General features: G+C 41.1%; 4 protein-coding genes across 5 annotated transcripts in view; 2 read left to right on the forward strand and 2 right to left on the reverse strand.

Annotated features, from left to right (window-relative positions):
• arhgap29a (Rho GTPase activating protein 29a) overlaps window positions 1-3,305 on the reverse strand; it is a 48,424-nt gene extending 45,119 nt beyond the window's left edge. The window contains exons 1-2 of the mRNA XM_076290193.1: window positions 3,185-3,305; window positions 1,393-1,920 (exon numbers count right to left, since the gene is read on the reverse strand). Coding sequence (XP_076146308.1) covers window positions 1,393-1,711 — 319 coding nt within the window. The 5' untranslated portion in view covers window positions 1,712-1,920; window positions 3,185-3,305. The remainder of the gene's footprint in view (window positions 1-1,392; window positions 1,921-3,184) is intronic.
• Window positions 3,306-9,462: 6,157 nt separating this feature from the next.
• On the forward strand, window positions 9,463-29,931 carry abcd3a (ATP-binding cassette, sub-family D (ALD), member 3a). Of its 2 annotated transcripts, none has more exons than XM_076290196.1 (23): window positions 9,463-9,597; window positions 10,232-10,268; window positions 10,452-10,553; window positions 11,446-11,534; window positions 11,668-11,737; window positions 16,852-16,949; window positions 17,289-17,412; window positions 17,521-17,577; window positions 17,671-17,813; window positions 18,029-18,098; window positions 18,262-18,331; window positions 18,501-18,598; window positions 19,208-19,299; window positions 24,707-24,798; window positions 24,893-24,965; window positions 25,064-25,127; window positions 25,979-26,056; window positions 26,428-26,493; window positions 26,638-26,727; window positions 27,047-27,166; window positions 27,480-27,584; window positions 28,280-28,336; window positions 28,804-29,931. In XM_076290196.1, the coding sequence occupies exons 1-23, from the start codon at window positions 9,488-9,490 to the stop codon at window positions 28,879-28,881; spliced, it is 1,983 nt and encodes a 660-aa protein (XP_076146311.1). In that variant the 5' UTR covers window positions 9,463-9,487; the 3' UTR covers window positions 28,882-29,931. The 2 variants fall into 2 exon arrangements, with proteins under 2 accessions (XP_076146311.1, XP_076146309.1); XM_076290194.1 differs by lacking the exon at window positions 11,668-11,737 and adding an exon at window positions 14,036-14,105.
• A 1,802-nt stretch (window positions 29,932-31,733) lies between these two features.
• Window positions 31,734-36,058, forward strand: LOC143130914 (tartrate-resistant acid phosphatase type 5-like). The gene is made up of 6 exons (XM_076290197.1): window positions 31,734-31,897; window positions 32,246-32,436; window positions 33,231-33,358; window positions 33,628-33,819; window positions 34,865-35,012; window positions 35,480-36,058. Exons 1-6 carry the CDS (start codon window positions 31,825-31,827, stop codon window positions 35,744-35,746), a joined length of 999 nt encoding a protein of 332 aa, XP_076146312.1. The 5' UTR covers window positions 31,734-31,824; the 3' UTR covers window positions 35,747-36,058.
• On the reverse strand, window positions 35,988-39,484 carry f3a (coagulation factor III, tissue factor a). The gene is made up of 6 exons (XM_076290198.1): window positions 39,181-39,484; window positions 38,905-39,013; window positions 38,365-38,558; window positions 38,083-38,267; window positions 37,679-37,847; window positions 35,988-36,917 (listed from the first exon to the last, which is right to left on the reverse strand). The coding sequence occupies exons 1-6, from the start codon at window positions 39,251-39,253 to the stop codon at window positions 36,787-36,789; spliced, it is 861 nt and encodes a 286-aa protein (XP_076146313.1). The 5' UTR covers window positions 39,254-39,484; the 3' UTR covers window positions 35,988-36,786.
• Window positions 39,485-66,321: the final 26,837 nt, after the last annotated feature.

Genomic DNA, 66,321 nt, shown 5'->3' on the forward strand with positions numbered 1-66,321 from the left:
GAGGAGGAGAGGCTGGAGAGGCTCCGGCCCCCTCTCAGGACACTCTCATGCTGGCCGGTCGAGGATTAGCCTACAGTGGGCCCGAGCCAAGACGACCCAAACGGGACCAGAGCAGGAATGCAATAATCACACACGCAAGAGCAGCTGCCCCGTTGATCTGCACTTTCCCTCCATTCTTAAAAAAAAAACGTTTCTCAATGCTTTAGAAATGCTTGGGTTGAGATTACCAGGGGGTGGGGGACCGTGTTGGGGGCGCAAAGAGTGGAAAAGGCCATTTAATTACCAGCAAGTGTAGTATTATTTTGTGGGACCGCGGTGAAGTAGGGCCCCACAAAACTGCGCCTCTCCTGAGCTGAGAATTTGAGGGGTTGCATTAGTCAGAGGCGATTCTCTCCCAGACAATATTCTTTAAAAAAATCTTTTGATTTTGCCTCAAAGACAAATGGCCTCTTTAGCAACACACACACACAAAAATCTGAAAAAATTAATAAAGGCTCAAAAGGGCTCTGACACAGAGGCAATGATGGAAGTGAAGACGTGGAGAGTGGGAAAGAAGGAGAGAAAGAAAGAGAGAGAGAGAGAGAGAGAGAGAGAGAGGGAGCGAGAGGGAGGGGGAGAGAGAGGTTGTTGTTTTTCCTTCTCTCATACCCCTGTGCCCCAAATCTCTCTCGCAGCACCTCCCCTTCCCCCACTCCTCCAAAATAAGACTCCGGAGGAGGGAACGCAAGGCACTCGGCCTCCCTCATCCACAACCACAGGCAGAATACCTCCGCAGGGTGGGTCTCCAGGGCACCCAACTTAGGCGGACGTTTTACAACACGCAAAGAGCTGTAATAGCTGTACAATAAAATGTTTATTAAGTTTCTTCTGTGACTTTCTGGCTCTTTAATCAAGTTAGACTGAGTTTGGGAGGGTGCAGTTCAGGCACGGTGGCTGCATCAGAGTACTTAACTTAGTGAGTCACACACTCTTCATTCAAACCCTGCTACCCTCAAAGAGAGCATTCGGACTTCCATTTGGAGCTAATAAATTGAGACGATAACGGAATACTGGATGCAGAACATGAAACTCAAAAACAAATATTGTTGAGGGAAAAAAAGAGAGAGAAACAGGAGCACTGGCCATCCCACTCACCGGGCAGATAGATAGAGAGAGGTGAGTGACCGCACAGCCAAGGACAATCCAGCATGGCTGGCTGATAAAACAAATGTTTTTGAAAGACAGCTAGCCCGCTTTTAGGAAGCTTTTGTTTTAAAAGTGTCAGCCCTGGCCAAAAACACTTAGGAAGCTTCCATCTTTTTCAGGACACTTACTATTGTCCGGGATATGTGGGTGCACCTCCAATACGGTTTAAAATCACTTTCCTGTCATCTCCAGGGGCAAGCTACTTACCTTTGGAGTTGAACGCCTCCTTGAGTTGGAGAAGCACGTCTGCAAAGTGCCTCACGTCGTTGACCAGCTGCATAATGTAGTCGGAGTCGGCCAGTGCCGCGTCTGTGCTGTCCGAGCCCGAGCTGACGGAGCTCTGCGAGCTGCTTTTGGCCGGCCGGCCCCAGGTGCCCCCGCCGGTGCCCGAGGAGGAGGAGGTGGTGGTGGTGGTGGTGGTGGCGGTGTTGATGGTGCCCGAGGACAGGGGGAAGAAGTGCGAGTTGGAGAGGCGAGCGATGCCAAGGGAGCGCTTGTTCCCGCCAGCGCTGCTCTGCCGCAACATCCCAGCCGCAGCCAGTGTGTCCAGTGAGGGGGAGGTGGGGGAGTGGGGAGAAGAGGAGGACAGCTCCTCTCCTCTCACTCACTCGCTCACCGCCTCTTATATCTCCTCTGCGCCGTCTCTGACACTTTCTGTCTTGCTCTCCTCCTCCGATCCCGATTTGCTCTTCGCTCGCAAATCGCCCAGGGTGTCTCACAAAACAGAAGAAGGTCCTGTACACACATACATACAAACACATACACACACACACACATCCTGTTAAAAGTCCCTTTGACAACAACGCCTCAGATGTTACCTCACACCAAGCCGAGCTGATGTCTCAAACCTCCAGCAGCCTCCATGGGAACACATGTACCCCATATGCCACTATGATCTCCCTGCCACACACGCAAGCATTGAATGGTAGCCATGGCGCCAGATGTAACCGCGCACACAGATGTTCCTATAAACCAGACTGAATTTTGACTTTCCTTTGGCTTTGTTAGGCCTTGCACTCTACACAAATGACAGAGTAGGCTGATGTAACACAAAGCCTCAGTGTAGCCTGGTAGACATGAAACCTCTCTATTCTGGGAAAGTGAGCGCTCGGTAACAATCCAGGCAGCCAGGCCATTCAGAGGCCCCTGTCTGGTGATGGTGGGTCATATTGTGAATGCTTTACAAAGCTGCTCTTGGTGGAGGTCATGGTGGAGGGGAGAGAGGACAGCAAGAGAGAAATAGCAGAAGAATACAAACCCCATCATCTCACCATCACAACCTAAAATCTGCTGCACCACCTCCCACTCTCTCTCACACATACACACACTTTCCCTCCCTACTCCTACAACACTCCCAGCATCTATGCATTGCACCACACACACACACACACAGTACACTGCGACATGAACTCTCAATTAAAAGGTATAACGACTACGTTAACTCGATTGATATTTACTATAGTAGCCTAACACAATGCATAATAGTTTAATGCTCCCAGGGAAGAATTTTGTATAAGAAATTAGAGATGTGTATACGAACCAGCAAATTACAAGACATCAGATCAGTTCCATGAAGATGTTCAGTAGATAAAACATTTAAACTCTTTTCCATTTGTTTCCAATCAGGTTGCCAGGTTCCAGACAGGTTGAATTTGCATTCAAGAGTCTGAAATATTATGCGTGACCACCACCACACCACATTGACAAGCTCCCTGCTGTTTTGCTTAGCAGTGCGAGGAGCGATAGCGAGAAGTTATTCTAGTTATGTAGTATACTCTCTCCACCACAACAAACTAGTGGATGTGTTCGAAAACGCTGTAGTTTATGCACATCGCTCAAAATAGAAGCAAATAAAGTTCTGGACCGATGTAAATGTTCACGTCAGCGAGCACGAGCCAAAAAAAACGTTAACTTATTACATTCGTCTATTAACATTTGGAATCACACCGATTCGTTCCATAGGAAATGTATCATTTTAAAGTGTCAGCCAAATACTCACCCAATATGTTATCCAGAGTCATCGTAAACTGTAAAGTTCTGCTTTCAATTCTTCTCAATGACGTTTATCCGATTTTGCAAACTATTCCAGTGCCGCTCTTTCGCATTTGTGCGTCCGTTTGTCACCGCTATTTGCTCCGTGTCGAAATTTAGGAAGCGCGGTGCAATCTCTATCTACAAATACCCCTTTAGGTCACGTGACAAAATGTAGAATTTTTGGTTGGCTCGGCGTGGATTAAGAGGGTGGGCTCGCGGTCTCCTCCCCCTAACAACAGGTGTTCTGTCTGTTGACATGTCGTGTTTATGATAGAATATCTAGAAATACCTGTCATTCTGTAATCTTTCGATAAAGAAAATAAAAATCACGCAACGATACAACTAGCGAGACAGTGTTAAACATCAAGTGGTCCTAGCGTTTGATTTAATAGACACTCAAAGAGCACAACAACTGCAACATCATCATTAAATTGCATGCTGATAGACACCTGAGAAAGGTAGCCTACAGAAAATACATAAAATTATAGTTTCAGGTCTCGTGACAAGTCTCTTGACAAATCTCTTGACTTCTTCAAGATGAAATCACTACATTGAAGAACACTGATTCAGCGACATAAGACTACCTAGGCCTACCCCATTTCTAAGACATCTGTTCCATCTAGTGGGCAAAGTATGCAAGCATGTATAGGCTAAATACCGTCATGAAACAGCACCCCCTATATTTCAGTGAATGCCCTAAATGGAAGTTTGTTGAAAGTCCAAATACGTCCAATATTTATTTTACAGTAGGCCTAGTTAGTTGTTAAAGTAAAGTTATGTCCCACATTCTAAAAAACTAAAAAGGTGAAGCCTTCTACTATTTCCCTTTGTAGACCTACTTCCAATACATAAAAGACTAAGCAAAGACTAGAAGTATACAGGTGCTGGTCATATAATTAGAATATCATGAAAAAGTTGATTTATCTTAGTAATTCCATTCAAAAAGTGAAACTTGTATAATGTATACATTCATTCCACACAGACTGATATATTCCAAGTGTTTATTTCTTTTAATTTTGATGATTATAACTGACAAATAATGAAAATCCCAAATTAAGAAAATTAGAATATTCAACGTGATTTGTAAAAAAGGTTAAATTTTGAAGACACCTGGTGCCACACTCTAATCAGCTAATCAAAACACCTGCAAAGGCCTTTAAATGGTCTCGCAGTCTACTTCTGTAGGCTACACAATCATGGGGAAGACTGCTGACTTGACAGTTGTCCAAAAGATGACCAGTGACACCTTGCACAAGGAGGGCAAGACACAAAAGGTCATTGCTAAAGAGGCTGGCTGTTCACAGAGCTGTGTCCAAGCCCATTAATAGAGAGGCGAAGGGAAGGAAAAAATTAGGTAGAAAAAAAGTGTACAAGCAATAGGGATAACCGCACCCTGGAGAGGATTGTGAAACAAACCCCATTCAAAAAAATTCAACCGATTCACAAAGAGTGGACTGCAGCTGAAGTCAGTGCTTCAAGAACCACCATGCACAGACGTATGCAAGACATGGGTTTCAGCTGTTGCATTCCTTGTATCAAGCCACTCTTGAACAAGAAACAGTGTCAGAAGCATCTCACCTGCATGGGCTAAAGACAAAAAGGACTGGACTGCTGCTGAGTGCACGGTTCAAAGTTACGTTCTCTGATTAAAGTAAATTTTGCATTTTCTTTGGAAATCAACGTCCCAGAGTCTTGAGGAAGAGAGGAGATGCACAGAATCCACGTCCATAAAGTTTCCACAGTAATTCAGGCAAAAGGAGCCCCAACTAATGGAGTGCTGTACATGCTCTAGTACAGCGGTTAAGCCCTCAAATCAAGGGGAATTGTGCACTTTTTGAAAGAAACATGAAACTTCTACCATAGTTAGGTAGGTTATACCATAAGGTTTATTTTCATATTGGGAGGGAAGTCAAATTTGACCTCTGAGGCCCGGGAGAGGTCAAATCCAAGATGGCCGCCAACAATATTCAAAAGTGTCTCACGTTGGAACCAAATACAGTAGAAAAACACTTAAGGTGTCATTTCCCACTAACCTTTGGGTGCCCATTCTGTATCTGGTAACTTTAAAACCACCAGAGTTCAAGAAAATGCATTTATGTAAAGGTCAAGGTAAACAAAACATCAAAATATTCATTTTTGAATATACACCACCAGACTGAAAGAACGACTGCTTTCTGAGCTTCCACATCTGAGGGCACATTTACGCGGAAGAGACACACTCCTGAGTTTTGAGAAGGACATTGGACCAGCTCTCATGATAGCCTGTCAAACTAGCAGTGATGCCATGCACTTAATGCGAGCAGCACAAGTAGTGCGCAAAGAGATCCTTAATTCATCTTTCTCTTTTGACGGGTCATTCAAAGAAAACTGCCAGCAGAGGGCTGTGCCACCATCTCTCTTGGCCTTCATCAACATGGTACTTGATGGTACAAACATTGAGCATCAGTCCACCACAAAACCTGCCCTAACAATCTCCCAATTGATAGTCTTAACAGTAAGAAGTAATTAATTAAGTAGTAATTAAAGACACAGCCTTATATTAACATGCTAGCTACAAATGTGTTCAAGCCCGGTTGACCGGCTATTTAAAGGGACACCAGGCAAGCCTGCTGCCTTTTCTCTACGAAACTCCCCCTCGCTCGGTCTGAAGCTCTTTTCCTTTTCTTTGCGTCTTCTGTCATGGGTTTTCGCTGCTTCTTTGCCGGCTCTGCCATACACACGTTTTCAACAATCTCTAGTGTTTCGTTAGCCTGCCTGCTTCGGACGGCGGGTAGGATACACTGAACTTGCAAGCGGGATATTCTTCCTAAAGGCAATAGGGGCGGGCGAGAGAGTCTTCACTCGCCCTGTAATGAGTCATTTAACCATATACCGACTTACGAAGATGAGTAATTAACACGAAAACGTTGCCTGGTGTCCCTTTAACTAGGCTACTCTGTTAACATGACCTATTTCAGCCATAACAAATTTCACATTACCAAGCTGACATATCTACAATATACTCTGTTCAATCATTAAACTAGCTTCAGCTCACATAAATGTTCCAGACTATCTTCTAGTTTAGCTAGGATAATTATTTTGATCAATGTCCATGATTTTTAACTTAAAAGCTAACTACCAAGGAAAACTCCTTCCTGGCTATGGTTACATTAATTTGCAACATGAATAATATTATGTAATTATGTAATAATATTGTTTGTTCATAGTCAATCTGTTTACCTGTTAGAATATGTCGGTTGAAGTGCTCTCTACATTGTGCGTACTGTGGCCTGTAGCAACAACTCTCTAAAGCAGGGTTTTTTTAACCAGTGGTGGTATGGCAGGTGGTCTGTGAAAATGGTCTAGGGGGGTCACCTGTGGATAATTCTGTGCTGTGAAGAAATGAAATTAGCCACACATCTAATGAAATAACAACTAATAACTGAATAATACAGCGACAACAAAGAAATTAATTGGGATACATAAAAAATGAATATTTTGATGTTTTGTTTTACTTGACCTTTACATAAATGCATTTTCTTGAACTCTGGTGGTTTCAAAGTTATCAGATACAGAATGGGCACCCAAAAGTTAGTGGGAAATACATGGGCGGATTATGAACTTTCGGGCCCCTGGGCCCAGATGTATTAAGGGGCCCCCACTAATTGTCGTATATGTGGGAGAGGGGGTTTGGGGGTCCTCCCCCAGAATTGTTTTAATCTGTTTGATGTGATTTCCTAGCCTAGAAATCTAGACGCACCCTAGCGGCGGCTAATTAATTTGCTCAGCCTGTACGTCTAGTATCGAACCATAGGAATTTCTATTGGCTTAACACCGTGGATGTTCTCCAATCACAGCGCTTTATTTCGTTAGAGAGTCTTAAGGCGGGCTTAACAGGATAACGACATCCTGCGACGGTGAACAACAAGGAAGGTGGCTATGGCGAACGAAGAGCGGTTGTTTGAATCGGCGTTGGCGTCAACTTTGGAGGAGTTGGACTTGTGCTTTTCTTTGAAAGTAGAGCAACACAATGCACTTAAGTCATTCCTTTCGAAGAAGGATGTATTTGCCGTTTTGCCGACCGGATACGGATATGGTCGTAGCGCTGGCCTATTGCATGCCTATTACAATTCTCTGCCCGCCCCTTGGATTAAGCAGGTGAATGATTCGATTCCAGACTATACATGTCAATGATATCGGATGGCCCGCCAGGCTAGTGATTTCCTGTATTCTGGTGCATTTTGGGGATGGCCAATACTAAATTCAATCAGATTCATAGCCTACATCCTGATTTGTTGATATTGAGGCAATGATTCCATGCAAAGGCTTGGGCTTCAGGGCCCCCTGACCCCTTGGGCCCCTGGGCCTGGGCCTGGTAGGCCCGTGCAGTAATCCATCCCTGGGGAAATGACACCTTAAGTGTTTTTCTACTGTGTTTGGTTCCAACGTGAGGCACTTTTGAATATTATTGGCGGCCATCTTTGATTTGACCTCTCCCGGGCCTCAGAGGTCAAATTTGACTTCCCTCCCAACCTGAAAATAAACCTCATGGTATAACCTAACCAGGGTGCGATTTGTGTAAAAACCAGAGGGGGGGATGATTTTGAAAACGTTTTTTTTTTTAATGAACGAACGATTCATAGCCTAGTAATGTCATGGCTAATAATAGCCTATATTCATTTTGCCACCTTTGTAACATTTACCTTTATCTTAGTTTTAGTTTACCGTGATGTATGACTTTAAACAGCGAGTGCTTGGTATGATGATCAGCTCCTCTAATGCAGGGTAGGACTACGTTTTGACAAGCATACAAATTCACCTTGTTATTGCCCCATCTGAAATGACTCCTCTACTTTTGCTGCCTCCATCCTTTCTGTATTTGTTATGTTAAATTTTTTTGTATATGATGGCACTGAAGTCTTGAGTTAGTTGGTAACCAAATAGCACACATTGCACTACACGCTGCGTACTGTACATGCATTCTCTCTCTTCTATTTCTTGCAGCTGTTTAAACACCCGCTAGATAGTTTAAATACACCAACATTCGTTTTTGCAGCACAGATTATTTCTGAAAGTTATTTGTCTACTAGGCCTAGCCTACTGGCTGATTTATCAAACGAGTGCTTTCTCGTTCGTCCTCCGCAAACTACTGGTGTTTCGGTAGAGAGCCATTGAATAAGCGATGCCAAGCAATTTCTGTAACACTTTTTGTGACATTCATCAATATCTCCTCATTTAATGTAAGTTCCTTCGGACAATAGGCCTACGTTCTATACGTGGAGTTGTCCTCCATCTCAGTTGCATCAGTTTTCTAATTTTGAAGGTTCTAAAATATGACGATATGCTTCACTGAATCCTTCTCGTTTTCTTTCATTTGTCCAGCTAACTTCTCCATTGAAACTAGCCATTTATGATGGATTACACAGTCGACATTCTGAAATGTCCTGCACGATCAAGGCCAAATGAAGTTATCATATGCAGCCACTGTGTCAGCAGCATGAGTGCTGACGGTGACGGTGCGTTTCTGATGTCAGATTATTATGTAGGCTAGCCTACTAGACTGTTCTCACGTTGTAGCGCTTTACTTAAATGAAGTAGCATTAATCAATATGAGGGGCAGAGGGGGATAAATGTTGTCCCCCCCGGCGATGAAAATAATTAAGCAGAGGGGAGGATATCAAGACCAGAGGGTGGGAAATCCCACCCATCCCCCCCTACAAATCGCACCCTGAACCTAACTATGGTAGAAGTTTCATGTTTCTTTCAAAAACAATTTTCATGGTTACCCGCTGTACTACTCATACTTTTCATGTTCATACTTTTCACATGGCCAACATTTCTAAAACTTTTTTGTATTGGTCTTAAGTAATATTCAAATTTTCTGAGATACTGAATTTGGGATTTTCATTAGTTGTCAGTTATAATCATCAAAATTAAAAGAAATAAACATTTGAAATATAACAGTATGTGTGTAATGAATGAATAGGCTACAAGTTTCACTTTTTGAATGGAATTACTGACATTAATCAACTTTTTGATGATATTCTAATTATATGACCAGCACCTGTATGTAGTACTGTGATTGAGAGTATAGAGTGCAGTATTGACTTTTTTCTCTATTATATTGGTTAGTTATTTAGTTAGTTAAGGGCGGAACGCGCATCCCGGTCGTTGTTCCCTTGTGCGTGGGGCGTCTTTCACGCACGATAAGCCTGTGGTCTCTCCCCACCCAAACTACCCGGCATGCCCATTGCTGTTCTCTGACCGGCTCCGGCTCGCACTAGGAAACATGGCGGCCGTCAGTAAATATCTGACTGCGAGGAACTCCTCTATAGCCGGCGGTGTGCTTCTAGTTTTGTACCTCATCAAACAAAGGAAAAGCGCAAAGAAACTGAACGGGTATGTCCCTGCGCAGTAGGAGTGGAAAAGTTGAAGTAGCATAGTAGAAACTGGTACTGATCAAGCGCAAGGATAAGGGTGTCATACCACTGGGCTAGCTAGCCGGCTAACATTAGCAGTGTGTCTCTTGCTCAGTTGCTAGAAAGCGGTTCCCCAACCAGAATTGACAGTTTCAGAACTGTCAAAGTGTAGGAATGCTGGTATTGTATGGATGTAGACGGGAAAGTACATCGTATACCCAGTGTATCGTTAATGTTTATTTTTTGGCACAGTGTTATAGAATTGTAACTAGAAAATTCATGTCCTTGATTATTTTTCTCAATGGTCAATTACATTGATGTTAGCTAACTTAACAATGAGGTATTTTATGCCCTCGGTAAACACGCTAATCGCACTTATGTTTTCCATAACTTTGTTGAAAATAGCTAACAAACTTTATGATGTTTTTGGTGTACACTAGCAACCTCACAATACTCTAAAAAGTTAGAGGTTATTGCCTTTTGATTTGCAGGTTACTCAAGTAACTTCTCCAGACAGCAACGTGTTCATACATGAAATGCGTAACCTAAAAGAAGTAATTTGCACATTTAAGGATATAATAATAATGTCAATATAATCTGTCTTGAATTTACAGAAAGAAAGGGGGTGCAGAACTAGTACTGAGCAATGAGGTAAGTGACTACTAGCATATTATAACATGAATCTTTCTTGTGTACAATAATTTTTACGGTCTGTATTGTTTTTATTTAAAGTTTGATAAATAGTAGACCTAAATAGGCCATAACATTCTGAATTGATTTGAGTTTGGCAACATCGCTTTAATGGCTATCTTTAATATCCCATCTCTCCTGCAGCAGAAAGAGGCCAAAAAAGACCGGGCTGCCGTGGACAAGGTGTTCTTCTTACGCATCTGCCGCCTCCTCGGGATCATGGTGCCTCAATTTTTCTGCAAAGAGGTGGGCATCACCCTTCCAGTCTCAGTTGCATCATAAGTGATTAGTGCAGCAATTTAAAGTCTCAGTCACTGTCTTGATTTAACAGTGTTGTAGAAGAGAAGATAGTCTACATACAAGTTACTCTACCTACATTTGCTGAATTACATTCTTTAGTTGACACAATAGGGTAACAAAGAATTTAAATCTGGCAGATGTATATTCTCTGAAATCCTAGAGTACATTTACATAACAGTGACAAACATAAATTAATTTAAATTAAGATCATTTCATATTCAAGTTGTTCAAGTGTTGGGTCAAAACCTCCTCAAACCATGCTTGCCTCCCTATTTGACACAACTATCCATGTTGACCTTGAAGTAATTAATGTGTCATTTGGCCTTGACCTATTGTTGTGAGTTCATAGTATGCTCATTGCATCACCTTGCAGACTTTTTCTTATCTGACTAATGCAAAGCCAGTGTCTGTGTAAGCTTTACATAATGTTTACACTGAGGGATTAATCTCATCAAATGCATTCTGTAACACAGTTAAAATACATATAATTTAGCACACCAGTGTATTGTATGGTAAAGATATAATGTTTTGTATGGGAAGCTATAATGTTTTGTATAGGAAGCTATGTTTCCTGGAGTTCTCAGCCTGCCTTTATATTGATAACCCTAAATTGCAATGATTTGGTGAGATTAGTCAATGATAAAGCTTTATCTTGCCTCTCACTGGAGCTTATCAGTATAGTATGTCACAATGTCTCTTTTCTCAGCAATAGTATATTGAGTTGCCCTTGTCACATATACTTTCTATTTTTTTTTTGTAATGCACTGTCCTGCAATGTAGCCCATTAGTGGTCATGCAATAGTGGCTTGGTTTCTAATCTCAGTTTCTGTTTTCACAGACGGGATATTTGATACTAATTGCAGCAATGCTGGTGGCACGAACCTATTGTGACGTGTGGATGATCGAGAACGGCACCATGATTGAAAGGTTGGACTCAGGAGCACCTCTCCCCTCTGCAAAATTGATATTCTGTCGCAGCGTGTTTGGTGTTTGCGGTGTTGGTGGTCGGAGCATTTAGTATTCTCTCCATGTTGATTTGTTGCATTCTAATCTTCCACAGTGGAATCATAAGCAGAGATATCAATCTATTCAAGAAGCACTTTTATTCCTACGTGGCTGTCATACCAGGGGTAATTGTTTTGCAAGTGTGTGATGTTAACCGCAGTGAGAGATCAATGTAACTAATATGCCTGTGCTGTTGGTTCTCTCAACTCCATTGCCTAGACCCACCGCAGGCATGTCTGAAGTGAACCTATGTTTCACTAACATCTATGATCAGTTGAGCTCTATCAAGCACAACAGACTGTCTTTAACACTACATATCCATATTCCTTGAGAGCCAAAATGTGTCAGACTGTCCCTCTCTTGTGCTTGTAACATCTAAAGACTACAGTCCATGAGCCCAAAAACAAAAAAAACAAAAAACACTTATCAGTACCACCAGAGGTAGCAGAGTCTAGTAGTGATTTTTTGTAACCCTCCATCATGTGTGAGAGACATTATTATGTGATGGCAGCTAAATTATTATGCTATACAGCATAGGACTATTTACAGGTACAGGTGCGCCAAAGTATGTAGGAAGATGGAACATGTGTTAATTCATTTTCAATCACATGTTGAGGATCCAGGCTTTTAGAAACTATAGTTTAGGTGGTTGATTTATTTATGACAGGTTGATCTAATATTCCTCTTTGTGGAGTTAAGATTACCTCAAGATCAATTCATCGATCCAAAGAAAAACAAAAAAACAGCTGCTCAAATAGAAAGTTTTTTTTGCTTCTGTTGGTGTATCAACAATAATGTTGCCACCTTGGTTGGTACTGATATCTGGTCTGGCCTGTGGACTACTAGTACCAGTAGTAGGGCCAATTCTCTCTCCTCTGCTTCACCAGTTCTAGACCAGGGATCCTCAACACGTTATGACTCTCTATGAACATGGTTACTCACCCCCTGACTTTTACAGCCAATAATCTTGATAACTCATATGTTGTATCTAGGGCTGAAACGATTCATCGCGTTACTCGAATAACTCGATTACAAAAATTACTCGAGGCAAAAACCCTGCCTCGAAGCCTCGTTAAATTCCTATGACGCGCACTATACGCGCAGGGATCTGATTGTTCCACACGGACCGTTGTTCAGGAAGCACACCACTAGCGCGTGAATCGTGAATTTAGCTGGCGCGATGGCGGAGTCAAGATGTCCATAAATGGCAGAGAATGTCTGAAGTTTTCAAGTATTTTTGGGATCATTACATACTCAAAAAGGAAAAGAACAAGCATCTGAACCGAAAACATCCACTCCATGCTGTTTCACCAAGTGTCAATAAAGTAGGCCATCTATCTATCTAGCTATCTACGTAGCCTATAGCCTAGCTACATTGATGTTGGCTGATTTTAATCACATACTGTATTTGTAGCGATGTCATGATATAATGTTTAGCTTTGATGTTTTTAAGTAGTAAACTTATTCACGTTCAATTGCAAGACAGTATGCCTAAAAAAAGAACCCCTTATACACACATGCATGCACCCTCATCTTCCCTCACGCACCGCACGCGTGCACACACACACACACACACACACACACAGGTTGCTAGGTTACCATAGCAAATAGGCTCACCCCAGAAATTATTTTTTAGTAGCCTAATAGTAAAATTATTTGTTAGTAGCCTAATGGTAGGCTATTTTTGAGTAGCCTAATGGTAAAATTATTTGTTAGTAGCCTAATGGTAAGTGCTGCAGGTGTAGAAATCTACATAAAACAGATAGGACTATTTACTTTGATGTCAGGTCTAGATTACAGCATGAAACTTGTGCATATTAATACATTAAATTGCTTTCCCTCTTCTCCCTCCCAGCACTTCATAGTATGGACAGCTTTGTTCGCCCAGCTAAGTCATGCACAAGAGGCTGCAATTTTACAGAGAGCATTTTGAACATTATTTAATTGTTGGCACTGGCACTTATAAACACTAAATGGGTAAATTGCAATAAATGGGCTTAGTTTCGTAGCCTGATGTGGGAGTTAGAATAAATACCTCTGTGCCAATTGCTTGATCATTTTACAGCCATGTCATTTTCGTTATGCATTATTTGTTTTGGTTGTTTAAAAATGCAAAAAAAAAGATTAATTGATCGATGAAGTGCTAGATTAATCGATTACAAAAAGAATCGATAGCTGCAGCCCTAGTTGTATCATCATTAACTAGTTCAGACCTCCTCTGCCAAGTCCAAGTGCAAGCGTATTGCATGTCCGGTGCATATAATGTATTTGTGCACGTCTTGAACACCCCTGGAGAAGTCCACTAGTGTGGAGCTTAGTTCTGCTTTCGTTTCACATGTTGACTGACCAGTGTCCTGCACTTATGTTTTTTCTGTGGTGTGTGTATGTACTGTGTGTGTGTGTGTGCATGTTGTGGTTTGCAGTGCAATTATTGGTCGCTCCACAAACGGTTTCAAGAAGTACTTGCTGAGCTTTGTCAAATTCATGCCGGCTGTAAGTGTGCCTATTTTTTTCTCAGAAGTTCTCAACATGACCCGTCACAGTGGACACCCATTGATATAGAGACTCTATGGAAACTGTATTCAGATCAGTTTTTATCACAAATTGTAGTGATTTGGATTTTAGCACCAGAGGAGCTCTGATGAGTTATGTGTCTATAGTCTTGTATAACAATTAATTTCATACAATAATCACGTTAATGTCTTCATTAGGGCTGGGACAACGCATCGACGTAATCGATGACGTCGACGCAAAAAATACGTTGACGCAAAATATGAGCGTCGATTCGTCAAGCATAAAGTGTGCTGCTAAATATTTTTAATTCTACACCTTCAATGTTTTCCATACGTTGACTAATCTGTTAGCCTAGAAATCTAGACGCACCCTAGGGCCGGCAAATTAATTTGATCAGCCTGTATACATTTCAATGATATAGGATGGCCCACCAGGCTACTAATCTGTGGCTGGGCACCACAAATTCAAAACCGGCCACCACAGATTGATGTTCTATATTGTAGGCCTTCTATTTAAATTAAAGATAAGATAAAATAATTTCATTGAGCTGCACTTTTTACTCACACAGCCTTTCCTCGCCCCGCCCGCTCTCTCTCGTAACGAGCCCGCTGCTCCTCCTCTATGGGGGGTTTTTCCTGCCATTAATAAAATTAAAATGAAAACCGTGAAATTAAAATGAAAAACTCGTTTTGCCATTTAATTTTCAAATTGTCAGTGCAATTATCCTGCCAAATTTAAAAATATACATTTGGCTTTTAATTTTCCTGATAAACACGATACGCGATAAAAATCGCGAGCCTGCTCAATTCGTCGGAGAGGACAGTACCTAAATCCAAGCTCCTGCATTCTACGCCATACTGTCCTCTCCGATGAATTGAGCAGGCTCGCGATTTTTGTTGCTGTCATTCCTAACTGCACATAGGCTGTAATCGTCTCGGCAGGGATATCCTGCCTGGGCCAGCCTTGTGTGATACAAGGGGACTCTAGGGCCGCTACGGCCTCGTCTTGGACCGATCTGGCTGCCATCTTGCCGTCAACCAACCGCGTTTATTGATCTAAAGCTAAATCATGATCATGGTAGGCGCATTTAATTTGTCGTCACCAGTGCACCACCCACATACATCTCATTAACAATGCAGCTCATTTGCATGTTGTGAACTTGAAAATGAAAATGAAAATCGAGAAATGGAAAATAAATCGCAAGCAGGTGTCAGTTTTCATTTTATTTATCATTTTGGCATACATTGTGCGCATTGTCAGGAAAAGGCAAAGTCAAAGTGAAGTTTGCATTTTCATTTTCCAACTAACATTTTCATTTTCATTTTTGGCAGTAATATACCAGGATGGTAATGAAAATGAAATGACAAATAGACGTTTTCAATTTATTTTTATTTTTGTCACAAATGTATCGTGTTTATCAGGAAAATGAAAAGCCAAATGTATATATTTCATTTTATTTTTAAATTTGGCAGGATAATTGCACTGACACTTTGAAAATTAAATGGCAAAACGAGTTTTTCATTTTAATTTCACTGTTTTCATTTTAATTTTATTAATGGCAGGAAAAACCCCCCATACTCCTCTGCATGTGCATTTAACAAAATATTCACGATTGTTGAAGGATTGTTGTTGCCACATAGAAGCACTGCATAGAACACAGTGAGCTAAATTGCTATTAAATCCGCTTAGCATCGTGACCATGCTGCACAAATTTGCAGCATTAAAACTGCTGAATTAAAGTTAAAGTAAACTCTGCTGAGGTCTTATCACAACATAGTACATTGAGGAGACTAAACTAAGTTAAGTTACAGTATGCAATCAAGCAGTATCTCAAAGCTAACGTTAGAATACTGTTTGGGTGTCAAGTTTAGCATGCTTACTTGCAGCTGCTTATTCGTTACTCATGCAGGGCTCATTTTATTGACTCTGAATGTTTGCAAAATCCCGATGTAAATGGAAAAGTGTTTTCCAAGACTCAAAAGTGCTTGTCCAAAGGAGAAGTACGAACCGTTATTTGAACTAACTACGTTATGAATTGCATCCACACATCAGCAGCCTTTTAACTGTGTTAATGTTAATTGCAAGGATTTACACACGGACATCTTAAAATGACTCAATTAGACATACAGTACTGAACTTTATTGAATGCTACCTCTGACTAAGAATGCATTACTTTGCACTTGTATAGTCTTTTATTTTGGAATCTTAAGAGCAATAAACATATATTGCGATGTTAAAGAATTCATGTTTTTTTCATTCAGATGTGTAAATAAACATGTATAAGATGCTATTAGTGAATTAATGGGGAGATAATCGAATCGAAATCGAATCGGACTGAAAAAATGAATCGTTAGATTAATCGATGCATCGAAAAAATAATCGCTAGATTAATCGTTTAAAAAATAATCGTTTATCCCAGCCCTAGTCTTCATAATGTCCTATGTCTTGTTAATGTCTTCATTATATTAACTTAACATATTCTTATTGTTGACTAATATGCTGTAACATACTGTCAACATCAGTACTGTCAGTAGCCCTACTTATTGAATTGTGTATGAATTGCTGAAATCTTGCCCTCCTTACACAGTATGTCATTCAGTAAATAATAGAGGATGTGTGGGCCGAAATGTTTGTGTAAATCGGACTGACAGGTAGAGCAAGGTCTGCTGTCTGGGGTTTTTGAAATAATGGAAGGCATGTGACTGGTTGTTCCTGCTCTCCACAGATTGCGTTAGTGAATAACTTCTTGAAGCTGGGCCTGAATGAGCTGAAGCTGTGCTTCCGTGTGCGCCTGACCAAGCATCTCTACGATGAGTACCTGAAGTAAGACTGCCAGGGCTGGAGTGGTAGTCCCACACCCTCCACACCAGCATATCACTGCGTAACACTTGCAAAACACTTAGCTAATCTTCCCTCTTTGGCAATACATTCCCTGTACTTTCAAAAGATTAGAGGAATTCCTTGGCTATACAGGACTTTCACCAGTCCCATAACATAGAATATAGAATAGGCTGACATTGAATTGCTGCATTTCTGGATGTTGTGATTGAAAGTTACAGGCCATAGTGAGAATGCATCTGTAGTGTAATACAGTTTGATACAATGTGGACATGCATTTGTAATATAGTTTTAGTAATATTGAATTACCTGTATACATTTCAGAGGGTACACTTACTATAAAATGGGCAATCTGGACAACCGCATCGCAAATGCTGACCAGCTTTTGACTCAGGATGTTGAGAAATTCTGCAACAGTGTGGTGGAACTCTACTCCAATCTGAGCAAGGTAAACACATGGACAAAGTCAAAACAGAGTCACCAAAACAACTGACATCTTTAACTTACAAAATAAAGTATTTAAGAACTGAAATGTTGTTTACTTTTTTCCCTACAGCCCCTCCTGGACATCGGCTTGTACATTTTCAAGCTCACAAGTGCCATTGGAGCATGGGTAATCTGAACTGAATTTCTGTGTTCCATGCTAAAATGTAACTAGCCATTTCTGTAACACATTGACAGGAAGTGATGTAATCTCTGAGTGCAGGGCCCAGCAAGCATGATGGCGTACCTGTTGGTGTCAGGTCTATTCCTGACGAGGCTGAGACGGCCCATTGGCAGGATGACCATGACGGAGCAGCGTTTTGAGGGCGAGTACCGCTACGTCAACTCACGCCTAATCACCAACAGGTAAGGAATAAAGCAGTGTTCTATATCTAGTGCTACGTGTTCTTCAGGACCTCAAGGTGGATGGAAATGACTAGCTGTAACATTTGTGCATGCTCTCCAGAGCTGTTAGTTGTATCAGTCACCTTTTCCTTGCTAGCACTACATAGTACCTGTTGGGTAATACTTAGTGAGGAGTTCTTTGCTGTTTTAATATGTTTGGTATTTGTTGTCCACAGTGAGGAGATTGCGTTTTACAATGGAAATATTAGGGAGAAAGCGACTATCTACTCAACCTTCCAGAAACTGGTAAGCAAAAGAGTCCTTGGTTGTGAATGGGTAGTGCTAACTATTTATTGTATTATGGAATCAGAGGTTGGACATCACTTCAACACAATTTGCAGATGTATTTTCCACACATTCAAGACATGCCATTCTTTAGAGATGACACATCCATTTTCTTGCTCCACAGGTCAATCATTTGCACAATTTCATTTTCTTCCGTTTCTCGATGGGCTTTGTGGATAGCATCATTGCCAAATGTGAGTAAAGGCTGCTGTTGCCATGGAGGCTTGTGTGAAAGGATGTGGCATTTACATGAGCACCCGTCCTAAACAGATATACAGATACTGCCCACGGCTGATAGGCACATTCATGTCATCTCCACGTGAGGTTGGCGTTGACGTGTCTCCCACTTGTCTCTTCTCGCAGACTTTGCCACGGTGGTGGGCTACCTGGTGGTAAGCCGGCCCTTCCTGACCCTGTCCCACCCACGCCACCTAAACAGCACCCACTCCGAGCTGCTGGAGGTGAGAACAGCACCCTGAGACATCAGGGGCTTCAGAAATGCCAATGCCCTCCAAGAGGGGCTCAGGCCCAGGCTACACCGGGGCCGCAACCGAAGTGCTCCATTCAACACAGCGTAAAAATAGTTCTAGAACACTGGTCTAATTTTTTTTAAACGTACGTGGCGCCATCACGTCTGATGTAGCCAGTTTCATTGATGATAGTGGAAGCTATTTGTTGCAGAAGACACAGAGCGAACGGAACCCTTCAGTTACGTACTCGGTGTAGCCTTCCTGTCAGGAAGTAGTTTTCCATGGAATGTGAGCCTAATGACTCTACACTCATTGTAGGAGCCACACAACTGGTTATCTGGCTGCATATTCCCATTCATAGATGTATCTTATAAATCCCTCATGAAACACACATCTATGCATGAACAGTAGAACAGAACAGAAGGAGAATTGTATTGAATACACATATACAGTATATTGAGGCTGTTTTAAGACATGTTAAATTTCCACTGTTTCTGTCTACAATATGTGCTCAAAACTCTTGACACAGGACTGCTGTCCCTGTGAAAGCCCTCTCAGCCCTGTGAAAGCCCTCTCAGCCCTGTGTGATTTCTCCTACAGGACTACTACCAGAGCGGGCGTATGCTGCTGCGCATGTCCCAGGCTCTGGGCAGGATTGTGTTGGCAGGTCGTGAGATGTCCAGACTCTCGGGGTGAGTCACTCAAACCCCTCTCCACGCTGGCTCTGCTCCGAATGATTCCCATTCTTTTTTTTTTTCATTTAATCTTTTTTTTTTTAGTTTAGTTTATTTGTCCTTACATAGGAAATTTGTTTTCACATACCATACAAGCCTCACAGACATGAAATACATAGATACACACAGTCACGGTTCTTCACCCACCACCCACCATCCTGCCACCACATACCCCACCCACATATATGTTAACAGCACATATACAGCACATGTATCACAACAGCACACATACAGCACATATACATCACATTACACAGATAACAACAGGAAAACCATCACCAGTTGACATTACAGAGGAATGAGGCCGGCACAGTGATCCATCTTGCAAGCAGACCTGTCCATCAATCCACCCATTCATCTAGCTGCCCGCTGGTGGTGCCACATACCCATTTATTTTCTCACTGTCCACACACCCACCTATCTATCCATCTATCCAATTCTTGACATATCTGCTGATTAGGGGTGGGCAATATGGACAAAAAATAATATCTCGATTTTTTTTGTGATTTTGACGATAACAATAATTAGTCAATATCCTTTAAAAATGTGTTTTTGTTAAAGTCTGAGTTACTTTACAGCTCATTATTTATGAATAGCATCATTACAATAATAACCAATAACCTAACCTGTGACTTTTTAACCAAATCAACTCTATGACACATTTCCAATTCTGCCCCCACTTGTGTGTGTGTGTGGCAATGACATGGTCTAGCCAGCTACATAGAAGATGAATAGGCCTAACAGTTTCCCAAGAGAAAGTCTGAAGCTGAAGTTCCTTTCAAACCTTTACATAGGATTCACTGTAAAACTAAGCAGACCACCAGAGTACATCTCAGTTATTTCCTTCGATGTTTTGTTTAAGAGCAATCATGTAGGCTAGCATTCCAAGTTACAGAATAGAAACCAATGCTTATGGCAGTGGTCACCAAACTACGGATACGGCCCGCCACCTCATTTTGGGTGGCCCCCCAAACATGTCTGTGGTATATAGCATCTGGCCCGCACCGGAGTACGACATCGTCAAACTATAACCTCCATAATTCCCCCCATTCATTCTCTATGGCGAGTCATAACAATACACATGTAATACTCTTTTTGTCCACTGGTGGTTGTTTTGGCGCTGTTTCGCGTTTGCCCTCGAAAACGGAATGAACCTACCTGCAAACAATGTAAGAGGCCTATGCTGACTGCATCAGTGCTCAAAGTATTCTAAAAGTTTATCAATTAATTGTTACTAACTAACTAACTTCTATTCAAGTCATATTTCTTGGACTTTCTGGGATAATTATTTCTATTTTTATTCACTCTTCAAATGCTCATACAAATTCACAAAGTTCTCATCAGGTGAGTGAAAGTTAGAATGGTGGTCATTTCAGATGTTTTTGCCAGCACTTCATAAAACTTTTATAGTTTGAGAACTTTAAATTATTTGTAGGATATTGCTTGTTCACAACTTGAGCGGTGTATGCAAAGACACACATTTTAAATAAAATATACTTTTGGGAAATGTAATTAAATTAAATGTAATGGAATATTCAACTAAGGTAGACTGTTATTGTTCACAGCACTAAGCTATTTATGGTTACTAATATACTCCGAGTCTCTGGCCCTCTCTTAGAGCCAGGCATAGTGAGCTGGCCCTCGGAAGAAAAAGTTTGGGGACCACTGGCTTATGGCTAATGTATATGAGAAATCCCATAGAGATGCTAACGGTTAGCATAATCGGTAAACGTAGATATTTAGAACGAATTTCAGTCCATTTACAAAAGAGTTACATGAGAATAGTTCTTTGTTCACCACTGACTATTAAAATACTCAAAGGCTAATGTTTTCTCTCCATATAATACCGTGTAGGAAAAAACGTGACTGTCTGATCAATGCTACTTAAACAGAAGTAGCAGCATAAAATCTCAAGTTGGCTACTCTAGGCGTGCATGTGACAATGTTGTGACCCACTAGTGATTATGTGACACTTACCGTATTTTCCGGACTATAAGTCGCACTTTTTTTCATAGTTTGGCTTGTCCTGCGACTTATAATCAGGTGCGACTTATATATGAAGAAAATTATATAATTGAACATGTTTTTAAATGTTAATTTATATTAACTGACATGAACCCTACATGAAACATTATCGTCTACAGCCTTGAGAGAGCGCTCTCAAATGCACAAGTCGTGAAACACACGTGCATACTTAAATCCTCAAATTACTGCCGGGATTCTATTTATAGCTGGGCCTCAGATTCGGACAAATAAAAGCCAGTATAATTGTGTTTCAATTTAACTCATAAAATAGCTCTTCTTAATAATTTATATTGTTGGTTGGTTTAATATTGTTGGCAACGAAGTCATTGTCCTACACCATGAGTCTCCAACACATTGCTCTCAAGCTACCAGTAGCACGCAGCCCCAGGTTAACCTACATTTAAACACAATTGTTTAGTGTTGCACGGTGTATCGATACTAAAAAGGTATCGCGATGCCTTCACGCAAAAAACGATACGATTTCAGACGTTTTTAGAATCGATACTTTATTAAAATAATAACGTTCTGTGTCTGTGTGAACTGCTGCTCTCACTGCTCCTTGCACGCATCTAGGCAAGTGGGCGTGTCTAGGCAGGCAGCTCTGAGTGAGTGAGTGGGCAGCCAACGTCAACATAGTTATTTGCCGACAGTTCTAGGCCTTGTGGATAAAACAAAAGGTGCAGTGAAATCTGCAACTATTTCGGATACATCGCGAATAGTGAAGGCAAGCCATCAGGTACACAAAGTCATTTAAAAGCAGTAGGCTACGCATGGAACTTGGCTAAACACCTCGCAGACATATCCCAACATTTTTAAAGAGTTCAAAGAACGACAGGTTAACGATTATGCTATAGAAAACACGACTACATGGTTAGTGCCAAGTTCTTCTCTTATGTTTTAGTCTAGCCTAAGTGAAACGAGTATGGTTATCTGGGATAAAGCGAACCTTCCTTCATCCATGAATTTTGACGAGACATAACGAGCTGTAATCATTTTGACGAGACATAACGAGCTGTAATCATAGGGTGCTAAAGTGATGAAAGCGCAATGTTCACGCCAGAATAACATTACCATAATTGTAAACGATCTATTTCATGTTCGGTCAGTAGCCTAATACTGGTAATATTTGTCATGGCATGTAGACTGCAATTTGTTCAATAATTATTGCCCAGATGTAGGATAGGCTACCCGAAATGCGCTAATTAAAGCCCACAGCATAATACCACCAAAGCTTGTTGGGTCCTAATAATAGCGGCTTGTTACAGTACGTGGTAGCAAATCATGTTATCAAAGAAATAGACGTAATGTAGGAATGCACACAGATATATTGCAACAGGTAATGGTGTAGGCCTATCTGACGAAGACCTGAGTTGTTGGAACGTCGTACTTGTACACTGGGCGCAAATAAGACTATCCTCACATTTTCCCCTTTGCAACTGTCAAAGAAATCCCATGAACACGGGAAGGCCTAGGGTAGCCTATACTGTACATCAGATGGCCTAAAGATTAGGCCCCTCTGCATAGCATTCAGTGATTTGCATGCAGTAATTTTAACACTGACCTTGATCTAGCCTAGTTTGGCTATTTAAAGCTACTTTATTGCCAAAACACAACACAATGTAAATGAACTATAACAAACAATAAAGGACTTAATCACACAAAGTAGGCCTACTATTTTACTCACTGCTCCAGGTTAATGTGTGCTTCAATGTGTGACCTGTGTGTTCACTAATTCACGGATGGGATACATGCAGAGACCAAATTCCTTGTATACCAAAGTATACTTGGCCATAAAACCTGATTTACATTACATTTTACACAATTGAAGCGAATTAGGTTGGTAATGTATGTAGTCTCAGAGTAAGTTACACTTTACGGTAAGTGTACATGAATTAATTCATGATTTATGTATTACTTCATTCATTAATATCTAATTAATCATCAGGAATTTACTGAGTTCATAGTTTGTCATTTGTCAAATGAACTATAACAAACAATAAAGGACTTAATCACACAAAGTAGGCCTACTATTTTACTGACTATAAAAAAATAATAATTATGTAGGAAGTTTAGAAGTTTAGAACCCAGAATTGACCTACACACTACAAAAGTGCACCATATTTAACACAAATGACTCAATACACTTGGAGGAGGTATGAGTCCTTTCTTCTCCAGATATCTTAGGATTTCGCCGTAGTATCGTTTTAGTATCGAGCATCGTGATATTTATGGCAGGTATCGTATCGAAGTCATAATTTTGGTATCGTGACAACACTACAATTGTTGCTGCCAGGCATCAGCCTATGAATTTTATAAAAAAGTAAATCATGCATAATTTAAAAAATAACTAAATTTAGGCTATCTTAGACCTCTTTGGCTATACGGAATAAGGTTTCCCTTGCAGCACAGCACACGTTCCATGAATGAATGAAAGCGGATGCCTTATCTCGCAATAAGCGGATGGACATCCCGACACTCTTTCATACATGAAACTTAATAGTGACCCAATGCCATTGATAGCCTACCGGTATGCTGCTCCAAACGAAAAGTATAGGCCTATGTCTCACAGTAAAACGCAAGAAATGAAGGCCTGACTGACTTATATGTTTTTTTCCTGTTCATGAGGCATTTTTTGACTAATGCGACTTATACTCAGGAGCGACTTATAGTCCGGAAAATACGGTACTCTGCTGCAGCCAGGGGCTTCTCCCGCATACACCTCCTGGGAATGTAGGAGTCTTCAATGCGTGATTTCGAGTGTTTTTTCCCCATAATTTAAATACTCGATAATGTCAATTTGCACATCGTTAAAACAACAATCACGATATTATCGCAGACGATATATATCGCCCACCCCTACTGCTGATCCACATAGAAGTTTGCTAACCCATTTGCATTATTCATTTAGCAGGCGCTCTTATCCAAAGCGACGTATAAAATGAGGAATAACATTCAAAGCTACTTTGCAAAGGAGACATTTGGTAGCAATAAATGCTACAACTAGAGGATCAGATTGCAGAAGTTTAACAAAGTGTCGAAGGAGGTGGTGGTAGAATGAGAAGGCGGTAGAAGGAAGTAGAAGGAGGTGAGTGGGGTTGTTAGATGTATTAGGAGAGGAGGTTCTCTCGGAAGAGTTGGGTCCATCCAACAATCTCTCATCAGTCTTATGATTCGTCCATTTATCCTCCCATTCCTTCATTTTTCCATTTATCTAGCAATCGTCCAGAACGGGTCCGAATGGTCTGAACAGTTCTTAACGGTCATTAGGTCCGTCACAGTGTCCTTCATTGCCTGACTCTGGGATGTTAACCATGATGCACTTCTGTTTCTGCCACACCAGGTTCACCGCCCGCATCACAGAACTCATTAAGGTTTTGAAAGACCTGAACTCTGGGCGGTACGAACGCACAATGGTGAGCCATGTGGAGAAAGGTAAATAGTGAAAGCAGCTTCACAAGTGGTTGTTGTTGTTGTTGTCGTCATTGTCAGTGGTTTATTAAGAATTATTGTCTTTATTTATGTTTAGACACAGAAGCCATGGAAAAGCCTAAACTCATTCCTGGAAGTGGCCGAATCATCAACATCGACAACATCATCAAGTATGAACATATGGAAACTTGGCTGTTAGTTCTTCACACTATAATACTTAACCATCAACGCCTATCAAACAGCACTGAGCAGGATTGTGTCTTTGCAGGTTTGATCATACTCCTTTAGTGACACCTAATGGAGATATGCTCATCAAGGACCTGAACTTTGAGGTATGGCCTAGCACCTGCTTGTCTTCACTCACTGTTGCACTCCTGTGCAGAGCCTTAGCGAGCAACAAGGATACAGAAGTGCAACGCAAAGGGGGCTCATCGCTTCCAGGAGACTTCAAACTGTTTTTGACAAAGGATACAAAAGTGTTTCAATAGACAAGTTGCCTCTGAATCAGGGGGAATCTAGGCATAGCCAATTCACCTTCACCGGCACTAGAATGGTCAGAAATACCACTGCTCTGAATAACCTCCCATTAAAGCTGCAGTTGGCAAGTCTGACAGATTAAGGGGACAGCCAAAATGTTGAATGTTTATACTCACATGCCCCTCCCCCACTACCACTGAGCACCCTCTCATCGAGGTTTGTGCTCGTCAGTGCGCACCAGACTGTGATTGACAGTCAGATCTCACACAGCCCAGCTCTGATTGGACCAGAAGAACCGGGAGCTGTGGATTTTTGCAAAACAAATAACAGGCTCTAGGTGGAGGTAGAAGTGCGTTTGTTTTCCTAAAACTGGCTGATTTATGTTGTTCTGTCGGAGCATAGTGTCTGTTTCAGTGAATATGATAAAAAAAATATTGCCAACTGCAGCTTTAAGTACATCTAGGGTTCAGAATCAGATACATGGTCTCATTTTGAATGGGAGTTCATTCAACTTGAATTTGTCCTGAAGTGGTTGTACCACACCGTGTAAGGGCATTCTGTTTGAGTTCAAAGTGCAGACAACTGATTTGGATGTTACAGTTTTGTGTGTGTGTGTCTGTGTTTTATCCCTAAAAGGTTCAGTTCAAAGTGCAGACAACTGATTTGGATGTTACAGTTTTGTGTGTCTGTGTTTTATCCCTAAAAGGTTCAGTCAGGCACCAATGTTTTGGTGTGCGGGCCCAACGGCTGTGGAAAAAGCTCCCTGTTCCGTGTCTTGGGAGAGGTGAGTGGCCAGGGAGGGGTCACTGTGTTGGAAAACCTCTGTTCCCTCTGCACATGCAGCTGTCCTAAACACAGGGTTGAAGCCCCTGTTGTCTCCACATCCCAATTCGGATAGAAAACAAACAAATAAACAAATGCAGCAGGCTCTCAGTCAGCCTCAGTATCATGTGGTTAAAATCATCTAATGCTCAGGAATAGGTGTTTATTTCTAGACTCTTGTACCCACCCAACTTTATTCATTATGTTGTTTTGGTGTAGTTTATTTTTTGTTTTGGTAGGCTTCACACAATCATGCTATTACATAATGGCAGTCATTTATTAGTATTTATTGACCTCTAAAATGGCTTTGGATTTTGCTCTGCTGTCCATTAGCTGTGGCCTCTGTTTGGTGGCAGCTTGACCAAACCGGAGAGGGGGAAGCTGTTCTATGTCCCACAGGTGAGCTGCCTTCACAATGCCACTGTTATCAATGAATAGCATTCAGTGTGTTGTGAGTTCCGAGTGTCCTGCTGGACTGGCATAGTCCTAGTGGGTTCTATGGACTGGTGTGATGATCTGTGGTGCCTAATTTGTGGTTGTCAGAGGCCATACATGACGCTGGGCACCCTCAGGGACCAGGTGATCTACCCCGACACCCACGAGGACCAGAGGAGGAAAGGGATCTCTGATCAGGTACTGGAACCCACCAGACGCACCACTTAGCTTGGACATTCTACAGTATATTGACACATGATATTGTCTAACTGGTGTCTTTGTTTGTTTTGTTTTCCACAAACTTGTACATTCTGTCTATTTTGCATGTCGGCATCAAGTTTTGAGTGTTGTCACACCAGTCTTTGTGTGTGTGTGTGTGTGTGTGTGTGTGTGTGTGTGTGTGTGTGTGTGTGTGTGTTTGTGTTTGTTTGTGTTTTTACATATTTCTGTGTGTGTGTTTTTTTTTTTTTTTTTTTTACATATTTCTGTGTGTGTGTGTGTGTTTGTGTTTGTGCAGGTGCTGAAGGAGTACCTGGACAATGTCCAGCTGGGCCACATCCTGGACAGGGAGGGCTCCTGGGACATGGTGCAGGACTGGATGGACGTGCTGAGCGGGGGAGAGAAGCAGAGGATGGCGGTGAGTCTCAGTCCGATCGCAGCTGCTCCCTAGACCAGACGCGGCTATCTGCACAGAATCTGGACCTCATTGTAGCACAGCCTGGTTTATGGGCTGTCTTATTAGGAAGGAAGGTGCCTGTTGACACATGTTGCGTAACACACAGACTGCTTTTTATTATACTTTTTCTGGCATGAAACCTCTTTAATTTGGCGATAATGTCCTAGTCTGATATCCTGACCTGAAAAGTGTTTTTGAAAAGTGTCACATAATTCTAAATTCACTGTGTGTGTGTGTGTGTGTGTGTGTATACATGCATGCATCTCGATTACAGATGGCCAGGTTGTTTTACCATAAGCCTCAGTTTGCCATTCTTGATGAGTGTACCAGTGCAGTGAGCGTTGATGTGGAGGACTTTATCTACAGCCACTGTAGAACAGTAAGATCTCTCTCTTCGTCTCTCTCTCTTTCTCTCTCTCTCTCTCTCTCTCTCTCTCTCTCTCCCTCTCTCCCTCTCCCCCTTTCCCTCTGAGCCACACTCTCACTGATAGGGGTTGTTCTCTTTAGTGATGTCGAAGGGATGAGCTCACTGCTGGCCTAGAGGAATAAGTGACCTGATACAGTGTTTTACTGCTTCCATAGCAGAGTGTCAGACTCGCTTCTTCCATTAGGAGCCCTGTTGTCTCCACACAATTTAAGACTGCTGCTTTAGCAGGCGTGCATCAACACGCAGTGTGGTTTCCAATCGGGGTGTTTCTGATCCATGCTTACAGAATGAAATAAATGCATTATTATGATAACAATAACCCACTGATGTAAAGTGATGAGGTAAAGAAAGAGCTCTATGTGGAAATGGCAGATAGCATACTTCGTTCAATTATTATTAATTATTGATTACTTAGTAATGATTCTGTCATGACATACATAGGTGCAAAATGGCAAATTGTAGTCTGAGGCAATACCCATAACTGCTACACCTTTTCCCTTTTCTTAGTTAGACTTGTTTACTCAGATACTGGCACATTGATTTCTAAAGCCGTATAATGACTATGTAATAGCGCTCAGCGATCTCTTTGTTTCTTTGTTTCTCATTGTTTTTCTGCGTCCACGTCTCCTTCTCACTTTCCCCGACAGGTGGGCATCAGCTTGTTCACCGTGTCTCACAGGAAGTCCCTCTGGAAGCACCATGAGGTAAGAATTCTAAGGCCTCCTCACCAATGGGAGAAATCCAACACCAGCGGTCAGCGCTGTACAGCTCGTTCCTCTTGTTGTGTTAAAGCTGCAGTTGGCAAGTCTGACAGATTGAGGGGACTTAGCCAAAATGTTGAATGTTTACAACTCTCATGCCCCTCCCCCACTTCCACCGAGCACCCTCTCATCGAGTTTGTGCTCGTCAATGCGCACCAGACTGTGATTCAGTCAGATCTCACACAGCCCTGCTCTGATTGGACCAGAAGAACCGGGAGCAAAACAAATACCGGGGCGCAAAACCAAAAACAGGCTCTAGGTGGAGGTAGAAGTGCAGGGTTTTTTTCTAAAACCAGCTGATTTTATGTTGTTCTGTCGGAGCATTGTGTCGGTTTCAGTGAATATGATCAAAAATATCTTGCCAACTGCAGCTTTAACAGCCACACTTTTGTTGATCCCCCCCCTTACAGTACTACCTTCACATGGACGGCAGGGGCAGCTACGAGTTCAAACCCATCACTGCGGACACCATCGAGTTTGGTTCCTAAGGAGATGCTCCTCACTCTTATTCAACCCTTATTCAAGCTCACATAGAGGAGAGACCCAGTAACTCCCCCAACACAAAAACAGTGTCATACACTACATCTAAACAATTCTGTTTGTAATTTTGTTTGTCCCTTTTGATGAAGCTGTATTTATAGATCCGTTATAGTCTAATTATTAAAGCCTATTATTTTTGTCTCTGATTGTAAGTAATTTGTAATATATCGTAGTCAGGTCCACTGATCTGGACTGCCACTCTGTTGTAAAAGACAGTCTAATTCCTAATGAAATATATCTGTGTGTGTGTGTGTGTGTGTGTCTGTGTGTCTGTCTGTGTGTGTGTGTGTGTTAGTATCCCTATAGTTGTGAACTAAATGATGTCTAATCATTGAGGAGTCAGCCTGTGTAGCCTCTTGCATGGGAGCAGGGAGCTTTGCACAAATGAAATGTACCAGTGATGGGCTGGCGTACTAACAGTGCTTCCTATTATCATTAACTAGAATGAACCATTCTTAGTGTAGTCAAGCTGCAAAGACTAAGTGGCCTTAGTACTTATTGTATTACCTGATGGTTGGTTTAGAGTATAAAGCTGTGGGAGATAAACAAAAACTGTGCTTCCTGCCATTGGAAAATGTATGTAACCTGAGTTTGATACCTTGTTTCACTGCTTGTAGGTGTTTTACAGTGTTTTATTGAGCCTGTCTTGAGATGCAGGTGGGGTTTGCACCTTTGGGATGCTTTGACTAGCTCACTTGGGTCAGACATGCTCAATCACACACTGAAAATTGGATCTACAACCAGAAAGGTACTCAGCAAGCCTTTCATATCCACACACAATGTAAGAATACACCTGATGCCTATTTGTTTCTGATTTGTGACTTTTTTCTGAGATTACTGTAAGTGACTTTTGAACTGTAAAAGCTGCATTGTGTTGAAGCGGTGAGTTTTTATATGAGAAGGACTACAGTAGCCTAACAACACTGCACTCACACGGTGCATAGACCTGCGGTAAGCTGACCTGTGCATTTTCATTAAAAAACAAATGTGGAAGATCATTTTTATACGTTTGTCCTTTTTTAGTGTGTATGTGTGTGTGTGTGTGTGTGTGTGCGCACACAAATGTGTTGTGTTGTGCACAAATGTGCTAAAGGGTCACCGCAACCATACAAATAGTTACCCCCCCCCACCCCCTTCCACACACACACACGCACACACACACAAAAGCACATCAGTCAGGGGACAAATGTCATCATTGCATTTCCAGCTTCTCAGGTCTAAGCATGCCCAAGTGCACATTAACCTCTAATGAATCTCATAAAGGCGGGCGGGCATGCAGACGGCGGGTTGATCATTTGATCGTCAGCCACAATGAGTCATATGTACCTGTGCCGCTAACAACCTGTGTCCTGAAGTAGGTTTTAGTAGGTGAAGGGTCACTCTTAACTCATTCCACTCATGTCTTACCTCTGGAATGCTATCAGTCCATATTGCTCAGTTAATGAGTAATGCCAGTATGCCACCTCAGTGGTTGTCAGGCAAGCAGAACTTTAGACAGACTTTGGAGAAACAACAGTCAGTGACCACTTCTGTAGTCAGTTCTTCCCTCTTTCACTTTTCTGTCTGTTTACCGGTATTGTTCTCACTTGTCCCCTATGGAATGTGAAACGGTTGTGGTATTTCAGTAGGGGGACAGATTGATTCTTACATTTCTCTATGTAGAGCTCACATCACATGTTTACCTTTCAGTTAAGATTATAAGACCATCAGAGCCGGACAGTAACGGAGTACATTTACTTGAGTACAGTACTTGAGTACAATTTTGAGGGATCTGTACTTTACTCAAGTATCATTTTTGGGGAGTACTCATGACTTTACTCAAGTACATTTGAGAGGCAAATATTGTACTCTTTACTCCATTACATTTCTATCCATAGCCGTGAGTACCCGTTACTTCTTCTAAAAAAAAAAGGAAAAAGCAAAAATCTCGGAAACCCTCAATTTGTTGTTTCCCTCTCAAACGTGATTGGATTGTGCAGGCGCCACTGATTGGGACAGCCTATCAGCAATCACATCAGCTTTCCGCCAAAGTGAACTCCATGGTTAGATTTAGATAAGAGACGAAACCGAACAATGCATGAAGACGCAAAAGGTCCATCCCGGGAATGTGCCAATCTGTGGCCCCACCTTGCCAGACTATTTTAATTTTCTGAACAAGTTAATGATAGTTTTCACTTCAAATGTTTCAATTACAAAATAGTATTTTGTATTTGAAATACGTATTTTAAATACATGTATTAGAAATACTGCCCATCCCTGGCAACATGGTAAAAATATATAAATTACTTGATTTTACTTTCAATTCATTTTACATTCTCCAAGGTATTAACATTAAACATTTTCATAACTCCATGTAGGATGTTTCTGTACATAAATGTAAGCACTGTGGCAGTAGTAATGCAATATTTAGAAAATGTACTCTTGTACTCTTGATACTCAAGTACTTTTAAAAACAAGTACTTCAGTACTTTTACTTAAGTAGACATCTGACTGTTGTACTTTTACTTGTACTTGAGTAAAATTTAGCAAAGGGTATCTGTACTTTTACTCAAGTAATGAAGCTGTGTACTCTGTCCGCCTCTGAGATTATAAGACCATTCATATCAAAGGCTGAGAGTCAAAGTTCAATTTGTGTTTACTGCTGTGCATAATAATCACATTTAGCTGGCCTATCTTGTTTGTTTACTGCTGTGCATAATGATCACATTTAGCTGGCCTATCTTGTTTTGTTCACCTCCCTCAGTACAGGAAGTTGAGGTTTTTCTGTCTACATCACTACGGTGCTTCCGTATGTGAAGCAGCTGCTTTGTTTAGTCCTGTGACAGACTGGTTCTGTCTACTCAGGCTATACTGTTTGTTGCTGCTGCATTCATTCCCTGAAGGCATTCTCCATGGATAGGCTGGTCCTACTCTGCTGTTTGTGCTTACATGTGCAATGGCTTCATGGTCATCCACAAGAACAAGGTAAAGTCTCTTCTTGAGGGAAAGGGCTGTTAAGTGTATATTTCAATACTTTTGTATTGTAAACTTTTGTATTTTAGTGATCACATCATGTCTGTGATCCAGTTTAAGTGTTGCAATGTGTGTGGATCTACAGTTGTATAGTGCTCATATTGATTAGATAGCTGTTACTGCATCAGTTTACATGACCCCATTTTGTGCATCTGTTCAGCTCAACGCACAGTGTCACATGCTGAGAATTGAAACACATAACCCCTTAGAACCCGATTCATCATCTCTCTATCTATCTCTCTCTCTCTATCTTTCATTCTGTAATTCATTCTCTCCTTCTTTCTCTCGTTGCTCCATCAGGTTCTCTCCGATTTGTTGGCCTCGGAGACTGGGGAGGACTTCCCCTCCCCCCATACCATACTTATACCCAGTTACAGGTGGCGAGTGAAATGGCCAGGGTGACCAGTAGTATGGGTCTGGACTTTGTCCTCAGCCTGGGCGACAACTTTTATTTCAGTGGAGTAAAGGACGTGGACGATCCCCGCTTCAAGGCCAGTAGTTTGACACAATTCCTCAGACAAGCCCTAAAGCTTGCACAAAGTAATGCTCGCTTACACAACATCAAGTAATGTCACAACTGTGTCAACCACAATCTCACACCGATTAGTGTGACAGAGTGTGTTCTTGTGAAAAGAAGCAGTGAAACAGAGAAGGGGGGTTTTCTTTAGTGTCATGGGCCAGTACACAGTTTCAGAATTCAAAGCAGACAGCATGTGGAGATGGTTGGTTAAGGAAAGTTTTTCACAGATAGGAACAGCATACTAACAGCAGCTGAAGACAGAGGGGCACTTTAGCTCAACAAACTTTCGTTACCTTAGTTGTCATGTGACTTCCATGACAGGTTGAAATGAAAGAGTGACAAGTACTCTCTCTTGTGGTGAAATGCAGTACTACATTTACTTCTGAACAATTCATGTTGAGTTATATAGCTGTATTATATATGCCTTATTCACGTGGTACACTGACTATATCAGACTATATCATTAATGTGTTTTAGCCACCTACTGACAAATGCATAGAACACAACAATCCTATAGTAGTGTACCCTGTCGCCTCATTTTGGTTTATATTGGCCGCCATGGAATAAGGCGAATTGCACACTAAACATTGATCTAAAAGACTATGAAGTGCAGTGGAGTAAGTAGAGCATGGATTAGATCATGTATTGGTGTGGTGATCATGACCATCGGATCAATTCAAATGAATGCACCAGGAGATTTGGTCTGTTTTACCTTGAGGTCAGGATAAATCTGTTGCTGTGTGTTTCATGTGTGCTGTCCTTTAGGTCACCTTTGAGAAAGTGTTCTCTCATCCAGACGTTCTGCGTGTGCCTTGGTACGTGGTGGCAGGTAACCATGATCACTTGGGAAACGTGACAGCCCAAATTGCTTACTCTGCCCGCTCAGAGAGATGGTAAGCAAGTTTCTCTCTCTCTCTCTCTCTCTCTCTCTCTCTCTCTCTTTCTCTCTCTCTCTCTCTCTCGCGCTGGCTCTCTCTCTCTCTCTCTCTCTCTCTCTCTCTCTCTCTCTCTCTCTCTCTCTCTCTCTCTCTCTCTCTCTCTCTCTGTCTCTCTCAGAGTGTGTGTGGTGTGTGGTGTGTGTGTGTGTGCATGGTATACATGAGCCTTATCTGTATTTGTTGTTGTTTTGTGTCTGTCCTCATTTCTCCTGTTTGCTGTGTAGGCATTTCCCTGAGCTGTACTACCAACTAAAGTTTAAGATCCCTAATTCAAATGTCTCCATGACGATACTAATGATTGACACGGTGACGCTATGCGGGAACACCTATGACAAGGATCACCCATTTGGACCTGAGGATCCAGAGGCCTCTAACGAGCAGCTCCAGTGGATCGAGAACCGCCTGAAGAGCGCCAAGTAAGAACCTTCTCACCCAGTGGCAGAACATGACCCTATGAACTCTTCTAATCTCTCCCGATCAAAAATAAAAATATGAATCACCACCAAAGAAGGCGTTTAATCCACAGAGGCGTTGGGTAAACACTGTGTCCGAGGGCAGCTTTAGTGTGTGAGGTTGAGGGAGTCGTGTTGTTACCCATGACAAAGTTCCCCTGAGGGAATGTGAGGCATTTCAGAGCATGTTTTCAGAAGCCCCGACATGCAACAAAGAATACACTCCTCCATATTCCACACTGGGCTTCTCCTGTGTGTCCACCGATACGCCCTCGCATTCCTTAGAACCCAGTCGCCTGGCAAACACACCCAGAGGTGAAACCATAAGAAAAAAGAGTCATACACACACTCACAACACAGCTCACAACTCACACTCACCCCACATTTCACACAGTGACCCGGTCGCGTTCACTGGCCGATCTGGTTAATCAATCATAAATGTTCCTGTCTATACAGACTTTTTGTGAATAGAAAATACCTTTGATTAAATTCAGATACGGCAAGCTGGGTCAGTGCCACCCTTTCATGCTGGCATGCTCAAATGCAGTGGTGATGGGGCTTCAATGGGCCTCTCCACCGTGAAACTGTTTCTCACCTCTCATTTGAAATGAGTCATCTTCCCTCTTTCCACCAAGTTGCCAAATAGGGACAGATCGGGGCATGAAAACCTTGGAGAAATTCTTTCTTCATTCATATCTGACCAAATTCTCTGTGAAACTCATACTTAACCGCAGAAATGCTTTACACCGATCACATTTGTTTTAGTTTCGGTTGAATTCGTCCTTTGAACCTCCCTCAAAAATATTTTCCCATGGTTTTATTTGGTTGGTTCTGTCTAAATTGGCTTTGAACTCCACAGTTAGCAAAAACCATTAAAGATATGAGTACTTTGAATTAGCCTACTCATTGTTGATTGAGACTGTGCCTGTGTGGAGGTTGTTGAAAACCAACTGACTTCACAGTTTATTTACTTCCGTCAGTGTGTAATTCTGCTGTTTTTTGTCTAAAGTTCAGAGTATGTAGTGGTGGCTGGTCACTACCCGGTCTGGTCAATTGGTCACCACGGTCCCACCCAGTGCCTGCTGGACCATCTGAGGCCTCTGCTGAAGAAATACGATGTCACAGTCTACCTGTGTGGACATGACCATGACATACAGGTATACCATAGACCCTGTTCTTGATGCCCTCGCTATTGAAACTTACAGATGGGCATCAAATAAATGCACTGGGATCGAGCAGCAAATGGTATACAGTAAAGATGTCCATCTACTGTATAAGTGATGCTTTAGGATTCAAACCACGTCTTTAAAATGTGGGCTGAATTACTGTACACATGAAAGACATGAAAATACCTGTGTTACCGTGGACAGCAGACAGACTTGGTTTGGGAAAAAACATTCAGGGTTTCTACATGTTAAACATCATTTTTCTGCTGCAAAAGGCTTTAATAGAAAATCGATCCTGCCCATTTACATCAAACCATATGGCTGGTGACTTACTACTCAGATATTGGCTAAATATGAACCTTTAGTGGTATCTAAAACATAAGCGTTGGATCACCTGCCCATGGTCACAGTACTCAGTGGTATCTGGACTCATCCCATGTTTGTGTCTCTTCCACCAGTTTAACCAAGAGACCGATGGGAGTGCATATGTGGTCAGTGGAAGCGGAGCCATCACGTCCACTTCCGTTCAGCACCAGAAGAGCTTTCCGTCGTCCTGGCAGCTTTTCTCTAATGCCATCAATGGCACTTCCAGCGGATTCGCCTACTTTGAGGTGACGGCTGACTGCATGACCATTAGCTACATTCAGACAGACGGGAAGTGTGTGTATCAGACGTCTCTTCCAAAGCGACGGACACAGTGGACAGATAGTAGTGACCTCCCTTGAAGAATTCCATTGGATTTTATCATCACTGACAACTACAATTAGTGGTTTCAATTAGTGATTTCAACTTTTTTAAGAATTATTTTATAATTTGTTGCTGTGTAATGGACTATATTGATATAGTTGACCTAATATATACCATGACTGATTTTATGAGTGGGCTATGTAACATCACCTATAGAGGGCAGTAGAGTATGTGGTATGCATCAGTGCATTATGCAACGGAAGGATGTCTATTCAAATCAAGAGTCAAATCATTTCTCTTTATTTTCAGTATAAAAAGTAAAACTACAAAAATAAAAAGTTAGTACCTTAGTCCAGAGGAACACTTCAGTAGTATCATCACTTTGAAGAATGCTTACCAGAATGCTTGTCATGCTTACGGTAATGTTAATTTGAAAACATGGATACACATTCGTTTGACATACACAAAGAACATAAAATAATCTGGATTTTGAAGATTGTTTTGACAGTACTCACCGGTGATTTCAGTAAGCATTATAAACATTTACCTCTCTTCCCATTAAGCATTTAATATACAAATAACATTTCTGCAAATACTAAAAAAATAAATATCACAATAAACTATTTATAAAAATAGAGGAATCAGATTTAGACATCACATTTACATGTACACAGCTCTCATAATTCACCCAGCATGTCCCAAATAAAAAGTTAGACAGTTAAAACAAAGCCTAAAATATATAAATATAAAATAAGAATGTAGTGCTTATATCAATCTATTAAAAAGAAGTAAGTCATCCCAACAGTAGATAGTTTGAGTACCATTTCCCACACCTAGTTATTTAAACACAGTGCTTTCAGCATTCAGATTTTTCAAAATCATATGTCCCACACATGTACTTATGCAGTTTCATAGAAACCAGAGGGCAGATTCCAGTGTTTTACAGTGGAATGTTGAACTGAAGATGGCCCCTGTGCATCCTCTCCCTTTCGGATCGAGGTGAGCCAGTTCAGCCAAGTTGTGCAAACTCCGCGCACGCCAGACAGATGCAGACCAACACCCAGCTTGCTCGGTGACCTCACACCACCCCCGGGTCTCCAGACTTCTCCTTCCGCTGGCGTTTGCAGCACACCACCGTCACCACGATAATGATGATGATGATGGCGAGGATGGTGAAGATGGCCCCAGCAATCGCGCCGATGCCATACTCTGGGGAAGCAAAGGAGGGGAACTGTTAGCGATCACACAAGCGTGCACACACACAGACACACACACACACACACACACACACACACTCCCATATGAACACCTATAATGTGCTGTCCTTCAGTGACTGTCCATTCTGCAACCTTTGCATTTTCAATAGTCCCACGCCGCTGACATGATTCATGCCTCTCCTTTGTATCACTATTTAGTGCTGTTCCAGTAATTACTACTATGAGCCATCAGTGCTCTGCTCTGCTTACCGGGTTAAATCATTGCCTATGACTGCAGCATAACTAAAAAAAAAACAACCCTCTGCCTCTCACTCCACCTCTAACCCCCACAAGTGCTCTAATGCAGGCTGACACTAAAGAGAGCAAATGGCCCCTATTCCCATCCATTAACCGTTGTGACAGTCGTGGGCTGTTTCAAAGGGATCAGATGGGTATCAGAAGATATTAGCGCCTGGCCATTATGTTACGTTTTACCTTCACTGTCTCAAAGTGACTTGCATGCCATTCGTTTTTTTTTATAAACATGTTGTTAGAGACACAAACCAGGCAAGCGTCTGGTTAAGGAACAAAGTGTCTCTACAGCTATAAAAGCACTTCAAATGTGACTACAGTAATCAGCTCAGACATTTACAAAGGAAGGGACCCTGCTTGGGACAGAGGCAAGAAAGCCTGTGCAACTGTTGAGTTCTAAGAGTGTAACTTGGTTCTCTGGTCTTTGGGTTTGGTCTCATGGATCATACCATAGGCTCTTACCATCAAAGATGCCCTTCTTGGTGTTCGGAGTGCACTTAGTGTTGCTGAACTCCCCATTCTTTTTGTCGAAGTCTCGAGACGGGATCACTGCCTGCACCATAAGGCAGTAGCTTTCCCCTTTGTCCACGTTGGTCAGCTCGATGATATTCGTCTTAGAGGTCTGAAGCTTCTGTGGACCAGAGCATGTGAGATGTATTAGGTTCTGCATGACAGCAGGTGCAAAGTGCTTTTTGCATCACTTCACATGAAACAATATATATCTTGACATTTTTTTTTTTTTATTATAGGCCTACATGTAAAAATATATGTGGGATAGTCTTAACCTTATTAATTATCTGCATTAATGAGCAATTAATTAACACTATGAAATCTATGCAGGTTAGTTTGGTAGACTTCTCTCTCACCTTCCCTGTGCTCCCCGCCCTCTGGTACGTGACACTATATTCCAGATCATCCCCAAAAATATCCCGAATACTCAGGCGCCGGGTCTGACTGTCAAAGACTGCAGTGAGCGGGTCAATGACATGGATGGTGATCTTTCTGCCGTCCTTGCTCACGGTGAAGTTGAAATCAGGTTTTCCGATGATAGCTGAGAAAGACAGAGCAAACTTCAGATTCTCACCCTAAAAGAGTGATTGTTCAGTTTGAGAATGTTGTGTGAGTAACACCTGGGGTAGGCTACGTACTGTCTGTGTACGGGCAGAACTTTTTGGATGCCGTATAGGGGAACTCGACTATGTCGGACGTGGCTCCTCGCACTGGTTCCGATAGCACGTTAGCTGTGTAGATTTGCTTCAGTTCCTTGAGCTGTTGTGTCAGATCACACTCAGTCTCTGCCGTCTGAATACAGTGAGGGCTTCTGTCTCTGTTCTGGCCAGCACTAATGGGGTGGAGAGAAATGCAGGTAAGCGAGCAGGCCTTTAAATCTAACATGCTACAGCAAGTCATAGCAAGTACTGTTGGGCAACATGGTAGGCACTTAAGAGAGCAAATAATTATGTCAGCTGTGTGTCTGGGGTTTATGTGAGGTTCTGTGTTCCACTTTCTCAAATTAAAGTAATTAGCCTACTATATTGTGTGACCATTACCTAAGACTGTATCGACTGAAAAACGTAATAGGCAAATAACACAGTGTATCAAAACTACTGTAGTTCCCAGTTAAATGATGTAGAAAGTCACGGCAGTGTGTAGGCTACAGAGTAGTAGGAGCCAAGGTATTCACTTACGCAAAAAATTCTACGGTGTACGAATAGCCATCAGGTTTGGGGCTCCAAGACAGCAGTGTTTTAAAATTGATCGATGACCAACTGACGTTTGTGGCTCTGGGGTAAGAACCTAAAAATACAGCAACGAAAAGATACAATTAACGTTAGAATAGCAAAATTGTAGACTTATTCATAAGCTGCTGGAGGACATGCGAAACTGCAAAACAAATCCTTCATGCACCGTTTCATAGTCGCAAAGAAAGTGCAAGCAGTAGGCTACAGGTAGAAGGGACTCACCTGTAACAGTGTTTAAAATGAGCAGCTTTAAAAGGCAGATCACCAAAAGTAGTCCCATTCCTCTTGGATACATCCTGTAGGTTATTTAAAAAGTGAGAGGTCCTTTAATATTCAGGATAGCAAATGTCCCTAAAATCAACGCACAGGGAAGATAGGCTACTCCGAAACGAACGTCTGTGAGTGTGTGCCGAGTCAGATTGTAACTAAGGGAATGTAGCCTATCCACACGCAGCCAAGCTCACGTTGCTGTGTCGCTTACGCGCACAATTGAATTCCGCCTTTGCTGTTGGAAAGTGATCTGTCAGTGGAAGCGTACGCTGTCAAGCAATATAAAGCACCGCATATTGACCATATATGGGTATCCGATCACTCTATTGGGCTGGACTTAACAAAAGACAGGGGAATGGCACAATTTCAGGTTAATGGTCAAAATGTGCTAACATGAGCTTGGTTAATGTGCCACATTAGAGGCATGCATTTCAGGCTAATCATGAAACTTAAACATCACGACCTATCTACTTATTTGGAGTCAGCAGCATTTAAAGAGTGGTTCATAATGTAGCAACGTCTAGTTTGGTCATTTTGAACTGTTTTGAATAGAATAGGAAACTCTAATGCATTACACTAACATTTAAAAGGCAAAATGGTGTTCTTTAAATAAAACAACGTGGAGGTGGTCGCACGTCTCAGACATTCCTCAAGGATGACTAAACTAAGCTGATGTAATCATGTCAGTAATCCCACTCAGTGTCGCATTCTCCTGCTGCCATGCATGTTTAGTTTTTATACCATCTTGTTATACATTAACAACATCGCATACACTTTTAGAGATAGCACGTATAATGATGGGGACGAGACCACATATGTCGAGACCGAGTCTTTAAAGGGTCAAGACCGAGTCGAGGAGTCAAGACCGAGACCGTTGGTTGGTATAGGCCTATGGCATGATGTCAACATTTCATTATTGAAGGTGTTGAATTTTGACACTAATAACAGCAATATAGTTGGATTTCACATTCAAAGTGTGACTTATTATCAGGAAACAATTAGGCCTAAACATCACAATTTATTGACTGATCCAGGCGCGCCTGCAGGTGTACGTCCGTACGCACTGTGCGTACCATCAAGCTACTCAACAACAGAACATTTCCCTTGTGTGTGTGTATTCACACCAAATTGGCCTACCATACCTTCCCAAATATGCACAGTATCCCTTTAGCTGCATGCCATTGGGCTATTTACCATCTATTACGTAAAGTTAGTAAACTTCAAAATTAACGTGCACGCATTTTGTTTGAGCAGGAGAGAGAATACGCACGCAGACACGCAATAGGCTACTTGTTGTTTTCTTTTACTCGGCTATCTATATCAGCACACAATGTTGAGCTAATTCACTAACTCAATACTCATCATGGATATCACAAGTTTAAACAACGAAAACAGAAAGGATGGAGGCAGCAAAGCTAGGAGTTATTCCAGATGGGCAAGGTAGGCAATTGGTGTGCTTGTCAGAACGTTAGACTGCGCTAAAGCCAGACGTCACGTTACGCTAGAACAAAACTAAAGGTAACTTTAGCCTGTATAGGGCTGTATCAAGTTGTCCAAATGAATAGGTCATTGTAGACATTGTCGTTGTATTATTGCATGTGGATGTTGTTATGTTATGTAGGCTACTTTTTTGCTGACCAATGCACGGACCTAAAACGTACAAATATTGTTCACGAGTGATTTTTTTTTTGCGGGGAGGTGATGGGTGTGTGTACCATAGCATTAATTCCTGCAGGCGCCCCTGGACTGATCCATCAAGACAATACACCTTAAAAGTGTAAGTTTACAACTCCAATGGGCCTTTTGCAAGATTGTATTGTATCTTTCAGTATCTTTCAAAACCTTTGAGCTGCGCAGCATATCACTATAAAAAAATATTTTAACGCCAGTCAATATTATAATTTTTTATTAAAATAAGAATATTTGTAATGGTGGATATTTTAGAATATACCATGAAATATACACAATCAGAGATGTAACGTTATGAAAATGTAAATATCACAAGTTAAACTGCTCACCATCTAAACTGGAACACCGTCTGCCAGAGACCTAGTAGACAAGTGCTATTTCAAGAAAAAGTCCTTGTATATGGCTTTAGAGGCATTTCTTAGTAAAAGTTGGGAACAGGTTTATCATAATTAACATGTGCTGAATCCAACTAGCCCTGTTCCCAAGCAGAATTTTGAGTTTTTGATCATCTAATTAGCATAAACAAAATGGCTGCCAAAATGGCGATTTTGGGCACTTTCTTCAGACGGGCATCATTATACCATGTAAATAAATTAGGGCTGTCAATCGATTAAAAAAAATATCTAATTAATTACATACTCTGTGATTAATTAATCTAAATTAATCGCATATATAATTTTTGCTGTGACAGTATTTTAAATATTCAAATTCAAATGAATCATTGAATAATAAGCATTAGTGACATTAAAGTTCAAAAACTCTTTTATTATTATTTTCACTGTTCAAATAATTGCCATAATAATCTAAGATATGACCTAATATGCTGAGGAAATAAATTCAAATATGCTTCGGGAAGAAGTTTTTTTTTTCACATACAAGGCATTTCAGGCCACAGACATAACCTAGGGGACACAAAGAAAATTGATAAACACTCCCCTCAATGTCAACACTTATTTCTTTGCATTGATGTGCGACTATAGAGTTGATGAACTCCGGTGATATGCAAATTTCTTGCTGTAGACATTGCAGAGGACTTTATTTTCAACACTTTATTTTTTATCAACACCATTAGGCCATTTTTTTAAAGTAAATGTTCCAATCAATGATCCAGGCAGCACGTTTTCTTCTCTCTCCTTCATTTTACAGTCTAATTTTTACTGACTAGAAAGGCTCGGGGTCAAAGGTCATACGGAATCGATTAATCTGCACTAATTTTTTTAATTTTTTCTCAAATTAATTAATCGAAATTAATCAGTTATTTTGACAGCCCTAAAATAAATTAATATTGTTCACATCTGTGCATCTCAAAAATCTCCCGTGGACAATAAATAAAAAGTAAAGGCTATGAAAAATATAAAAATGCAAAAAAAAACGATTATTATGCTAATTAGCCTTATTATCACCTCATAAACCATACTCTTGATGTTTACGGTCCTCTTTGGCAAAGAGTCTGGCCTGGCTTCATTGGTAAACATCTTCTTTGTGGTGGGTGGACACATGTTTGGAGTTTAAAATCATTGGAGTTCCTTTGAACTAATCATGAACAACCGTTAACTAACAAGCTAGCATCATATCCTTGATTCCAAATGGGAAAGATGGCCAACAGTCACATGTTTTATTTGATTCGATTATCTTAGATTAGATTCACCTTCATTGTCATTGTGCAGAGTACTAAAAATATATAAGTGTATGTACAGTATAAAGATCAGTAGAATATCACTATGTTTAAGTGTAATTACAGTATGTACATTTATAAATATAAATAGAATACTATAGGTAGGATAGGGCCAAAATGTTTGCCTCCTTGTTGTCCCTGTGAAGGTTGCCATCAACATGGACACCTCAACAGGCACAGGCTGCTCTCAATGGTGCAGTGGTAGAGGTTTAGAAGTTCACCAGGATCTGAGGAGAGAGGTTGTTCTTTAGTCTCCTCAGGAAGAAGAGATGCTGGTGATCCTTCTTGATCGGTAGAGGTGTTGAGGGTCCAAGAGAGGTCCACAGAGATGTGGACACCCAGAAACATGAACTGGTGACATGCTCCACCTCAGTCCTGTTGATGAAGATGGGGCTTTGTGTGCTAGCTTTTGACTTCCTGAAGTCCACAATGAGGTCTTTGGTCCTCTTGGTGTTGAAAGCCAGGTTGTTGTTGGTGCTCCGCGATGTTAGGTGCTGGACCTCCTCCCTGCAGGCTGTCTCATCAATGTTGCTGATGAGAGCAATCACCGTAGTGTTGTCTGCAAACTTGACAATGGTGTTAGACCCATGTACAGGTATGCAGTTGTAGGTGAAGAGGGAGTAAAGGAGGGCTCAGCACACGGCGGTGTTCAGGGTGAGGGTTGAGTGGGTGAGGTTATCTAATCTAACAGACTCCGGTCTGTTGGTTAGGAAGTCCAGAATCTAGTTTCAGAGGGCGGTATTGATGCCCATTTCACAGAGTTTGGTGATCATTTTGGAGGGGATAATGGTGTTGAATGCTGAACTGAAGTCAATGAACAACAGCATTCTCACATAGGTGTTACTATTGTTAAGGAGGGACAGGGCGGAGTGAATTGCCGTAAAGATGGCAACTTCTGTGCTCCTGTTCTGACAAATTATCTTGAAGCCAGGGGCGCAGGAGATATTTTGAAAGTGAGGGGGACCAAATTGTGAACACAAACCCATAGTGAGATCAGATTTCCAAATATCGGATCGCCACCTCTTGCCCACTTTCGACGATCATATTTTAAACTTGCCAGAATATTAAGATAATACCATTGATTGTTTTCAAAATATTTCTTGATTAAAATTTTCAAAACTGTGAGATGAGCACAACGCCAGATCTGCCCTCAGACCAGCTTCTTGCTATGTGCAATTCTACTTTTATTTAATTTTTTTAGATTTATTTTACACTACTTGGGCCAATGGTAGAATACTCTAAAAGCAACATGATGTTGATATTTTATGAATCGATGAATTAATCATCATGCCTATGATCCAAACATAGACTACATGATCAAATAGCCTAGTTAGGCCTACAGTACCTAAATTGTCTGGTATAAACCAAATCAACTCTCCACTATGTGTCTGCAGTTAATATTTATGCAATGTTAGAACATGTTGGCTTAACAAGTTACCAGTCCGGAACACACAGAAAATTGCAACAGAAAGTTGCCTTTATAATCAACTACTATTTGTTCCAACAGCATTTAAACAAAGCATTTATAAAATTGAAAAAAAAATATATTACATAAGAAGTAAAATAAAATACTGTTACTGTAGTAACTGTACCACATTATCCCAAGCTTCAAAGAGCTCCCCATGTCTGTGACAGCAAGACGTGACACCGCTAAATTCTCAGCTTGTTTATACCCCACACTGAACGCGTAAGAAAGGGCCATCACTCTGGGGTGTGGTAGCCTACTCTCTGGGATTTATGCACCAAGGTAACTGAAGTATCCAATTTGTGTCTTGAAATTATGTTTGAAATAAATGTCTTAGAACAAAAACTTTGGGTAGGCCTATATACTTGTATTTTATAGTTAGGCTAGTGAAAACGAGTTAATCAGTAGGCTAGTTGAGTTTGTTATCAATAAACATAACAGCTAATGTCATGTTGAGCAGGAGATAGGCTACCATAAATCCTCAAATTATGCCCGGGATTGATTCTATTTATAGCCGGACAAATAAAGGCAGGTTCCCATATTTGCCTATACCATACCAACAATTGCCATCAGTCCACCAGCACTAGAAGACATTGCTTCGATTTAAGTCAATGAAATAACACCTCTTCTTAATATTTTATTATATTGTTGGTTGGATTAATAAAGTCGTTTTCCTACCATGGCTCTCCAACACACGTTCTCAAGCTCATTGTCTTGCCGCCCCTTTCGAGCTATTGCCAGAGGCTGAAGCCTACTACATTTAACGCAATTGTTGCGTGACTCAAGGCATTCCAGCCTACGAATTTAATAAAAAGTAGCCTACTAAATCATGCATAATTAAACAATAACTCAATTTAGGCTACTTGGCTACGCAAAAAGGTTTCTATTACAGCACAACCCCTATTCAATGAATGGCTGCCTTGTCTCGCAATAAACAGCGGTGGAAATCCCGACTCTTTTTCAACTGCATGAAACATAACAGTGAACCATCAAATATCTCCCAGAGTTCAGTGCCCATCAGTCCCAACATTTAGCAATATAATCAAACAGTCCAAAAGTAAATTAGATCCCAAACCAAACCGAAAATGTTATGCTTTTGATGGCCTACCAGTATGCCGCTCCAAACGAAAAGCATCTCTAATGATGGTTGTTAGTAGACAAACTGGCTTCAGATATCCAACAGAGTGAATATGAGATTGTGCAGTCTTACAGTACTGTAGATGGCTGTGGTTAGTGATGTGATGCTGTTAATGGGGAGTTTTACATAGTTAGCGCAAACCCTATAGGTTATTATTTATTTAGCGTATATAAGGCTTTTTTTCCTTATCAAAGGTGAGGGGGACGACGGCCGTCTCTTCAGCACTGCGGGACATATCCCCCACGCCCCCCGTGCCTCCTGCGCCCCTGCTTGAAGCACTCTATACTGCAAACAAAATCTACCTCTGGGTACAAATAAAGTAACTTGAACTTGAACTTGCATTAGTTGTTATATAAGTTATTCATCTAGCTATTAATTCACAGGACATTCAATCATTTTACTAACACAAAGGTTATGAAGAAATATGGGTACCACTTTATGGTAAAGGTACATGAATTATCATGAATTCATGCATTAATTAATTCATGATTTATGCATTACTTCATTCCTTTATATCCTATGAATCATCAGGAATTGACATGAATTCCTATACTCTCATTCATGATGACCTCATGTATGAACAACACATCAACTAAAGCATTAGGTGTGATGGGTATATCATTATGATTTCTTAAGCATGATCATGATCATTCATGATTACATGAATTTTAGGTTAATTGCTTGTGTTCTCTAAAAACATGTGTTTAGAGAACTCCAAAGTTATGTTCAAATCAGAATTTGACCAGTGATGACCACATTTTTGGCAGAAAAATCAATAGTCATGATCGTGCTTAATACATCATAATTCATAATGATGTGCCCACCGTACCTAATACTTTAGTAATTTGTTCATGTATGAGGTCACAAATGACAAACTATGAACTCAGTAAATTCCTGATGATTAATTAGATATCAATTAATGAAGTAATACATAAATCATGAATTAATTCATGCATGAATTCATGATAATTCATGTACCCTTACCGTAAAGTGTTACCGAAATGGGTAAAGGCCTATGTAACTTACTCCGAGACTACATACATTACCAACCTTATTCACTTCAATTATGTAAAATGTAATGTAAATCAGGTTTTATGGCCAATTATACTTGCGTATACAAGGAATTTGTCCCATCCATGAATCAGTGAACACACAGTGAGCTGCCTTGCTACAGTGATGCTCGGGGAGCAGTGAGGGGTTAGCTGCCTTGCTCAAGGGCACTTCAGCCATGGATGTGGGCATGGGAGAGTAGTGCTCAACCTTTCCACCACCCATATTTTTCGTCGGGGATCGAACCGGCAACCCTTTGGTTTGAAGCCCGAAGCCCTAACCAGTAGGCCACAATTTTAAACTTTACATTTCATCACTACACATCTTTCTTGACCCTCAAAAAACACCCTCATTCGTCAAATACCATGTGCCTGCTTAGTTCGTTAGTTCGTCATTTTGGCAACCATTTTGTTTATGCTAATTAGATGGTCATAAACTCAAAATTCAGCTTGGGAACAGGGCTAGTTGGATTCAGCACACCTTAATTATGTTAAAAAGTCCTGTTCCCAACTTTTACTAAAAAATGCCTCTAGGAACCACATATCTCAAAAATATCACCTGTCTATAGTGCAGCTGCAAACTCCTCGCAAACGCTAACTGGGTAAGACGTAAACACGGAAGTGACGTAGCCCAGTTCCCGCCTTGACGAGTGACTTGACAGATTACAGATCGAATTGCCATTTGAATTTTGCAACACAAAGACTGTGGCAAAGTGCAATGCAATCACGGGTGGCGCCATTTCTTTTCCATTTGAATAAAATGCCTCAAAACGATGGCAAAACGTTTTGCCCAAAATAATCCAAATAGTTTTCAGGCTGGCATTGTCAGTTTTGCCAAATATGTTTTCAAAATGCAATCCTACATTGCACTTTGAATATTAAATTGCAAAACGAATTTACAGTTAAATGATGAAACTGAATATTGAAAATTGAAATGCAAAATTGCCATTTGAATTTTGAGACTGAAGTACCATGGCAAAATGGAATGCAATTCAATCCATATTTATTCTATTTTTTAACCAAAATTATTCAAATTGATTTTAGGATTGCATTGTCACTTTGCAGATTAAAATACAATTTTTTGGAAATTATTGCAAATTGCATAATGTAATGTATTTTTGAATTGCATATTGCAGATTGCATTCTCATTTGAATTAAGCTACACATATGCTTCCATATATTAGACGAGTGGTAAAAAAAAAGATAAACGCTCAAAAGTGTTATGCCACTCATCCCATATTGGTAGATTCAATGGAGAACCAATCCTGTGAGAGTACAGGCCTGCGGAAATGCACTGCTTATCCACAAAGCAGGTTTTATTTGTGCTGTGGCACCTGATTTCAAACACATAACAAATACCCACATTGAATGCTGTGCCTGTGCGCCTACTTTGTTGCTGGAAATAATTTCATCACACGTGGTAATCCACCGCGGTAATTAAGATAATTGAAATTAAAACGTTAATTGTTATTGTCGGGAATTGTATTGTGGTTTACCGTTACAGCTAAAAAAATGGGGGGGGGTCTCGTGGTCATGCTCTGAAATTACGAGTCTGCCTCTTTCCAATGTAGACCGAGTCAAGACCGAGTATTTTTGTTTTCAATTCCGAGACGAGACCAAATAAGCAAAAAAGGGTCTCGAGACCGCTCGAGTACTACAACACTACGTAGGCCTAGGACTAATGTCCATAACCAAAGAAGAACTATATGGATCTATGTGAAATAGGCCTATGGATATCTGTCTAACTTTCTACCATAGCCTGCCAATGTTTGGTCATACAGGTGCAGCCCAAAACATTTGAATATCGGTGGAAAAATCCATTGCCCTGCCCAGACAGAGAGATTTAAGGCTCAGAAAACCATTGCTGATCAGAGCTGGTTGACAGTTATGTAGGGCTTTAATACATTTTTTAATTGTGGAATACAATTTTCTAAAATTGTGGAGATTCTTGATTTTTGATTACCACTAGCTGTAAACCATAATAGTCAATATTAGATTAATCAAGGTTACATAAAAAAGGTTTGACATATTTCACTTTATGTGTAGCCCTACTGAACCTAGACTAAATTAAGGTTCCTTTTTGAAATAAATTCATGGGGGGAAATAACTTTTCCCATGAAATTCTATTATATATTCTATATTTTTGAGATGCACCTGTAGTCTTGTCTAATGCATTGGCACTTTTACATACAGAACGCAGGTTTTTATCCCAAGTTCTGTGTATACAGAGGCTTTGTTTAGTTTATAGAGTTAGCTGTGCACACATCTGCTTCAAGAAAAGATCAAGCAATATCTAATTTGTGTTTTGATATTTACGAAGTGGTGTGTTAAACAGGGACAAAGTCATATAACACAATATGTCAGTTTAAAAAATGTATCATGTTAAGATTGTATGTATACATTATATGTATGTTTAAATTTATTACATTTTTAGATGATGTTGACATTTGTACAAATACAATTTACAAAAGTATTACATTATTTATTAATTCAATTATGGCTTCCTTTTCCACAATGAAATATGTGAAGACGATAGATAGATAGATAGATAGATAGATAGATAGATAAGGGACATTCCAGAATTAGAGGACATTTGGTTGACCCCCCCTGATATATCAAATACTCAAGTCCAAAATAACAAAAATGTTCACATAACCTGCAAGTGAAACTGTCATAAAGCAAAACATAATAATCTGCTGGGGAAAAGTGGTTCCTTTACATGATTAAAAATACCGATTAGTTCTGGAACACCCCTTAAAATGGGGTTTTCATCCTGTCCCCGACTCCTGATGACCAACTTTTAACCCAAATTGAACAGCTAAAATAAGTCTTTAATATATTATCTTTTGCAGTATTTTGCGGATATTGTATCTATAAAAAAGAATTTCTTTGATTATAACATATTTTGAATACTATTTATTGTGCCATGAAGCTGTGTCCCCGAATGTGCATGCAACCCTGTTACCAATACCATTTTTGCCTGGCTGATGAAGGGTTAAAATATTATGTCATATTACAAACAAGAAATGACATCATCCAATCATTTTCAAAAAACATGGGTAGACCAAAGGTGAGTGTCCTCTTGCAATTTTAATATATTTTCAAACTTTTCTGGTCTAGTTGAGTACGTAAAGCTTAACCACGCAACCCTGTTACTCATGTTTTTACAAGATTAATGTTGAATAATTTCAATTTTTATTTTCTGTGTTTGTATAACCACATTGGTCCTTGACCTTGGTAAAATAGCTACATTTCACAGCTAGCTTCTGTTCAAAAGGTAGATGCTATATTAGCATTAATTCGCAACCCTGTTACTCGCAACCCTGTTACTCTAATAAAAGTAATATGGTTATTATCATAGTTATCAGGGTATTTTTTGTTAACTTTGATATATTTATGATTAAATATGCTGAGTAAAATTATAAAAATGAATTTATTTGTATAATTCAACATTATTTACATATTTTAAATAAATTGCCAGAATGTCTTCTGTTAGTACAGCGTCATTGCAGCATAGTGTGCCACAATACATGTTGAGATTCAATTACAGCTGAAAATAAACAAATCTTGGTTAGATATTTGTGATTATTTGCAATAGATAGGCCTAATATCAGAATTTCTAATGGATTTCTACAGATTTATGATGTTATGACTCAATTTGCAACCCTGTTACAAAAACATTTTTATTAAAATAAGGATAAATAATGGTAAGTAATTTTGCTATCACACAAAAAATTACATCTATAGTCTTTAGAACAGCTTATATGATTATATGCACAATGTATCTGAGCATATTTGAGAATAGATACTGGAATTATAAAAAAAAAACTGTATGTCACTGTTCAAATTGAAGATAATTAAGCCTTTGATAGTTAGTCGAATTAACATAATATATATTAACAGTCTTACCTAAAATCATATGACTCTTCAGTGTAAAATGACTTCCTTTATTCAATGAAAAAGGATTTACTGAAAAATATTTTAAAAATATACTTTTTTCATGCTATTTTGTATTTGTAACAGGGTTGCGTAACTACATGTACACAGCAAATAAAACATATGAGGTGGAAAAAGTACCGTTGATGCCTGAGCTTGACAAATCATATAATTTAGTAGTTTATGACCTAAAATAGAAAATATTTTTTTAAGAAGTGTAAATGCCAAAATGTCCTCTAATTCTGGAATGTCCCACAGATAGATAGATAGATAGATAGATAGTTTGGAAATGATATGACCAAATGAGGCCAAGTTTGTGAAAACAAATGTCTTCAGAGAAAAAAAATGTTTTTAGAAGCTGGTTTGTGTCCCAGACTAGGCTGTAAGGTTTATACAGGGTCTGCAATATGAGGAATATATTATCGGCTTCACATTCACTGCATAACCCTGAATTCAGTTCCAGTCAACGCAGGACAGAAAGGAGAGCAAAGAAAGCCCTACTGTTTGAAACGGATATTGTGGGTGTGAGTTTGACAGCGTATTTTGCCGACAGTGCATGCACACTGATGTAGCTTCCCGCTACCTATATCGGGCCTTTAAACTTAATAAGCATGTGTTCATTGTTTTGTTTTTTAGATATGTGTTTTTAATCAACTGTCCATGCATTGTAAGTTGTATTCAACCACTTCATAGTATGGCTATCCCAGGTTTATATATTTCCACCAATGAACCTAATTGTTAATTGGTAATACAGTACTGAGACACTGAAAAGTTGATGAATTGGAGGGGTTTGTGAGTCAATCAATAAGAAGAGTCCATGGGGGGGGGGGGGGGGGTTATGAGTCAACTGTGTGCTTGTGTTTCTATGCCAACCACATTTGATAATCTTTACTCAGAGTTCGCTCACACCGACAAGACAGACTCACAACTTTCCCCCACCGTAACCCCTAACACTTCCATGTTACCCGGGGACTGTTGTCTCACTGGCACTCTGCCTCATCCCCACTGCCAGCCGCGATGGACTCATTCAACCAGCTTAATAGAAAGAAAAGGCCGGTGCCTCTCCCTCTCGTCTGTGGCTTTGCATGCTAAAGCACTTACTGAATACCAGACTTAGGAGCCAAAGCCTTTCCCCCAAAAGCACATGGAAAATCAGGACAGGAAAGAATGAGCCTTCCCATAATGTTGCTACATGATATATGGGCCAGACACGTCTAGCTGACATGCATGCCAGTGACTTCAATTCAATTATCGTAATCCATCACACACACATGTGTATATGCCACTATAATTTTCTTTTGTAGCCTAGTTATTGTTTTCATTTAATGACAGCCCCTGTCCCTCAGTCCTTTGTATGAATGATGGGAATGCAATACAGCACCATCTGTTAATCTAAATAGTCCATGCTGTTCAGAATATGCATTCAAATGCTAATAATGAACAGTGACTAATCTCCTAGTTGCCCAGGCTCACTCTGCAGGCCGTTCATTATCTGTTTGGCATGAGGACAGCTCCAGCTTAGAGTCTAGATACAGAGCACTGGGTTTGAGGCATTATTGAGGGATGATGTTTCAGTGTCGTTTTGGGAACTTCACCACACACAGGCTACGGTCTTGGTGACGTCATACAGTGAGCTGCCTTCCCAGTCCTCTGCGGTATTCACTAAATATAGACAATGGCTGGACTGATTTAATTAAGCCCTTATGTAGGAGGGTTTTTTTTCCGCTGGACTGGTCATTCTTAGCTCATGGCATGGAGGTACGGGGATCTTAATTACTGTACAACCGTAGGCACATTTCTAAAAGCTTAACCAAGCAGGAACCTTTCTGTTTCCTTTTTGTTTGTGAGTCCCTTTTTGCTCAGCAGTTTTGTAGGTCTGGTCAATAGAGCCAGAGGACACCAGAGCTGACCTAGTGACGTAAGGGTGAGTAAGTGGAAAGGCACACACAACTACAGTGCTATAGTAGTCTCAGCTTGAGGTGATGTCAATTTCTCTTTCCAGTGTTAGAGGTTCGGTTAGGGAATCCCTGGAAACTGATATGCCATGAAATCTGGAATATTCATTCAGACTTCAGACCTCTGTTCATTCAGACAGAGGTTGACCAGGTTCCATAAACTGGGGTGGATTTCCATTATGTCAAATGCAATCTGGTCCAGACACTATAGTCTAGCCAAGTTATTCAAAGTAGTGACATGATTTTTGGTAATGTCTCTATAGGGTGATAGACATAACGTAAACCATTTTTGATATACAGTGTATACTACAAAAAGGATTACATATTTGCTCAATAAAATGTAATATTCTTGTTTGGGTGACATACTGTAGGCATACATATTTGATTTCAAATGTGTTATTTTTTCAAAATTCTTGAAATGGTAAGCTCTATATTATCATATAGACCTGGCACTATCTGACATTATTGATTGTTTACAAAGTAATGTATAGAAATAAGTTTCATAAAATTAATTAATTTAATGTAAATGTTTGAATGCTGTCTCTATTATCGGCTGTCTGCCGATAATAGGTTGCTCAGTTACACCCACATCATCTGATTGGTTTGTTCTTGCAGTGTGCTCTCTACAAATGGTAGGCTACCTCCTTGTATGACAGTGCTTCTCAGATGCAGGTCCGACTGACCGAAACTTCAGTTTGATTATAAAACGATGTGTGTACAAGAAGAAAATCATGTTGGTCCTTTGTTGGATCTTGACCTTGTCTAGATCAACATACAGTAGCTGCTCTTGCTAAAAGCCTCCAAGGTGTGTAGATCATATCTACAATAATGACTGCCATAATAGAACGTAAGAGAAGAGATGTTTTTTTTTGCAAAAGATTAATATGCTATTGTTCCATGCTGAGCTGGAGGTTCACTCAGGCCATGTCCGAAAGTAATTAGTATCTGAGAATGAAGTCACTAAAAGTCACAGTCAAAGGTTATTGAGTTACAGTGAATCGATTTACTATGCTGCTTCTGAGGAAGGAAAATGGTAAGGCTTTCAGACACCATTGTTCGATGTTATTGTCGATAATCTGTCTGGAAACTTGCTTAATAATCTGCCTGCCATTTTTCTCATCAGTGACTCAGATGCTGATATCAAGCTCTTATGGGTGGTGTATTAAAAACACAAAAACACACTGCACTGTTCAAAAACAGGAAAATGTGTCAGGTCTTGTCATGTTAGGGCAAAGAAAAAAGGACATATGACTCTTCTTAAAATGCTCTCTAAAAACACATCTTTAGAGACCTCGTCACATGTGTTGGAAAGAACCCGTCATCAGTTACGGGTGCCTACTATGGAGGATGGTGTATATATCCTTCAATATGTGCATTGAATATGGATTTCCTATATTCCCTGCTGCATGGAGTTGGAAGTACAACAATGTTATTTGTTGTGTTGTGGCCAAGCTTTGTTGATGTGTTGTTACATCCTTTTTTTAACTAGAGGAAAAAGGAAACCCTGTAACTCTCTTCCTCAAGTTTTCCCCTCTGTCTTTGAGGTTCTCCTTAACACAAACGAGCTATCATTAGATTTAAGTGAGACGTGTCCTGCTTTGCTGTGTATCTGTTATCTCACTCAGATATCTGCTCTTGAATGTACAGGTTCACCATCGACTGGTCAAACCTTTAAGAACAATGTTTTGAATTAATATACAGTATATGTCATTTTTGGAGGCATGTTTTACAGGCAACTAGATTTCAAATTAATTTTGATGGTAGGCTTAGGCTATGATCTTATATAGGATGGATAAACACATCTGTCATGGTAGCCAGGCTATAGTATTGTAGGCTATAGTATTGTAGTTTGGGTCACACTACCACTTTTAATGTAAGAAAAACATTCACATTGCCACTATGGCCACTCCTGGACTGTTAATTGTTAGGAGTGACATAAACAACTACTGCAGTGCTGTTCTCACAGTTTTCATTGACTTCCCTCCACTACTTCTGGAGTTGCTGTTCCACTGCTGAACCTCAACCCATTGTCAGTCCATTTCGTAAAATATAAAGGTTTACCACACTAAAAATGTGCATAGTGTGTTTCCATGGTAAAAGTGTTGGTATTTGATTATCATTGGTGTGGTTAGGGTGGAAACCCATGCGGCAAGTAGGAACCTGTGCTGACCATAACCAAACCCTCTTAAAACCACCAGAAAGTCACAATGCCTGAGCTGCATTGGTGTGCAGGTAATGACAGGCTACTATGGCATTCCAATACAACTTGCGTCATACCACGGGCTACTGAGCCCCTCACCACACACACATACACACACCAGATTTTCCACAATATTTGGTCTGGAATCTATTTCACTGTGATCTACGGTCTGTGTCACAGCCACATAAGGCTTCTCTCCATAGTCAGATTTTCCTTGGACTGTAGTTGGAATTCCTATTACAAGACTGCTCTTTGAATCTATCCATTGCTATCAATGTACTGTGGGTGTTGATATGTCTTTACTTTTGTATTGTGGCTGCTATAGTCCTTTCAGTTTAATGATGGTGCTACCATCTTCCTCTTTCTGTCTCACAGTGGTCTGCCTCACTACTTTTTGTTTGCCCTGAAATTGGCATTCTCTTTTTCCCTTCTTTATTCAAACTGTCCACACAGTCTCTCTCTCTCTCTCTTTCTCTCTTTATCTCCCTCTCATTCTCTCCGTCTCATTTGCCCAAGCCACTTCAGTTTGCCTCACAGCAGAACCGGCTTCTCGATAAATGATTACACATCAAAACACTAAACAAACAGAGGCATTCCTACAACAGTTTGCTTCTGAGATCACAATCTGTCATCTGGCCAGTGGAAAGACTTCAGAAGTTGATTAGTCGTGCCAATTGGAGTTACTCAGGCCCCTTCTGCATATGGTGTCCATCAGGCTGATGGTGGAACAGGGACTTCCCCCCCCTGGACTTCTTTAGACTGTATAATCCAAAGTGATAAAGGTGACTGGTTCCCAAGAGCGAACCAAGTTGGCATTTCCTCATCAAGTTGAAAGCGTCTCTTACATCGGGCCATCAGGCATTCATGTACAGGAGGTCCAGGATATGTCTGACTGCACAAGTGGTATGGGAATACGTACAAAGGATGAGGGCAGTAGAGTTGTGGGGGGGGGGGGGGTTGTCAAAGGTTGGTTGGTCCCGGGACACTGAAGTGGCACAGTGGGTGCATGCAGAGCAGAATGGGCTTTTTGTTGGAATGCTGCTCACTTCCGGCACTTGTCTGAGTGAAGTCATGGGGATTTGGAGAGGACACAAAACTGGACTCAGTCCTTTGATAGAGTGACAGAGTGGCTCATGACTAATGGCTAGGGTTAGATGCATTTGTTTTTCAACTTCAAAACTGCATGAGTTCAATTCAAAGCCTTGCTATTGTATGGTTTTTCTTCTTTTCTTTCTGGCTTACTGGAAAATACTTTTTCCCCATCAAGACATACGGAAATATTTTGTTGTTTCACTTGATTTTATTTGTTGTCCACATACTATATTTTTCCTTGTATTCTGTATTAAAACTTACAACAGACATTTTAATCTCTCAGGAGGGAATAGTAAGCATCTTTTAAAAAAACTGCACTCTGTGATGAGATAATTAGTCTGGAATGCTCTCTTGAGAGGCATTTTTCTCATGCCATGTCATTTATTTTGTGAAACCAGCACTGTGAGAATTTCACCATCGGTAAGTAATCTTCACTCATCTGAAAGTTTTAAAACAACAGACAGGAAATAGCCATCATCCTGCCTTTTACCCCTCATTCTCTCTATTCCTAGAAGACCTGCACAAGGTTGCCATTCGATTTTGTTAATTTTTAATAAGCTGAGGACCTCATGCCTCTGTGTCTGCAGCATTCTAGGGACAATGGAATTCTGGGTTGTGCTACCATGGGCAACAAAGTACAGTGCTGTCAGCTGGCACTAGGCTCTGAGCCAAGATTCCAGAGGTGCTACATTTTTGCTTTGCAGCCCTTGGGAGAGAGAGAGAGAGAGCAAGAGAGAGAAGGAAAGAAAGAGTGAGCCAGAGGAAACTGTGAGGGGTTAAATAGGGGTCTTTTCTTTCCAGATGTGCAGCTGTATTTCCCACGCTGTGATTAACGTGTCCAGTTCTTACACGCCAAAAACAGTGAAATTCTTCAGTGTTTATCAAACAGTCCTAACTCAGCCTGCAGTGGATCAAGTGTTGCTGTTTAACTATTGTTTATTTTCTGTCCATGGCTTGTACTTTAGCTGACCAGTAGAGAGCTGCTTGTGCCTGTTTACAGTTAAGATGCTCTGGGATTTGCATGGGACTTAATGACATTTCTTGGTAACACTTATTTTTCTAGCATATCTTGACTGATCAACCTTCAGGGCTATTGGACAATGAATCGGAACTGTCTATGCTTGCTTGTGCTTGTCTCACTTAACATTCATTGTCAAAGGTGACTGAGGCGACGTTCCAGGAAATAACAACAAACACAAAGTTTGTCTGAGAATATGAGTCTGTCTGAGAGTTTGTCTGTCTGGGTTGGCTCCCTGATCAGGCTTTCTCTTCATAATCCCGTATATTAAAAACAGTGATACTGCTGTGTTTTATTAATGCTGGCGTTTTGAGTATAGGCCTATGTCTCTCTTGCCTATTATTCCTCAACTAAATTAGATCAGGCCTTTGGTAAGAATAAACCCCTTGGTAAAAACATTGTAGAATACAATTAAAAAAAATCCCATACAAATCCAAATTATTCTTTATGTAACAAAATATGTGGAGTATGTCTGAACTTTCTGGACTCACAGCATGACCTTTGATTTACATGTCACAGTTTAAAGGTCTGGTGTCTCACAGAATAAGCCAGACGTCAGTCAAACCAAAGCTAACTGCCAGTCAGTCTCTGCAACGTTCTCCTACAGCAACTCAACTGTACTGCGAGGGCCTCATCACAGACGTCAGACTTTACTTTGTATCGGACATGTGAGTTTAACCTGGCAAGACCAGATAAGGTGTGGCAGCTCAGCACAGCACACATCTGACAAAGTTGAATGAGGTTGTGTGTGTGTGTGTGTGATTGTTGTGTGTGTGTGTGTGTGTGCATATATATGTGTGTTTAATCATTCTCTCATAGCTATTATTGAGTCATGTGAATATTTGCTAAAATAACAAAGCACTTGGCGCAGCATAGCTCCCAGGCCATGTAAATACCTCCCAATGGTTGCTATTTGAGCAGCAAATGATAACTAATTTCTCTAGGGCTGGGCAGTCCTCATGAGACCATAAGGTTCACTCCGCTCAACACTATATATCATTCAAGTATGAGCAGCCATCTTAAAACTACACTTTAAAATGTCACTTAACAACATCCTATTTTCCAGCTCCCAACATACTGTATATTTAGCCCTAATCATAAAGTAAATGTAATTATAAGCCAGAGCTTGTCCATATCTCTCATCACACAGGGCAGGTTGCTGCAAGCCTACATGCTATCAGGTCTTCTGGGGCATGTACATTCAGGAAGGTAGACATTTGTGCAGACATGCTTTGACACGGCACACTGCATCTGAATGTTTCTAAACCCCCCCATGTTCTCTCGTCTGATCAAACCAAGTCCGGGAATCAGATAAGAAGCTCACGGCAGCTACTGGGCTTACGGAAAAGGGGGGAGCTTCCTAATCCCACACAAACAACTTGTGCTTTGACTGGTCACCGGTCACTTATGATCTGCGGGCACGCTTTCATCCAGAGCCCACAGATTTGAGCATGCATCATCATCTGCCTGAGTGGCATGTTTTTGGGGAAGAGTTTTGGACGCATTGTTTTGACTCCCCATCTGCCCTGCAGTGGTGTCTTTTTCATCCAGGAATGCAAGCAAAAAACTGTGCACAGTATTTCCCCCACCCCCCCTTGAGACCTTGTGGCTTGTATTGCCTCACACCAGCATTCTGTCACACACAGCCTGGAGAGGCACCCTGATGAAAACAATGATTTATTGTAGGCCTAATCGCAAAGGGTGCATTTAGTTTTAGTGTGTAAACCACAACATGTTGTCCAGTCCAGGAGGAGTAAAAAGAGGAAAAGTCCCCTTAGACCCAAACCAGATAACTTTGTCCACATATGAGTGATGGAGTGATCACAACATGAGCTGTGTCAGGCTGAGAAGCTGATGACACACCATTCGCCCTCCCCAGACCTCACCATTTGACCCAGAATCTTGAAGCTATTTTAGTTCACAAATGCTCCTAGTGACTAAGAGTTTCAGCTCCGAGGTGACATCATCTCCTCCATACACTTACGAGAGGTTCCGTGGGCTCCTTCCAGGGAACCACTTACAAAGCTGCTCTTTATTAATCGCCGGCACGGTCCAGGACCAGGAGGCCAAGACCAGGCACGTGGCCTTCGTGCTGCCTTACGGTCTTCCTCGCTCTCTCTCTCCGCTGGCGTTTATACCAGGCAGGAGTGCACGAGTCCTTGGTTGGCATCCAGTGCTGGACAGTGTCGTTAAATCTCCACTATTGTTGGGCTCAAGTGAAGGGGGAAGAAGTGCAGAGCTGCCAAACATCTGTGTGGTGCTGGTGCAGATGTTTGTGCCACAAACAGGCATGGAGCGCTTAGGGGCCCCACTAGGTCCGACCTTCTCATCTCTCTCCACAAGAATTTTTTCACAACAAGATGGAAAAATAGCGATGTCTTCACAAATAACCTGAAGTGCTAAATCAGGCCCATGCACATGTAATCCACTCCAAAGACAGTAACTTGAAATAAATAGACACAGAGTACAATATTGCAGTGTGTATTTATAATAAGTGATATGAAGGAAATCAAATTCCAGTTTCAGTTATGTTATGTGAGTGTTATTTGGATGGAAGTAGAAAGGAACAGAATGGACTTCAAGAAAGTAATGACATTTCAAATGGTGCAACTTTGTGAAAGATCCCATAGAGAAAGGTCCCCAAAAGAAAAGACTGTAAGGTCTGCTTTGTTTTTTTCCAAAGATGTTATGTCCTTTAAAAGAAGACTGGCTGTCCAGTGCATTTGCTGAAGCATGCAGTAGACTCTCATCTCTGATCTGTGAACTTCTCGTCAGTGATATCACTTCAGAAACATGACAAAATAAGTCTGTGACCACAATCACTATGTTTACATTTGAGACTGAGGTTATCCGATGAAACAAGGCCCATCACATTTTTATTTCAAATCAACTTCTCTGACAAGTTGCAGCAGGCCCATTGTTGGATATTCATTTTGATTTGTTTCCTTCTTCATTATTTGTACTAGGACATGCCAGCACTTGAGCAATAAAGCAATTTGTCCCCAGACACAGACATAGCTGTTAAGAGCCAAGACTTCAATATTTAGACTGGATCACCATACAACCATGAATGAATCATGGCTTTTCCAGGGAAGATACCCAGGGCTAGAGGTACGAACATTTGCGAACGTAACATTATCAGTGCCATGGCCAACCGCAGAAATCGCACGCTATGACATTTATGTTAACATCGTATTTATCAAACCTGCAGTTCATCGGGTAAACAGCGCCTTTCTCCGCCCCCCTACCGCAATTCACAAATGCTAACAACTAAATGACACACTTCAATCACAAGCGCAGTTGAATGAAGTTAACTGATGAGAGGAATTGATGAAGGAATCAAACATTTGGCGATTATGAAATAATACAATGCATGAATTTAAGGCACATTTTACGGTTCTCCTCCCATCATTTTACACGAAACTCCCACTTTCCCCTGACCCTCCTATGAATGCAAAAGCATGAGATGGAAAAGCGCAATTTGACATTCTCAGCTCCCGCAACAGGCAGTCTGCAGTGCGGCCTGTTTGTACATACCTCGTCACTTTTTTCAGCAAACATTGCGAAACAAATACGCCTGAAGTGGACGCAAAAGCGTTACTACATTTGGCCCACAGAGTTCTCAGTAAGTCAGTTTTCTCAAGTGAGAAAAAGACATACTGGCACCCACATTGGCTTTGCTGCCATGCTAAGGCACTTCCACGTGATGGTCAACCTTTTCCGCTCTTGAGTCTGGGAACAGATGAAGTGGCAAAGGTTGCAACATCTATGCGTCTAACCTCTGTGGTCCAGTCTCACCATGATAGTCCTGTTCAGCATGAGAACAGTCAAATATCTGTAATGTAATAGACACAGCTCTTCTGTCTTAGCTTAGGAGAACCCAGGCAAAGCTGTTTGCCAGTTTCAATTCCTCGATTGAGATTTAAGAAGCGGTCTGGTGTTAACCCGGTTACTTCTGTCTATCTCTACTGACGTAAATGGGAAACATGAGAGGACACAATCATCTTCATGGTGATGAAGAAAGTCTGACTACAAGCATAGTGATGTTTAACATGACAGTGTGCTGAAGAGGGTAAAGGTAGAACTGCCAGCACACGGGCCTAAGTATGGGTGAAGAATCTGGTTGGACTGGCATTTAGTCATGGTTGATGAAGTGAAGTTTCTCAGTTGTGTTTGAGGTGTATCTTGAGTTGCATCTCTTTTTGTCACTGTTATTGACATGTCTCCTAGACCTCATAAGTATGGAGGTTCTGAGATGCCATACCGTTGAGCCGTCTGGAGGTGTCGTGGAACAAAATCGTCATCATTCAATATAACAAAGGAAGGCGGCCATTTGATGACCCCTGAAATATGCAGCTTCATTTCTGCTGATGGTATTTGTTTGCTATGTTGGTTTTAGTGCACCCTGTTGTGTTATAAAACTCAGGTTAGGTTGTTGGGTATGATTACTTACAGGTTGTTGGAGGCAGCTTTTAACCAATATCTCATGGCTTTTAACATTCTTCCGATCTGTTAGAAAGATAGATAGATAGATAGATAGATACTTTATTGATCCCTAGGGGAAATTCATGTTGTATTTAACTAAAAAACGGATTAAGTTTTATAGATCTCCAAAGAGGTTCTGTTTAACAATCCGAAAAGGAACCTCCTGAAACCTTCCTCTTTCACAAGGACTTGATCACTGGCCCCACTGAGTCTGCAGCTAACAACCCTGTCTGAACCGTCTATGGTATGGTCACAGCAACACAGCCCTCCAAGAATCTGACATATCTGAAGTCAGCAGCCCAAACATTGCCCACTGTTGCTTGGGTACAGTGGCTTATGCAAGATCTCTTTGATGTGTTACATAAGGCATTTAGAGGAAATGGAGGCATACTCAATCTGATAATGACAGTGAATGAGATTTCAGCGAGCTTGGCGGCCTCACAGCGATCTCCTGAAGTTCTGCTGCAAGACTGCTGTCTTTGGGCTGAAGAGCTTTGAAAGCAAGATATCATTTTAGTGGGAGTTCATCTGTTCTTGGTCATCCAGTGCTTGATTGCTCACATGTGGTTACAGTAGGAGAACAGTGTGTCAGCATCTACACAGGATTACTTTATCTCTGGCTGACCCATGTTTCCCATTAATATTTATCACTATTATTTCTGATGGGAGCGTCACAGACAACAAATTGTTTCCCTCAGCAAACTTATATCCTATATCCTACTAGAGTCAGCAGTTAGCATGTCCCTCCCAGGTCAGATAAGACAGTTGGGATTCATACAACAAATATTTACATACCTCTGAAAAAAATAAATTCTGTGGAAGTCCAACTAACAAAGCCAAGGAGCAGAAGAGCAACCCCCTGTGGAAGTGTCACTCCTCCGGCTAAACTCTGACTGACACTAACCCCTGCAGCTCCAGCCTACGGATGCGGATCACATCCTCTCAGTCACAAGGGAACAGAAAAAAAGTCCCCTTAAGAAATACAGAGGAAGCTGTGAGGTTAACATCTAGCACTCTCCCAGTGTGGTCAAGCCTCCGCAGTGGAGGCCTGGTTCATCAGTGACGTGTGTATGGTCTGTCTGACCATGAAACAAGCAGTAATATTCTTTGATGCTAAATTAAGCTAAAGACCGGTTAGCTTCTGGGCTAACTGAACTCAAGTCTCTTTTGAATGCACCCAGGGACATAAGCACAGCTATCTTGGTAACAGGCTGAGGTATTTTAATTGAGCATCCTGTCGTCACTGCAGCCTGCTATAACTGCACGCTCCACTAGACGCAGATGGGGGCTTTGACAGGGCGATCGCGTTTCATTGTTGTGGAAAATCCTGAACGCAAATGACACATGGGCACTGAAGAATCTGGAGCTTGCAAAAATAAACTCAGGATCAGAGTGCCATGTCCATTTCTGTGGTGATGTTTTAACTCCGCTCTCCAGGGATGTTATTTTCTTTTAGTGACCCCCAATGCCCCTGCCATTCTACAATGAGTACATAACTACAAACAGACTGAAAATGAAAATAAAAGAAAATGCTGAAGGGAAGTAACTGCTGAGAATGGGAACATTATGGATGGGTTTCGAAATGAGTGTCTATTCTAATGACTACCATTCTCTTGGCCTGTCTAAGGACTGTGTGCTATCATTAGAATTACTGTAGATCCTTCCTTTAACTATTTGTGGGGGTGTGTGAAGTCATGAGCCATTTATGTCAATGGGCCATGGAGCCAGATCAATGTCTCAGATTTGTCTGTTTTCTGTCTTTGTACCGGTAAATGATTGCCAAATGTTAAATTATAGTAAATCCCACTCAGCATGTATTGTGGTTTTCACAGTTCATTAACAACATTTATAAGCACTGGTCACGATTGTCCCTTGGGAGCAATGTGCTGGAACTTAACTTTTCATTAAAAGGAAAAAAAGATAGATCTTTTGAAAAAGCAGTGCTTCAAATCCATTCAAAAGGTGACGGCCATATCAGGAAGAGCCCCTGTCCACATGCTCAGAAGGACTGAGCAGCTTCAGGGACAAGTTAAAAAGATTCCCACCACCATCCACTGCCAAAATTGTCCTCCATTAGAGTGTCGATTCTAAATTTTGGCTGACTGTCCACCGACTCTTCCTCAGCTTGTCAGAGGGAGAGGAAAAGCCTTTATCTGGAGGCAAAAGGAAACAACCCAGCCCCAAAATCTGGCATATGTTGAGCGTTGTGGAACCCTCTCTGTCTGTAATGCCTTATTATGGAGGCTCTTAGAGACAGGCACCAAATCTGGCTTATTTCTCTTTGTCAACAATCGAAACCTTTTAACCATCAAAGTGTGACATTACTGCAAGGTCTGCAACACCCTCGCTCAAACTTGAAAGGAAGGTTTATGGAGTACGAAATAAGATGTTGATAGAAGAGGTCAAGTAGGATTTGTTTTTATCTGTGTTTTCCAAAACACTTGGCAGACCCCGAGGATAAGTTCAAGGCAATGATAACTGTGCTCCTGGGCTATTTTAGTTTTGGGCTTGGTCACTCTGTTTGAGAAGAGTTTGAGAAATAATAAAGTCTGTCACATTATTGGAAGTATGACTGTGCCATACTTGCAGAGAACACAGACATGTACAGTTACATGCTTCAAATGTAAAGCACTTTGAGCTGCATTCTGTGTATGAAAGGTGCTATACAAATAAAGCTTATTATTATATTATTATAGTAAGTGTGCCCCACCTTATTACTTATTACCGGCATCTTTGGAGAACACATAACCCCCCCCCCCCACACACACACACACACACATACACACATATGCCATAGAAAAAACACTGTGCTGTCATGCAGAAATGAACAAACAGTTCATCTTTTGATTAATCAGTAACTCAAGTTGTGTCTGTGTCAATCTAGTTTTCCCAGGTGCCACACCTACTGATACTATCTTTCCACCACAAAATGTTGAGCAAGTATGTTTTTCTTTTTGAGTCATTTTCACGACCCACACTCTACCGGCAAAGTCATAACATGGGAGATGCACATCACTTCCCACATATTCTTCATATTCAGTACTCCTGAAGCATCCCGTGTTTCCTAACTGAAGAACGCTTTGAGTACCCTTTCTAAAAATATAACACATGCAAACACACATACACACCATACCAACAGACACACACATACACACACACACACCATACCAACAGACACACACATACACAATACCAACAGACATGCACACACGTACATACACAATGCCAAAAGACAAACACCCACACACACACAATGCCAACAGACAGACACACACACACACAGTTACACTGTTTTCATCTTTGTCACTTAGTTTGTCCGTGTAAATGTTGTCCCAGGAGATCAGGCTGGGTACACCCCACACACCGTGCTTTGCCAAGAACCAGGAACAATGCGCACTTTGTGCTGGGAACATTCCATCATCAGACTTTGCTCAGGTTGCCCTGAGCCTCCCTCCACTCTCCAAGGGAACAGGTTCGACTCCTCCACGCCACACGTGGTGCTTGTCTTGGATGCTTTACCCGCCTGAAGGGCCTCATCCTGGCATCCAGTGAATGTGATCAAATCTGAAAGTCCTGTCCACCTTTGCAGGTACTGTAACTAAGTAAGAGTTGACCATGCTTGACCAAAATCGATGCTATTGAAATGGAATTAATCTAATACATTTAGGTGGATGCCTTTGGCAGATAGAATTGATGCTGTGCAGAACAGCAGTTGTGACACTGCTTACATAAAACTGACACACTGCAAGTATGCCCCATTAAGACAGAGGGGCTTTAAAATATCCAGTTCTCATATAAGGAATCAAAGGGAAGGTTTCATGTGCTTTGGGATGCGCACAAGCACTCAAGTCTGGCTTTATGTGCAGGGATTGTAAATATCCTGCAGTATAAATCTCATTCGTGTCAGAGTTCTCAGACTGTTTATCTAAATTGCCCAGTCTGAGACTACAGTCAGTACCAGAATGTACATGTTTGTGTTCAGGAAATTCTCTGTGAGCAACTTTCTCATGGAAGTTTTTGTGTGTGTGCAATGAATAACAGTTTTCACTTCAATGACAGACAGAGAAAGAGAGGGAGAGAGAGAGAAGAGGCGGGCATCCAGAGACAGACAGATAATGATAGACAGAGTGAGAATGGATCTTGTTTTCTTTATGTTCTAGCGTGTTTTACAAGGATCACCAAGTTCATCCGCCTCCATGTGGCCACCATGGGAACATACCCGCCTGCAAGCATTATAGACCCTTTCAAGAGAGTTCCATTATCAGCATCATAGTTGGCCCCACAAGGCTTCCGTTTTAACATTCCATATGTTATCTTAATGCAGAGGAAGTAGATTGGGGCCCAAATAGAACGTTCAAGCATTGTTTTTGTTTTTATTGTTGAAAGGGTCTATAGGAATCAACACTTCTCCCTTGTGCATAATTACACAATCATTGCATTTACACCAAATATACCCTTCATAAAACCAAAGAAACATTTACTTGATTAACTTCATCTGTTGCTTGGACCTTAACTGGTATCTCCATAGCAGGCCATGAAAAAATAGTCATTACTTTCCATTGTCCCTGATGTTTACTTCTCTCATTTTTATTGCATGCTCCCCCTCCTTGACCCGATTCTAAACCCACACTAAAACCAGTGGCCTGTGGTGCCAAGAATTCCAACACAGCTCTGATAAGGGCCCGAATATTGTGCAGCGTTTTGATGACATACACCAGAGATCCGGTCCAAAAAGCATGACACAATAAGTAGACTATAAGACAAACACACCCAATTAAGCATAATAAATCTCTATCCAAACACAGCTCTCTCTCACACGTTCTCCCCGCATGGGTCAGGAGTGGGCTGCTGATGGGTCATGTGACTGGTGCATTGTCCAGGTTCTGTCACCCCCCCCCAGTCCTCACCATTTGTTCCACTCAACACATCATTGTCATTGAGGACGCCGGCTGAATTGGTGGAACAGTGTTATCCGTGTTAGCGTCAGGGTGTCAGACAATTTGGTAGTGTTGGGTGTGAACTGAACTGCCTGGCCAAAGAACTGCGGTGCCGGAAGACTGGCATCTTATCGGCCCAGGCGCTGATGGCAGATCCCAAATAGCCATTAGGGGAGTTTAAAGAACATTTCCAATTGATGGCTGATAAAACAAATGGCCAGTACTGAGAACTGAGCTGAATTCAACAAATACTAGGCCTAGTAGATGTCATGGCGGCTTGAATGACTGTGAATACCAGTAGGCAGCCGTGGCCCACTGGTTAGCACTCTGGACTTGTAACCGGAGGGTTGCCGGTTCGAGCCCCGACCAGTGGGCCGCGGCTGAAGTGCCCTTGAGCAAGGCACCTAACCCCTCACTGCTCCCCGAGCGCCGCCGTTGTAGCAGGCAGCTCACT

Source organism: Alosa pseudoharengus, unplaced genomic scaffold, assembly GCF_046254945.1.
Source record: "Alosa pseudoharengus isolate Yale_2024_CS ecotype anadromous, Long Island Sound unplaced genomic scaffold, YU_APseudo_1.1 YU_APseudo_1.1_scf_18, whole genome shotgun sequence".
NCBI lineage: Eukaryota > Metazoa > Chordata > Actinopteri > Clupeiformes > Clupeidae > Alosa > Alosa pseudoharengus.

Bases quoted from the DNA above. Each gene is read 5' to 3' on its own strand.
- abcd3a (XM_076290196.1), top strand. From the start codon at position 9,488: ATGGCGGCCGTCAGTAAATATCTGACTGCGAGGAACTCCTCTATAGCC. The intron at 25,128-25,978 runs GTATGGCCTAGC...TATCCCTAAAAG, and splicing joins TCAAGGACCTGAACTTTGAG to GTTCAGTCAGGCACCAATGT. The intron at 26,494-26,637 runs GTGAGCTGCCTT...TGTGGTTGTCAG, and splicing joins AGCTGTTCTATGTCCCACAG to AGGCCATACATGACGCTGGG.
- LOC143130914 (XM_076290197.1), top strand. From the start codon at position 31,825: ATGGATAGGCTGGTCCTACTCTGCTGTTTGTGCTTACATGTGCAATGG. The intron at 32,437-33,230 runs GCCAGTAGTTTG...GCTGTCCTTTAG, and splicing joins TGGACGATCCCCGCTTCAAG to GTCACCTTTGAGAAAGTGTT. The intron at 33,359-33,627 runs GTAAGCAAGTTT...TTTGCTGTGTAG, and splicing joins TCTGCCCGCTCAGAGAGATG to GCATTTCCCTGAGCTGTACT.
- f3a (XM_076290198.1), bottom strand. From the start codon at position 39,253: ATGTATCCAAGAGGAATGGGACTACTTTTGGTGATCTGCCTTTTAAAG. The intron at 39,014-39,180 runs GTGAGTCCCTTC...CTGTATTTTTAG, and splicing joins CATTTTAAACACTGTTACAG to GTTCTTACCCCAGAGCCACA. The intron at 38,559-38,904 runs GTAAGTGAATAC...CCACCCCATTAG, and splicing joins TACACCGTAGAATTTTTTGC to TGCTGGCCAGAACAGAGACA.